At 43.4% G+C, this 72,089-nt stretch overlaps 1 non-coding gene across 1 annotated transcript; it reads right to left on the reverse strand.

The window, feature by feature from the left end:
- Positions 1 to 29,360: 29,360 nt before the first annotated feature.
- On the reverse strand, positions 29,361 to 29,467 carry LOC112423973 (U6 spliceosomal RNA). The gene has a single exon (XR_003014581.1). It is a non-coding gene; the product is annotated as a U6 spliceosomal RNA (small nuclear RNA).
- Between the last annotated feature and the right edge of the window lie 42,622 nt (positions 29,468 to 72,089).

A 72,089-nucleotide genomic window follows, 5' to 3' on the forward strand; every position in this document is an offset into this window, starting at 1 on the left:
GAGGGGAGGGGAGGGGAGGGGAGAGGAGTTGAGAGGAGGGGAGGGGAGAGGAGGGGAGGGGAGGGGAGGGGAGGGGAGGGGAGGGGAAGTGAGGGGAGGGGAGTTGAGAGGAGGGGAGGGGAGGGGAAGTGAGGGGAGGGGAGGGGAGGGGAGGCAGGGAGAGGGGAGGGGAGCAGGAAGGAAGCACAGGAGAAGGCCCCTGAGGAGACAGGACTGGTGCTGATGAAAGTCCCGCCTCCTTCCTCCCCATGAAGTATCCGTGGAAGACTCCACTGTCCCTGGTAGGCAATGAAGTGAATTAAGAGCTGAAGTTTTTTAAAGGGCCTGCAAAACTTTACAGGAGGGACTATGATCACATTTATAGGTCTCTACCAAAAGGAAGTTAAATAAATCTTCCTGGGGACATGAAATAATCACCTGCCACCTTTATGTGGTCGGGAGGGAATTGACGACTCTGGAGGCCCATATCCCACCAGCTATCCTCACACAGCCTGGGGCCACGGGGGGAACGTTCTCTTCATTCTTCAAGTGCCTGTTTTCCCTGTACCCCTTTTGCCCACCAGGATGAATTGCCCCCTTGTGGACTCACCCCCCACATTTTAAGCACATTTCTGGTTATCAGAATGCAGAGAGACTCTCAGGCTTATTGTAATCATGCCTTTGTGAGTCTATCCTCCCTCTGTCTCCTTGAAGACATTGATATGGTTTGGCTGTGTCCCCACCCAAATCTCATCTTGAATTGTAGCTCCCATAATTCCCACATGTTATTGGAGGGAGCCAGTGGGAGATAATTGAATCATGGGGCCAGTTTCCCCCAAACTGTTCTCATGGTATTGAATAAGTCTCATGAGATCTGATGGTTTTATAAGGGGAAACACCTGTCACTTGGTCCTCATTCTCTCTTGTCTGCCACCAGATGAGACACGCCTTTCACCTTCTGCCTTCCGCCATGATTGTGAGGCCTCTCCAGCCATGTGGAACTGTGAGTCCATTAAACCTCCTTTTTCTTTATAAGTTACCCCGTCTCAGGGATGTCTTTATTAGCAGCGTGAAAGCAGACTAATACAGACATCTTCATCTAATCATTCTTTTGAATTTTCTCATTTTTCCCCCCACTCTTGTCCCATAGTTCAACACCTGCACAGTGTATGTTCTTAATAAATGTGTGTTCAATTTTGAATTCTCACAGCTGGCTCTTTCCAAAGAAATGAATTAGCCAATTGCCTCTCCCTGTGTTCCTCAGAGGATCAGAGAGGGTTGAGCTTCTTGAGCTCAGAAGTGCATGAGGTCTTGACCTTTGAGGCCTCTGGAGCCCACTCTTCTAGAACCTTGAGGTCTCATGCAGCCGAAGCCTCGGGAATGTGTATGCCAAGCACTGTGTCTTTCTTTACAGGATTTCCCCAAATTAAAATGCCCAATAGGTACACAAAACCTCAGACTTTTACTTCAGGCCCTGCTGGAAGGACTCACTTGGATAAAGGACTGAATAATGAAAAGATTAAGGCTTTGGGGGTCAGATAGCCATGGCCTGGACATCCACACAAAATTAGGCAAGTAACCCAGCCCATAGGAGCCTCGGTTTCCCTATCCATAAACGGGGAGAATACTACCCTTGTGAGGAGGTAGTTGTAAACCTTTAGTAGAAGGATATAGTTTCATCCCAGGCACTGAAGAGAAACTCATCAAATGTTAGTTTTTTTTCCCACCTTTTCTCATATTTTTTGATTTCCCTGTAATTTTCTAGGTTTCTCTGGAATTTTCTCTACTGCGGCATGATGGGTAATGATGACTTAACTAAGAGCTCAGTCCCTAAAAGTATATTGGTTACTTCTAGGAAGGTAAAGTGTCCAAGTCAGGAAGCTTATGGTGGTATCCGTGGCATGGCGGGCATTTCAGTGACCTGGGAGGCAGCCAGGAGACAGCACCCGGCAGACAGCGAATTCTGTGAACCTTATGTCAACAATGTGCAGAGGTTGCCCCAACCCTGCATGGTAGGGAGGACCAGTTCTTTGCACAAAGACATCACAGTTTCCAACGTGAACTTAGCAGCCATTTCCACAGCCGTAAGGAGAGACAAATTCCCCACTCCACACCCTGGTCCTCATAGGGAAAGGTTTGTATCCATCCAGTGAGGATATTGGCAAATCAATGATGAAGGCCTGACCAGCAAAAGTCTTATAATCAGTTACTCAGTGCTTCAGAATGAGCTTGCTTTCTCTAAGTAAATCCAGGAGGGGGAGACAATTCTGGAGCCATGAACAATTCCAGACAATTCTGGAGCCCTGAGATGTCAGTCCTCCAGAAAGGAAGCAGAAGCAGTCCAGGCATCTTATTTTCAGCCACAGTAGGACAAGAGGTGACATTTACAATGCTGGTTTACAACCCAGAGGGTCAGTGGATCTGGGAGGGTCTCCAAGTGCCTGGACAAAGGGAGCGAGGGCTGGGATTTCCAGAGGCATCCTTGGACTTTCAGCAGTAGATCCTGAGGCTGTGTGGGCTAAGGAGAAGGAACCCACAGGAAACGGCAGATGCGAGGGTGAAGGGATACACTGTATTTGGAACCTAGACGTCAAAGTGCTCTTAAATGAGACCCAAATTGATGTATCATCCATTTCTTTTTTTTAAAATTTTTTATTTCCATAGGTTATTGGGGAACGGGTGGTATTTGGTTACATGAGTAAGTTTTTCAGTGATGATCTGTGAGATTTGGTGTACCCTTCACCCAAGCAGTATATGCTGCACGCGATTTGTAGTCTTTTATCCCTCATCCCCTTCCCACTCTTCCCCTCTGAGTCCCCAAAGTCCATTGTGTTATTCTTACGCCTTTGCATCCTCATAGCTTAGCACCCACTTATGAGTGAGAACGTACGATGTTTGGTTTTTCATTCCCGAATTACTTCACTTAGAATAATAGTCTCCAATCTCATCCAGGTTGCTGTGAATGCCATTAATTCATTCCTTATTATGACTAAGTAGTATTCCATCATATACATGTATATATATATACACACACACATATACACACACACATATATATACACATATCTCACAGTTTCTTTATCCACTCGAAATGCCCATCAATCATCCATTTCTTTTTAAATGGGTTTGTAGACCTAGGATCTGTCTTAGATCAGCATTGCCCTATAATGGTCAGAGGAAGGAAAGAGCAGCTATTCTCCTCACCTTCATCAGCATAACCTTCCTCTGTGACCCAACCTGCTCAACAGATATACTTTCCTCCATTCATTCAAGGAGCAATCATCAAACATCTGGGCTAAGGCAGGCCACGTGCTAGGGTGGTTGTTCCCAAACTCAAGGTTCATGGATTTTGCCAGGCTGGCAGCAAAAGAAAACAGCTTTGGAAACTTAAAAATACCAGTTCCTGGGCTTCTCCACAGGTCTAGGTGAATTCCAAATAATCTGTATTTTTTAAAAAGTACTCATTTGAATGTCCCCATATTAGGAGTACAAGAAAGAATGACCAGCAGCCGAGCATGGTGGCTCATGTGTGCAATCCCAGTGCTTTGAGAGGCCAAGGCAGGAGGATCACTTGAGGCCAGGAGTTTGAGACTAACCTGGATAACATAGTGAGACCCCATCCCTAAAAAAAAATTTTTTTTAATTAGCTGGGCATGGTGGTAATCCCAGCTGCTTGGCAGGCTGAGAGTGGAAGGATCCCTTGAGCCCAGGAGATCCAGGTTGCAGTAAGCTATGATCACACCATTGCACACCAGCTGGGGCAACAGAGTGAGACCCTGTCTCTACTGAAAAAAAAAAGAAGAAGAAGAAAGGATGACCAGAACTCTGACTTTAACTAACTCACAGGAAAGCAAGCAATTAGAATACAAGGTAAGGGCTGTGATTAAAGCATGTACAATGTGCTTGGAGGTCACAGAGAAGGATTGCTAGACCTTCTCTTGAGGTGTGAGCAATCATCTCCAAAGAAGTGATATTTGAGCTGGGTATTGAATAAGGGGAGCACATTTTCCAGGTGGTCGAGAAGGTAAAGGACATTTCAAGGCAGAGGGAATAATGTGGGCACCAGGGAGGGCTTGTGTGTCTGAGAAGTTGTGGTGGTTTAGTGGTGTTGGTTTGAAACATGGATCTCATCTTGGGAGAGTAGGTAGTGAGAGCTGAGGCCAGAGGGGGTCATGGCTGGATCACAAAGAGTATTGCATGCAAGGCAAGCCAGCAACTTGGATTCTATTCCCTGGGCCACTGTGTACCACTGATGTGTATGAGAAAAGGGAGCAGCAAAGTCAGGTGTACACTTTATTTATCTGAGACAGGATCTTACTCCAGCACCCCCAGGCTGGAGTGCAGTGGTGTTATCAGAGCTCACTGCAGCCTTGAACTCCTGGGCTCAAGAGATCCTCCTGTTTCAGCTTCCCCCTTGGGTTGGAAGGGATCAAACAGACACTGAAAGGAATTAAGGGGCTCTTATAATCACCCAGGCTAGAAAGGACATGGGGCAAAGCTTGTGTTAAGGCCGCCACAGTGAGGATGGCTTAAGCAGTGAGGATAGCTTGCAGAGACGTTAATACCTCTGTGATTTTCCTAAATACGTGTCAGGCACTCACGTGTTCCTGACCAGGAAGCCACCCCTCCACTGTCTCCAGTCTGCGTATGGCAGGGCATGACCTCCAAAAGGGTCACGATTGCTAAATTAAGTATCATGAACCACTGTCATTATTAATGCAAACACACAGGACAGCTTTAGAAATCCTGGCAATGCTTTCTGGCAAATGTAATGAAAAAATTAATTGAATAATCATTCCACGTAAATAGATTTCATGTGAGCTCTCCTTTTGGTAGGAGAGAAGGGAGAAAAGGTGGGAGAATCCTGTGATTTATGGCTTTGAGAGGTATAATGAATTAGGCCGGGCGCCCCACAGTGAGTCTGAGCCTGCCTCGGCCTGCATTATGAGGTGGTTAGATCATTTTGAGCAGCGAGGCTCAGGTGACCTAATGCAGGCATGAGAGATGGAGGTCATTAAAATCTGCCACACTGTAGGAACTCTCTTTTAAAAGAGACTCAAAGGCTGGCTTCGCAGAGTAGTGGCATTTCTCTTTGGGATACAAGGTGTTCTATCACTTATGGAAAACTGAAAACCCAAGCGATAATGATGGGAAATAAATTGATGGCCTCAAAAAGGAGGGTTGGAGAAGGAGGAGGGAGATAGGGGAGCTACCTACAACCCGTGGCAAAGGCTCCTGTAAAGGAAATGATGAATTAGTTAATATCAAGTAGGAAATATTGACTCATGTGCGTGAGACTCAAAATTACAATTTCTGAATCTGCACCGCCAATGTAGTCCAAGGGAGAGAACAACTGGGAGTTAGAGGCTGAGCTATTAATCCTAGTTTAAGACATTTGAGCATGGCCCTTCACTTCTGCTAAGCCTTTGTTTCCTAGTATGCAAAATGAATACCTATTGCAATAGGTAATTTTGAGTGTCAAGTGTGATTATATATTGGGAAGCTGTGGGTGTATGTTTTCCCATGCATTTGCTCACAGGAAATTGTGAGCTCAACCCGGAAGACAGAGGAAGACATGTTCTTACCTTTCTGCTGGAGGAGAATACCAAGGGCCTGAACAGAATGGCTGAAGCTTAGCCTGGACTATTCTTTGGAAGCCATATACCTGGTGAACTCAGTATTCAATGCTCTATGCTCTGAGAAATAGACTAATATCATACTCAAGTGTTCTGATGTTTTTGGGGGGAGCCCAGTAATAAGATCTTAAACCCGAAGGGATGTATTCCACTGCCAACCAGCTTGGGGTGAGAAGGAAAGATTGGAGCGGGAGACCAGAGACTTTACCTGTGCCTCAGAGAACTATGTCCTGGATGTTGGGTGGAGGTGATGCCCTCCTGGGCATTGCTGCTGTTGGGAGAGAGGCTGACTCTTACAACCTGGTGGCATTCCAGGACCTTGGGAATGAGAGGTCTGCTCTTCAGGGGCCAAGTCTGTGCATCTGAGAACAGCTACAGCTAGTCTATAGAAGGAATTTGTCCTCATTATCATTCTCTTGTTAATTCCAAACCTTTCTTGAAGTCCATTAAGCATTATAGTCTGGCCTGGCTTCCATCGTGGGGAAGAATGGTGGAGAAGCATGGCCACACCTGCAGTGATTCAGGAAACAGCAGCAACTTAAGAGAAACAGTGGAGAGGCAGCTGCCACCTTCTTGACTGCATCACCTGAATTCCCTATAGTAGACTGTATTTTCCAAAGATAGAGCAATCTCTCCCATCCCACAGCCTCTTCCGACATGTGACCTTGACAACCCTTTCATCTAATGATCTATTCCATGTCCCGTGGCCTGGAGCCTAGGAAGAGCTTTGCAATTGCCTCTGTCAGAGGCGTCTGAACCAGAGCGACTCCATCTTGAATAGGAGCTGGGTAAAATGAGGCTGAGACCTACTGGGCTGCATTCCCAGACAGTTAAGGCATTCTGAGTCACAGAATGAAATAGGAGGTCGGCTCAAGATACAGGTCATAAAAACCTTGCTGATAAAACAGTTTGCTGTTTGGTGGCTAAGACCCACCAAAACCAAGATGGCAATGACAGTGACCTCTGGTCACCCTTGTTGCTACACTCCCACTCCCATCAGGGCCATGACAGTTTACAAATGCCATGACAATGTCAGGAAGTTACCCTAAATGGTCTAAAAAGGGAGGCATGAAAAATCCACCCGTTGTTTAGCATATCATCAAGAAATAACCATAACAATGGGCAACCTGCAGACCTCAGGTTGAAAAGGAGTCTTGCTGTGTCACCCAGGCTGGAGTGCAGTGGCACAACCTCAGCTCACTGCAAGCTCCGCCTTCCGGGTTCAAGCCATTCTCCTGCCTCAGCCTCCCGGGTAGCTGGGACTACAGGCACCTGCCGCCATGCCAAGCTAATTTTTTTTGTATTTTTAGTAGAGATGGGGTTTTACCATGTTGGCCAGGCTGATCTTGAACTCCTGACCTCAGGCGATCCACCCGCCTCGGCCTCCCAAAGTGCTGGGATTACAGGCATGAGCCACTGCGCCTGGCCGCCATTCTTTTATTCTTCTACTTTCTTAATAAACTTGTTTTTGCTTTGCACTGTGGACTCACCCTGAATTCTTTCTTGTGCGAGATCCAAGAACCCTCACTTGGGGTCTTGGGACTGGAATTGGGAGCCGTTTCCTGTAACACCTTCACCAACAGAGGATGATGGAAATGATGCCATATGATTTCTCAAGTAGGTCATTAAAATGTCCTTCACTTCTGCTTTGTCCTCTTGAGATATTTGCTCTTGGAATGCAGCCACCATGCAATGAGAAAACCCAGGCCACGTGGGGAGGTCACATGGTGATATCCCAGCCAACAGATTCATCTGAGGTCCTCATCAGTATCAACCCCCAGATTTCTTCAAATGGTTTCAGCCTCCAGCTGTCATGTCACTCACAGCCTTTGAGGCTTTCTAGCTGAGGCCCCAAACATTGTAGAGCAGAGACAACCTGTTCTCCAGTGTCCTTCTTAGATTTCAGGCCTACAGACTCCATGAGCACAATGCAATGGCTGTTTTGTGTCACTCAGTTTTGGATTGGATCATTATGCTGATCCAAATAGCTAGAAGATGTTCATGCTTACTTTCTAGGTGAGGCTGTCTAGAAACCTCAACTCAGAAACATCAGTCTTTTTTTTGAGACAGGGTCTTGCTCTGTCACCCAGGCTGGAGTGCACTGGCACCATCATAGCTCACTGCAGCCTTGAATTCCCGGGCTCAAGCCATCCTCCTGCCTCAGCCTCTCAAATAGCCACATCTATAGGCGAGCACCACCATGCGTAGCTAATTTTTTTATTTTTTATTTTTTTGTAAGACAGGGTCTCACTATCTTGCCCAGTCTTGTTTCGAGCTCCTGGCCTCAAGTGATTCTCCTGCCTTGGTCTCCCAAAGTGCTGGGATTACAGGCATGAGCCACCACACCTGGCCCAGGGCTATTCATCTTACCAAAGATTTACTCCCTCAAAGTGCAAGGAAACAACTTTACAGTGAAAGATATTTTAAAAAACAAGTAACAATCCATTTTGCTTGAAATAAGACTCTGCTTTTACCAGGACCCAGAACGCCACTGACCGATAAACCAGAACTAACCACATTAATTTCCTGAACCCAGGCAGAACCAGTTCCAAGTATCTCTTTTATTTTTAGTGAACTATAAACCAAATCAAAGTTGTTTAAAACATTATGAATATAAGTACTCCATTCAAATTACAACCAAACCAATCTATCTTGTAAAATAATTTTTGCCATGTTAAAAATTATGCTATAAAAATATTTTGCTGTTCTCTAAAATGAACCTGAGAAAAACCTCATAAGTGAATAAATAAATGTCATGTAAATATTTTGCTGTTCTCTAAAATGAATCTGAAAAAACCTCATAAGCAAATAAATAAATATGTCATTTGTTCAAGCCCTTTGGGGTACACACTAATTCAATCCAAATTGATTGGTAAGATGGTAAGAAATACATTATTTATATGAACTGAGGGAGGACATGTCACTTCACACGCCAGCTCCCAATAAGCCCTAAGCACTTTTCTATCAAAGGAGCTGTACAAATTCTTGTTATATATCACATGATATATTAGAAAGATTCGGGATTTTAGAGTCTCCCAGACTGGGATTATTATCACAACCCATTTACTCTGAGACCTCAGAAAATATATAAGACTTCTCTTGGTGCATTTTGTCATTAGTAAAATGGAAAAGAAAATACACCAACTTCATAGCGTTTGTTTGTGTGTGCACAGCTGTGGGTATATGTGTTTGAGAGAGAGAAGGAGGGAGGGAGAGGGAAAGAGAGAGAGAGAAAGAGAAGAAGAGGGAGGAGGGAGAGAGATACTGGAAGAGAGGGAGGGAGAGAGGGAGAGAGACAGAAAAGGAGAGGGAGAGAGAGAGAAAAGGAGGGAGGAAGAGAGAGAAAGAGAGAGCATTTGTTACAGAGATGGCTAGTTTTTCCCTAAAACATGCACTTCCCCTTATGTAATGTATAGTTGTTTCTGGGTGACATCTAACCAGGTGATGCATTTGCTGGTTCTCATCTTGTATCCAGATGAGGCTGGAATTAGGCTTACCACATGGACAGGCGTGATCTGTGTACATATGAGCCAACACAGTTAGATGACTGGATGCCTCCTCCATGTCTTCTTCTGTTGCCTACCATCTGGGAGCAAACTGAAGAAGACTCCACGATCCTGGGAGATAGAGGTGGAGCCCACAGATGAAAAAAAAAAGCAAGTCCTGGGTTCACTGTGTGGAAGAAATATATGCATTGACCAGGAACATCTACAATAGATAATTAGAGGAGAGGGTGATGATCCACAGAGATTTGGGGGGTTTATTTGTTACAGCAGCTAATGTTACCATAACTATTACAGAGTCAGAGGAAATAATGTATACAGAATGGTAAGTCCAGTGTCTGGGAGACAGCCATGTTCAATAAATGTTTTTGTTTGTCCCTTTGAATGAACGCAGGATATCTACCTATCTTCCACCTACTCAGAATCTCACATGAGGCACCACACTTAGCACACTTGTTTAGTTGTAATCTTCCATGCTTATCTTTGTCTGTTTGAAAAGTTGGATAAATAGCAATGAGTGACTACATTTGCTTGTATAAAGCACACGTCTCCTTTCAAATTTCACGTTAGTATTGATATTTGTGCTGTATATTTAGCATCATTGAAAAAGGAGAATGAGTTTATGAAAAAGACTTAAATGCTCCCATAGAAAAACTCATATCCAGCCTGGGCAACACAGTGAAACCCCAAGGTAATTAGATCACTTCAGCCCAGGAGTTTGAGACCAGCCTGGGCAAAACAGCAAGGCCCTGTCTGTCTCTACAAAAAATACAAACATTAGCCAGGCGTGGTGGCCGGCATGCCTCTAGTCCCAGCTACTCAGGTGGCTGAGCTGGGAGGATCCCTTGAGCCCAGGAGTTGGAGGCTGCAGTGAGCTACGATGGGGCCACTGCACTGTAGTCTGGGCAACAGAGTGAGATTCCACTTCAAAAAAAAAAAAAAGAAAGAAAGAAAATAAAAAGAAAAACTCATGTCTCGTGGTTTATTAAAGAACCAACAGACATCTCAAGACCTCTCTGTTCCTAATCATGAGGTGGTAGCATTTGATAGAGAAGAGAATGGCCACTAGGGCTATATAATATCCTCCTGTGTTTTTCTGTCTATTAATTAAAATTCTAATCATTAAAGAAAATATTTCATGTAAAAATATTTTATTTTAGGCCGGGCACCGTGGCTCACTCCTGCAATCCCAGCACTCTGGGAGGCTGAGCCGGGAGGTTCACTTGATGTCAGGAGTTCGAGACCAGCCTGGGTAACATGGTGAAACCGCATCTCTACTAAAAATACAAAAATTGGTAGGGTGTGGTGGCTCACGCCTGTAATCCCAGCTACTTGAGGGACTGAGGTGGGAGGATCACTTGAGCCTCAGAGGTTGAGGCTGCAGTGAGCTAAGATCACAGCACTGCACTCCAGCCTAGGTGACAGAGCAAGACTCTGTCTTCCAAAAAAAAATAGTAACTTCATTTGCTTTTCTTCTTTTGAAATCTAGCGATTCAGGACTGTGAGATGTGACATAATACCTAGTCAACTAGCAAAATTTTTAATTTTCTGTTATATCTCCGTTTTATATCACCCTTGTGTGTGATTAGAGAAATTACTTTCAAACATCCTGATTTTATACAATTACTTTTTTTTCTTGTCAATAAAAATCTAAGGAAACCACCCAGCTGTCAGAAAATAAACTATTATATTTGAGTGTTAAAATGCTTTAATTTGTGATGACAATCTGCTTGAAGAGTGGCGCCCCTCCTTCCCCCTTAGCTCATATTTTGTTGAACCAGAATTTGCTTGAAAACAGATTCTTCAGTGTTCCCTTTCTGGCTACAGGACAAAAGTATATTTGTGAAATGCTCAAGTAGAAAGCTCTCTTGCAAAAGTTGAAGCTGAGTCTTTGTTTTGTACATAATCTATTGCTTAGTTCTCTAATGGATTTAATGTGAGGGTGGGACCAGGGAAGGGGTGGGCTGGAGTACTGGGTGAGTGGTCAGCGTTAGTTTGGGCTCATGGCCCATAAAACTAGGAGGGCAGTTTCTAAAGGTGGCAGCACAAAGTGACAAAAATAAAACCCATCTTTTTTTTAGGGTCTCGTTCTGTCACTCAGGATGGAGTGCAGTGGTGTGATTCTATCTCACTGCATCCTCCAACTCCTGGTCTCAAGGGGTCCTCCTGCTCCAGCCTCCTGAGTAGCTGGGACTACAGGCGTGTATCACCCTTCTCAAATAATTTTTCTATACTTTTTTAGAGATGGTGTCTCACTATGTTGCCCAGGCTGGTCTCAAACTCCTGGCCTCAAGTGATCCTCCTGCCTTGACCTCCCAAAGCACTGGAATTACAGGTGTGAACCACTGCTCCCAGCCAAAATTCACTTTTAAAGAATAGTGTCTTAAGCTTCAGGCCTTAAAGCTCAACACTTTATTGGGGAGTGCCATCCCAGAGTAGCAGGAGTAAGCCCCAAAGGAGGGAGGGCAAATATAAGGAAATGTGTTGCTGACTTTGCACAATGTTCATGGTGAGGTCTCAGTTTCTTGGGTTGTCTTCAGAGAGGCCATGTTGCCAAGAGGGAAAGCGATGAAAAAATTGATCTATTGACATCTGTCTTCCATTGTTTAAAGTTTGCACAGCATTTCGAGGCTAAGTGCTTAATGGGTCCTAAGGCATCCTGTACTTCAGCAGCAGTGTGGGAGCCCCAGAATGGCAGAGGAAGAGAGCACAGGTATGAGGCAAGATGCTCTTTGGCCATGCCTGCTAGTGACAGTAATACCTGATACAGAGGTACCAGGTCTGTAGAGGCAATGATACCTTGCAACAGAGGCTTCCAGGGTCACAGGAACTTCATGTCATGCCTAGGGCTATCTTAGCCAAGAAACAAGGCAATGCCGTGAATCCAGGGCCAATAGCAAATCTGCAGGGATTGGGGTTTGCAATGAAAGCATCTGTAATGGTGCATTAAAATTAAGTTTCACTAAGACACATCCTAAATGGTGAGATGTGAGACCCCCCCCGCCCGATGCAGGATATAAGCTCAGGTCCCTCGTCCTTCCAAGCCTTGCCTTTTCCGTAGTTCCCCACTGGTTGTTATAGAGTGCAATACTGGCTTCAACAGGCACCATCATAGCAGAAGAAGCTGGGTCATCTACAAGCCACATTTCAAGTTTCCAGTGGATTGCACATGGAAGTTTAATTGCATTGACTGCAGAAGCAAGTGACGATGATAAGCCTGTGGTAAATGTGGACAGGGTGGGGTCACAGGGTGGGGCTGGGTAGGAAAAGATCACGGCTGTATTGCGTTCCTGTCCTTCTATCTTGTCCACTGCCCATAAGTGCTAGGCATAACAGGATTAAGTGGCATCTTAGAAGTGCCCTTGGATACTGGGCATAGCTCCTTTCCTTCGACGTGTGCTAGAAGAGCCATCTTGAGATCTCAGTCTCCTGTGCCTACCGGCTCCCTCTTCCCTACAAGGCTAGACATTCGTTTTCAGTTCTGACACTCTAAAACCACCTGCTCTTCACTTTTTCCAGGTTTCCAAGGCAAAAAGCAAGCAGCTTTTTGAGGGGGGAGCGAGTTGGGAATTGAGGGTTCGCCATGAGAGCCCTGGGAGACATTAAAGGGGGAATTTTAGCCCAAGTAAGGGTTGAAACCTGTAGCTCAGAGAACTACAGAACTACAGCCGGGGATGCTTTGAATATCTGCTCCAGAAAGATTTTGGCGACTCTTTAGATTCACCTTGGGTTTCCTGGGAAAACTCAGGGGATGGAAGATCTTAATTTCTTATCTGGGTTGCTTAACATCTCATTGACTCTTTGTGTCTTTAATGTGAAACTCAACTTTCCCAAAGTGTTGGTTTGAAGTTCCTTAAACATCAATGTTTAAGGGAACTTACATGCTGTTTATGAGGTTGAATGACTGATTCTCTTGATGTTTGGAGTATCTGGCTAGGCAGTTTTGCCTGAATCTCCAAGCAGTCATCAGATTTGGTAGCTGCAGATCTTAGCTTTATAGGCTATGAATAACTTTAATGTAAGCGATGAATAGGGATAAAAGAAAGAAACTTACAAAACCAAAAGTCTACTTATTTTGGGGGCATTTCTATGAGTTTGTTCTTTGTTATTGGATAAAGTACAAATTCAATCTATTTAGTTATTTCAGAAGCATTCGAGTCTCCTCTTTCTTCTTGAGTAACCTGGATAAACTTTTCCCCCCAAGGCAATGTCCATTTCTTCTTCTATTTTTAGATACTAGGATGTTTCTGGTTTTCTTATGATGTACATCATCTCTCTTATCTTTATTTAATCTGTTCTCTTTTAAAATTTGTTTTAATTAAAAATATTTTTTAAGAGACAAGGTCTCACTCTGTCTCCCAGGCTGGAGTAGAATGGTGCAATCATGGCTCACTGAAGACTTGAGCTGTGGGCTCAAGCAATCCTCTCTCCTCAGCCTCCTGAGTAGCTGGGACTACAGGCATGTGCCACCACACCTGACTAATTTTTAAAATTTTTGTAGAGGGCTGGGCGCGGTGGCTCACACCTCTACTCCCAGCACTTTGGGAGGCCAAGGCGGGCTGTTCACTTGAGGTCAGGAGTTTGAGACCAGCCTGGCCAACATGGTGAAATCCCATTTCTACCAAAAACACAAAAATTAGCTGGGCTTGGTGGCAGGCACTTGTAATCCCATCTACTCAGGAGGCCGAGGCAGGAAATTTACTTGGACTCGGGAGGCAGAGGTTGCAGTGAGCCGAGATCACACCACCACACTCCAGCCTGGGTGACAGAACGAGACTCCATCTCAAAAAAATATTTTTTTTGTAGAGACGGGGTTTTGCTATGTTGCCCAGGCTCGTCTTGAACTCCTGGCCTCAAGCAATCCTCCCACTTTGGTCTCCTAAAGTGTTGGAATTAAAGGCATGAGCCACTGTGCTCAGCCTGTTTGCTTTGAGTTATGCCTTTTAAAATCATGGTATTATGCCTTTCCCCCACTTTTTAAAAAATGCTCTCAATGGAATATTTATTTATTTTTATTGTACATATTTCTGGTGTACAAAATGCTTCGATATACATGTACATAGTAAAATGATTATTACAGACAAATTAAAATATTTGTCATCCCACGTAGTTAGCTATTTTTCATGGTGAAAGTACCTAAAATCTACTTTCTTAGCAAATTTTCAGTGTACAGTGCAATACTATTAACTATAGTTTTAATGTTATATATCGGCTCTCCACACTTATTCATTCTGTATAACTGTAACTTTGCACATTTTGACTTCCATCTCCCCATCTCCCCACTCCCCCAGTCCTGGTAACCACTGTTCTATTCTCTATTTCTATATATTCAAGCGTCGTTTTTTTTTTTTTTTGATTTCACATGCAAGTGAAATCATGCAGCATTTTTCTTTCTGTGTCTTTCCCAACAAGTTATTTTTGGCTTTGACAATTCTTTCTACTGTATTTTTATTTATTTATTTTTTTTTTTTTGAGAGGGAGTCTCACTCTGCACCCAGGCTGGAGTGCAATGGCATGATCTTGGCTCACTGCAAGCTCCACCTCCTGGGTTCACACCATTCTCCTGCCTCAGCCTCCCGAGTAGCTGGAACTACAGGCGCCCGCCACCACACCGGCTAATTTTTTTGTATTTTTAGTAGAGATGGGATTTCACTGTGTTAGCCAAGATGGTCTCGATCTCCTGACCTCGTGATTCGCCCACCTCGGCCTCCCAAAATGCTAAGATTACAGGCATGAGCCACCATTTCTATCTTTGTTATTTTCTTCCTGCTACTTTCCTCAAGTTTATTCTGTGTTCTGTCACTAACTTCTTACATTACATGATTTGATCATTAATTTTTACTCTTTATCTTTTTGATATAAGCAGTTAGGATTCTACATTTCCCTATGAGTATTGCTTTAGTGCATACTAACACTTACAATGTATAAGATTTTATTATGGTTCAGTCTTCAGTAGTGAAACATTCCCATGCTAATTTCCTCTTTGACCCACAAATTACAGTGTGCGTGTGATTTTGAGAATAAAAAGATCTTTTTAAAGAATGTTTTTGAAATGTCTAAATGCATGGGTTTTAGTTACCTTTTTATTGCTGATTTCTAACCATTAAATTTTGGTGAATGTGGTCTATTAGATGTCAGTCCTATAAAAATTTAAAGAACTTTCTGACTTACAGTGCAGTCATTTTTAATAAATGTTTCATGAGTGGTTGAGAGGAATATAATTCCCCTAATTGTTTGAGGCAGGGATGCACATACACATATTCATAAGGTCAAGCTTATTAATTGTGCAGTTCAACCGTTCTGTAATTTACTGCTTACTTTATTTATTCCTAGGAAAGGTGTGTTTTTCTATTTCATTCTGTTGATGGATTTGACAATTTCTCATGTAGTTCTGTAATTTTTATCTTATAAATGAGATTGTGCTACTAATCATGAACAAATATAAAATTACCTTCCTGGCAAGGTAAACCTTTGATCATGATAGCAATCCTCTTTATTCATAATAATACTTGCTTGCTTTAAATTTTATTTTCTCTGATATCAAGAAACTACGCCAGATTTTTTTTTTGTCTTTCAAACTCTGATTTGTATACTAGTGTGTATATATATGTGTGTGTGTGTGTATGTGTATTTATATAAGTGTGTGTGTGTGTGTGTGTATTTTTAAACTCAATCTGACATTCTCTATTTACTGGAAAATATTAGTCACTCCATTACATTTCCTGATATATTTAATCTTCTTTCTTGCATTATAGTTTCTACTTTCTATTTGATCTGCCTTTTCTGTGCTTTATGGATTTTCTTTTTCAGTTTTCTTTTGGATTGATTGTATTTGTTTCATTGTCCTCTCTATTGTTTTGGAAGTTTTCACTCTATCCTATTCTTTTATTTTATTTATTCATTCATTTTTTTGAGACAGAGTCTTGCTCTGTTGCCCAGGCTGGAGTGCAGTGGTGTGATCTCAGCTCACCGCAACCTCCAGCTCCCCAGTTCAAGAGATTCTCCTGCCTCAGCCTCCCAAGTAGCTGGGATTACAGGTTTGCAGACTAATTTTTTTATATTTTTAGTAGAAATATGGCTTCACCATGTTGGCCAGGCTGGTCTCGAACTCCTGGCCTCAAGTGATCTGCCCACCTTGGCCTCCCAAAGTGCTGGGATTACAGATGTGAGCCACCACGCCTGACCTATTCTACTCTTTTAGTCAGTACCCTTAACATTTTGATATGCTTAAGTAACTTAAAGACCAAAGTTAAATAGAATATTTCTTTCTCTGAACAATCATAGACCTTAGAATACTTCAAATAACTTATCCTCTGTCTTACATACTGTGTGGGGACAGATTTTATGGCCACAAGGGTCTATGTCACAGTTACTCAAATCTACTGTTGTACTATAGAAACAGCCATAAAAACATAAGCAAATAAGAGTGGTTGTGTTTCAAGAAAGTTTTATTTACAAAAATAGGCAATGGACTGGATTTGGTCCACAGTTTGTCAACACTTGCTTTAGATCTTCTGATGTGATTATTGCTTTACTTAGTTCCCATTTTTTTTTGAATCTTGGACTTTCCTTCTAGGCCATCTCCTCTCTCCTGAAGTATATTCTTTGGATAGTTCCTTAGTGAGGGCCTCTTGGTCATAGGTTTTCAGGATTTCTTGACTTTGTCATTGGTTAATGTTATATCTTGGATGGAATGATAGTTTAGCTGGGTATATTTTCTCTAAATTTTTTTTATTGTGGGGGAGGGTGGGTAAGAAATAGCACATCCTATTATGTTTATATTTATTTTTAAATCTAAGCCCCCATCTTGATGAACCAGTAAAAAAAAAAATTCCAATTTAGTTCTTGTTGGGCTATCTTCTCATGTCCATCTTTATAAAATTATATTTAAAGCTCTTAGACTCACTTAGTGCTAACACATTAGTAAAAATGAGAGTCTCTTGGTGTTTTAAAGTTATTATTCTATAATTTTCTGAATTTTATAGTTGTTGCTGAAGATTTCTGGTGATGGTTTAATTGGCATTGTTTTGCAGGTGATCTGTCATTTCTCACTGGCCACTTTGAAGACTTTTTTTTCCTTTACCTTTGGTGTTCTGTGATTTTACTATGACGTATCTTGGATGGTGGATATGGCTTGGATTTGTGTCCCTGACCAAATCTCATGTCAAATTATAATCCCCAGTGTTGGAGGAGGGGCCTGGTGGGAGGTATTGGATCACGGGGAGCGTATTTCCCTCTTGTTGTTCCCGTGATGGTGAGTGAGTTCTCATGAGAACTGGTGTGTAGCACCTGCCCCTTCTCTCCCTCTTCCTCCTTCTCTGGCCATGTGAAGATGTGCCTGCTTCTCCTTTACCTTCTGCCATGACTGTAAGTTTCCTGAGGCCTTCCAGCCATGCTTCCTATACAACCTGCAAAACCATGAGCCAATTAAACCTATTTTCTTCATAAATTACCCAGTCTCAGGTAATTCTTTATAGCAATGCAAGAACAGGCTAATACAATGGTCTCTTTATGGCTCCTGCTTTAGATTTGTTGTGGTATCTAAATCTGAAGATTTACATCTTCCACTATTTTAAAAAAATTTTTAGCCATCACTTCTTTTAATATTTTCTCTTCTGTGTTCTGTACACTTTCTTGTTTTGGAACTTTGATGAGGTGTATATTAGACCAAATCATTCTTTCCTCATCTCTTTGTGCTACATTCTGGGTAATCCCTTTCAGTTCGTTAATTCTCTTTTTTTGTCACCCAGGCTGGAGTGCAGTGGTGTGATCTCAGCCCACTGAGGCCTCAACCTCCCGGGGTCAAGTGATCCTTGTACTTCAGCCTCCCAAGTAGCTGGGACTACAGGCATGCACCTTCATGCCTGGCTAATTTTTTTGTAGAGATGGAGTTTTGCCATGTTGCTCAGGCTAGTCTTGAACTCCTGAGCTCAAGCAATCCGCTTCCCAAAGTGCTGGGATTACAGGCATGTGTCATCATACCTAGTCAATTCTCTTTTCAGTTGTGTTCATTCAACTCTTTAAACCACATTGAATTCTGAATTCTGAATTTTAATCATTTTACATTTCACGTTTAGAAGTTCTACTTTTTTTTAAAGTTATATGATTATTTTGGAAGGAAGCTATGCTAACCACTATACCACAAATACCACAGTGGTTATTTTGGGAGCCTCTAAATTTTTTATTATACATTTTATTTCATTAAATGTTTTATTTGTTTATTTATATTGATGTATTTGTTTTGTTTTGAGACAGCCTCTCTCTCTGTTGCCCAGTCTGGAGTGCAGGGATACAATCAAAGGTCACTGCAGCCTTGACCTCCCAGGCCCAAGCTATCCTTCTACCCAAGTAGCTGGGTCTACTGGTGCCCACCACTATGCCTGGCAAATTTTTGCCTTTTTTTTTTTTGGTAGAGACAAAGTTTTGCCATGTTGCCCAGGCTGGTCTCGAACTCCTGGACTCAAGCAATCTGCCTGCCTTGGCCTCCCAGAGTGGTGGGATTACAAGAGTAAGCCACCACACCTGGCCTATTTAAATATTTTTAATGCAGTTATTTTATAGTCTGTATCTGATAACTCTAATGCTAAATGTTCTTGAGACTTTATTGTATATTAATCTTATTGACTCTTGAGGAAGGTGACTTTTGTCCTCATGTCTTTTATGATTTTTAATTGTGAGCTCATATGTGACTGGCTTTTATATTTGAGATTCCTGAAGAGCCTGGGATAGGAATGATTTCCTCTACAACAGGATTTGTGTTGGTTGCTCTTAGGTGCCCGGACTGCTATCAGCATGGTGCCTCTTCAATCTAGTCACTTACCCTGGGCTTTCCTGGAGCAATCAGAGAGTAAATTCAACCCCACACTCACGTAAGGAAAGGGCTTAATTACACATTCTCAGAGGAGACCTCCTCTACTCACCGTCTTGGCCAAGACAAACATGTTTGCCTGTGTTTTGGGCTCCTTTGCTTGAGGAAGGATTTTTTCTTCCCCTAGCTCAGCTTCATATTATGCGCATAGCTCTTATGGGGTCCTCACTGATGTGAGGACTCTCAGTTCCAGTGCTTCACCATGGATGTATGGAAAACTTGGTCTGCTATTCCCGGTCAAGCCGTCAAAACCCAAGTCCAGAATACGGACGCCAGCACGCACCCCAGGGCAGCTTTGGCTCATGGTTGTACTCACCACTCTGGCATCAGCTCCTATTTCATTTCAATCCCTGGAAACCTTCTTTAATTTCTTGTGAAATTTTCTGTGCGTTCAGAGCCATATTTGCTGTGGGATACCCAGCATCTACTTGTTTCATAGTGAAACGTTTCCCAGGATATCTATCCAATCCTAAAGCAGGAGATCTGAAGAGAGTCTTTTTTTAGAGACAGGGTGTCGCTCTGTCACCTAAGCTGGAGTGCAGTGGCACAATCATGGCTCACTCCAGCCTCAACCTCCTGGGCTCAAGCAATCCTCCCACCCCAGCCTCCTGAGTAGCTGGGACTTCAAGGATGCACCACCATGCCTGGTTAATTTTTTTTCTATTTTTTGTAGGAATGAGGGTTTCCTTATGTTGCCCCGGCTGGTATGGAACTCCTGGGCTCAAGCGATTCTCCCGCCTCGACCCCCCAGAGTGTTGGGATTACAGGCGTCAGTCACTGCACCAGGTGTAAAGTGTCTTTGCCTGTATTTTGCATGCTGTTTTTCTTCCTCTGATATATATTCTTCACTAGTTATTTAGCACAAGTGCTAGTGCTAAGACTTTATTCCCTATTTGCTCATGTTAAACATGGTTACAGGTATTGTTCTAATAGAGTCTGGGTCAAGTCTCCTTGACCTTAGTATCCTTTTATCTTCTCCTTGCCTGAGATTGCAGAGTGTGAGGTCAAGGAAAGGGTGGAAAAGAGAGGGAAGGAGAGGGAGAAAAAGGAAGGGAGGGAGAGAGGGAGGAAAGGAGAGAGGGAGGAAAGGAGAGAGGGAGGGAAGAGATGAGAGGAAGAAAGAAGTAGAGATAAGAGAGAGACAGTGACAAGGAGAAAGAGGGAGAGAGGGAGGAAAAAGGGAGAGGGAGAGAGATGAGAGAGAGAAAGAGATGAGAGAGAGACAGAGAGGAAGAGAAAGAGGGAAAAAGGGAGGAAACAGGGAGAGAAAGAGAGATGAGAGAGAGGAAGAGAAAGAGGGAGAGAGGGAGGAAAAACAGAGAGAGAGATGAAAGAGAGGGAGAGAGACAGAGGGGAAGTGATAGAGGGAGAGAGGGGGAGAGGAAGAGAAGGAGGAAAGAGGGAAAGGGATAGAGAGGGAGAAATAAAGATAAAAAGAGAGAGACAGACAGGGAGAGAGAGAGGGAGAGAGAGAGAAAGAAAAAGGGAGAGAGATAGAAAGAAAAAGGGAGAGAGAGAAGGACAGGGAGAAAGAGAGAAAAAGAGAAAGGGGGAGAGAGAGAGAGAAAGAAAGGAAAGGGGAGAGAGGGAGGGAAAGGGAGAGAGGGAGAGGGAGCTCATGCAGGTAAGCAGGCTGGGGATGTGGGGTATCATGGGGAGTGGGTGTTTTTCTGCTCTCTCTTCCTCAAGTTTGTTAGAAAGTCTTGTCCTGTCACTCTCACCAAGGTCACTTTTGGGCCATTTCCCCAATTCCAGGCAGAGTCCAAAATTTCCCTTTGAACCAAGGTTGGTCTCAATGAGACTCTTCCTTGACTTCCCCCATCTCTCCCCAGGGGCTGTTTTTCACCACTCCCGTCTGTGGAAGACACAGAAGGCAAAACCCGGGGTTTCAGGGCTCAATGTTTTGACCTGCGGGAAGAGGGGGACAGAACTGAGTCTCTGTGTTTCTTTCCCTTCCACGCCTCTCCTTCCCTCAGGATGTCTTATTTATTTTCATGACTACATCGCAAACTCCCTGTTATTGCTGAAGGTAATTAGCTCTGCGCAATTGTAATCATTCTCGATTGCTCTCTGGCTTTCCTCTCCACCAGGGAAAAACAAAAGTGAGACACCAAGATTATGGGGGAGGGCTTCAGTCTTTGAAGCATTTTCTACACCTTTTCACCCCAACTGGCCACACATACTCTCTGCCTGCTTCTCTAGAAATTGAGATATTCATGAGCTATCTTAAGATTTTGTCCATTGACCATCTTTATTCTGTTTTGGTTTTGGGGAGAAGATGGCCATGAGAAGCACTAATTCTTAGACATTATTTCTAGACTTTCACAAAAGGATTATGGGTCAGGTGTATTGGTTCATGCCTGTAATCCCAGCACTTTGGGAGACAGAGGCAGGAGGATCACTTGAGGCCAGGAGTTCAAGACCAGCCTGGGCAATATAGTAAGACTCCCCCACGCCTGCCAACCTCTAAAAAATTTTTTTAAATTAATGAGGCATGGTGGCACATGCCTGTAGATTCAGCTACTTGGAGGCTGAGGTGGGAGGATCACTTGAGCCCAGGAGGTTGAGCCTTCAGTGAGCTATGATCATGCCACTGCACTCCAGCCTAGGAGACAAGATGCTGTCTCAAACAGCAACAACAACAACAAAACATCCAAAAGATTTTTTGACATAAGCCTTGTGGCCCTTTGGTTTTTTTGCTTGTTGTCTATTTTTATGGTCGTTTGGTTTTAAATTTGTCTTTTACATTTGTTTTGTTAGTTTTGAGAGCTGAAGACACCATGATGCCTCTTTATTACCTTAATAGTACATTCAAGACCATATCGGTCCCTTTCTGCGGGGAGTGAGGGCTTTAGACCCAGAAAGACTTCAAATCAAATCTCAGCTCTGTCATTTATGGGATATTGAGCAAGTTACTTACTCTCTGTATTTCAGTTTTCTCCTTTAACACCGTGGTAACAATTAATTTGTGGTGAGGTTCTGGGATGTATACACGAATAAAACAATCTTTGTTCTCTCCACAAGATAATTTTCAAAGGCAGTCTGAAAAATGGTTACTGGCTGGGTACAGTGGCCCATGCCTATAATCCCAGCACTTTGGGAGGGCAAGGCGGGAAGATCATTTTAGGTCAGGAGTTCAAGACCAGCCAGGCCAACATGGGGAAACCCCGTCTCTACTAAAAATACAAAAATTTGCCGGATGTAGTGGCGCACGCCTGTGATCCCAGCTACTTGGGAGGCTGAGGCAAGAGAATGGCTTGAACCCGGGAAATAGAGGTTGCAGTGTGCTGAGATCATATCCCTGCACTCCAGCCTGGGTGACAGAGCAAGATTTAGTCTCAAAAAGAAAAAAAAAAAAAAAAAAAGAAAGAAAAGAAAAGAAAAAGAAATGATTACTTAAAATGGAGAGTACTCAGTCCAATGGAAGCCTTCTCTGGATGATCCTCAGAGGGCAATAGAGAAAGGACAATGAGGATAAGGGTGATCACTCATCATCTTTTCCAAGTGAGCGTGCACCTGATAAGACAGTTGAAATGACCTGTTGGAGGTAGCAGGAAGGACATGTGAGGGAAGTGTGTAACTGATGTGACTCTGGGGGGCCATGTGGGAGGTGAAACTCAGGGGCTGCAGGTACTGCGTCGTGGAAGATTTGTGTGTCCTCCATTCTTTGTTGTTGTTATTATTTTTTTTACTTTTTTGAGACAGGATCTCACTGTGTCACCCAGGCTGGAGTGCAGTGGAGATCATAGCTCACTGCAGCCTCAACCTCCTGGGATCAAATGATCCTTCCACTTCAGTCTCCCAAGTTTCTGGGACTGTAGGTGTGCACCACCATGTCTGGCTAATTTAAAAATTTTTTTTTGTAGAGTTGAAGTCTCACTATGTTGTCTATGCTGGTCTTAAACTCCTGAGCTCTCTCACCTCAGCTTCCCAAAGTGTTGAGATTGCAGGCATGAGCCACTGTGCTTGGCCTGGAATTTGTTCTTAGGAACAATGGAGTTTTTATTTTTTAATTTTTTTTTTTTTTGAGACAGAGTCTTGCTCTGTCCCCCAGGCTGGAATCCAGTGGTGCAATCTCAGTTCACTGCAAGCTCTGCCTCCGGGGTTCATGCCATTCTCCTGCCTCAGCCTCCCTAGTAGCTGGGACTACAGGTGCCCGCCACCATGCCTCGCTAATTTTTTTGTATTTTTAGTAGTGACAGGGTTTCACCGTGTTAGCCAGGATGGTCTTGATCTCCTGATCTTGTGATCTGCCCGCCTCGGCCTCCGAAAGTGCTGGAATTACAGGTGTGAGCCACCGCGCCCGGCCACCAGTGGATGTTTTTAAGCTGAGAGTTAACCACAATTAGATTTGCATTTTAAAAAATCATGTAGGAGCATTGAAAGAGATGGTTAAAAAGAATGAGGGAGATTGTATACACGGCTGCAACCATATCAGATATCCAACAGGCTCTTCTTACAATATGACTTGGGTATTCCCTCCATTGAGCAGATCTGGGCAGACTTATGATACTGTGAGACTCCCAAGCCGGATCACAGAACCCAACACAGCTTCCTCCTAGGCCTCTTGGTATGTTTGTTCTTGGAACTCACCAACATGCCATGAGGATGCCCAAGCATTTGTGGAAAGATCCACAAGGAATGAAATTCAGGACCCCAACTGAAAGCCGTGGCTGAGCTCCCAGCTGACAGTCGGTGTCAACTACCAGCCACGGGGCTACACCATCTTGAGAGTGGATCCTTCGTTCTCAGTGAATTCCACATGGGACAGAGAGAGGCTGACCCTGCTCAGCCCTGCCCAAATTGCACATTCAAGGGCAAAAGAAAAGAAAGGATTATTATTGTTTTGAGACTTTGAATTTTGTCATGATTTGCTACTAGGCAATAGATAACTGATACCAGGAGGGAGAACGGAAGCAGAGGCATTCATTAGAGAACATAATTACTCAGGCAAAAGATGATGAGGACTTAGCTAAGGCATTCATTAATTGAGCAAAATTATGACATGTCAGGCATCGTGCTATGACATGGAAATATAACGCGAACTGGGTAGACAAGGTCTCGTCTACTGAAGAAACTGACTGGCTACCGGGCAGAGAGGATGGAATATAGAATGGAGCCACTGAACTGCTTCATTGTGTTAACCTAAAGATGTGTGATCTCACCATGTCATGTTAAGAGGCATTTAAAAAATAGAATAAAATAACTAGAAACATACATTATTATACGGGTAAAACTTTTGGCGTACAGATAGCATGAAAATGACATTGGCTTTACGCTCTAAGCCCTATTGAACATGCTATAGGAAGTGGAGTTTTTTTTTTGTCTTTGTCTCCATTAGAGAAAACCTTCATGTGGGCACTTTTGATGCTCCCCTACCATTGTGTGATTTTCAGTTCAAAGCATTTGCTATTTGCATCAGTGCTTGTTGCTTTTTTTTTTTTTTTTTTTTTTTTTGAGGCGGAGAGTGGGAGGATTACACGGTTTTCTTTTCAAGTGCTCTCAGTCCCTGATCAAAGGGAGGGCTTTAGAGCCTTAGTTTATTGGAGATTCCATATAAGACTATTCTTGGTTTGGGGTTTTGAGTAAATCATTTTTGCTTAAACACCAGAGAGAAAGAGTACTAACCCATGCATTGTCAACTACAAAGTCCTATCCAAGTGCCAATTACTTTTATGATTTTAAAATGGAATTTGGGGGTTAGTGGTGTTCAGGGTATTCACTATTAGTGAGGGTATTTCTTTTGAAAGATAATAATTCATTCAATAATTCATCTAATTATTTGAGCCTTTACAAAGAACAGCCAGAGCTCCTCTCCATCTCATTTTTGCCACACAAAATATTGCCCCCTCTTTCTTCCTCCTTTTAAGCACCACAATAAGGGGTCATCGTTACAACCCGATTCTGCGTGTCCACCGGGGCAAGCTGGCTTTTGTTCCCATCGCTCTGCTGGGAATGGAATCATGAGAGGCTTTTTTGTTGCTGAGTTCTTTGAACTCTCCTTAGTGCACAGTTGGCCTGGACCCTCTGCAGCACGTGGTGCTGTTGACCACAGCCTGGTTCTCAAAACCTGAGTCTCCACTGACTTCTGTGCTAACACGCTTGGCTCTTACTTCTCTGATTCCTTTCTCTGCTTCTGTTGCTGACTTTTCTTTCCACCTCTTTCTTTATCTTAAATGTTGGTATTACCCCGGGTTTCGTTTTTAAATCCTGATGTGGTTTGGATCTGTGTCCCCGCCCAAATCTCATGTCTAATTGTAATCCCCCGTGTTGGAGGTAGGGCCTGGTGGGAGGTGACTGGATCGTGGGGGTGGTTTCCATGGTTTAACACCGTCCCCCTTGATGCTGTCATTGTGATAATGAGTTGTCATGAGATCCGGTTCTTTAAAAGTGTGTGGTACCTCCCCCTGCTCTCTCCCTCCTGCTCCCAGCCGTGTGTAATGCTGGCTCTCCACTTTGCCTGCTGTCATGATTGTAAGTTTCCTGAGACCTCCCCAGAAGCCGAGCAGATTACAGCATCGTGCTTTCTGTACAGCCTGCAGACCGTGAGCCAATTAAACCTGTTATCTTTAAAAATCACCCAGTCTCAGATACTTCTTTATAGCAACGTGAGAACGAGCTAATACAAATCTCTTCAATTTCCCAAGATACTGTCGTCTGTTTCCAAGACTTCCATCCATCTTATGACTGTCTATATTCTGATGAGCCTCAAAAACCACATCTACTACCCTTGAAGCATCAATGCTTAGGAATCACCATTTTTAAGGATACAAAATTGAACAAGCCATAGTCTCTCACAGCAAGGAGTTTACAGTCTATCAGGGCAGATTAGATGTGCACATGCATTTCGTTTTCAACTTGGACTTCCCATCTGGCCTAGCAGAGAACGGATACTCAAGACTTAAGGTTTCATGGTCAAAACTGATTTCTTCCATTGCATAGAGGTGGCACCAACACCTAAAGTGGTTAAGACACACATGTATAGAGCTGTCTATTTTATTTGAAACTGGATGAAGTTTAGGAGAAAACAAAACTCCTTGCCATCTCAGCTCTAAGGAGAATTGTATCAGGTGGTGTTGCTAAGTTGTAAGCCACGAAAATGGACTCCAGGTAATTTCAACTAAGAAAAAGAGTTTACTGAAAGAATAGAAAATATGTCTTGGAATTGAAGAAAGAACTGGATAACCAAGTTTCAAAAAAAGCACCAACACCATTCTGGAAGACCGGGCAGTAGAAACACACAGATTATCACGTGCCCAAACCTGGGCTCAGAACCCCAAAGTAAATAAAGCTCTGTAGGCTAAGACCTGTGAACTTAAAAAAAAAATCACAAATTTATAAATTTAGAGAAGACTTTATTTCTTGTAAAGGGTTATATCCTGCAAGATGGCCATCCCATATGCTGGGAATCACAGCCTCTGGCCCAGAACAGAGATAGGCACATCAAAGGAGGAAGAAGAGCTGGGGCAGGAGTTTATGCTGAACAGGTTGGCTAAACATACATATTCAACAGGTTAAGGAAGAGCTATGAATATTCATGAAAGTGGTCCTAATGTATTTGTATTGAACAAACATGCATCTAACACAGGACCCATGTTCACGTTGTGGTGAAGACTTTACACTTAAACGTATTACAGTTAGCCTCTAAATGTCAAAACATCTTTTCGAGAGCTGGAGCTACTCAAATGTGCAGCCTCTATAAACCGGCTGGAACCAGCCCATGGCTAGTGGTCTTCTTATCAGAAGAAGATACAGAAAGCAGCCTCTTGTCCAGTCAAAGCTGTAGTTGTGACTGGTGGAATGGGGGGGATCAGTTAGTGTTTGGTGGTGACCTAATTATTTTAGTAATACTTATCCCAAGGTCAGTGCTTGTTTAGCTGCTAGAGAAAAATAAAAACCTGTGGCAGTTAGAATGTAGTTCATTCTTAAAGCATAGAGGTGTCTGACTTAACCCTTGCCTGACATGACCTTAGATCCTGTCTAGAATTTGGTATCTTACTGCCACTATGAGTCTGTTCTGTCAGTCTTGTGGTCTCTGTTTTTAACATTAGTGCTGGTCAGCTGTGTCTAAACTGCAAAAGGGCATGTATTATGAGGCATGTCTGACCCCACCATCTCACCATGGCTGGGAACTCAGTTTGAAGGTTTTTCTGGGGTCCCTTTGGCCGAGAGAGTTTGTTCAGTTGGTTGGGGCAGCAGGGTGGAGGTGGTGCTTAGGTGTTCATTGTTAGTTTACAGACCACAGTTACCTGCTACAATAGAAAAATGTAGATTATCAATCACAGTGCCTGACTCATAGTGGCCATTCAATAGCAGATTTTTGAATGAAGAAATCAATGAATCCAGTTACTAGGTAGATTAGATAACACCTAATATCTCTGTCAATGATACTAGAATTCTTTCATAGGCCAATGTGAAACTTTCTGGGCATTTTAGCGTGGCTGGCATGGTGAATAAACTACATTTCTGTCTGAATGGAAAAACAGGAATACTGTGTGTAGCTGTCTTATTGGCATTCAGAAATCACCCTGGTTATTACTGAACCAAATAAAAATAAACTCAGAAGAAGCATCTGCACATTACGCTATTGTTTTTTTTCACTGATAGGAGCATGATGGGATGTTGAGGGATGCCAGAGAGGATGCAGTAATGTTCCTTTGGATATAGAACACTTGAGATTTGACAGTTTCACATTTTTCTTTATTTCTGTGAGGGCAGGATCCTGACAGGGCTATATTCTGCCACTCACTCACGCTGTTTTCTTGTAAATGACAGTGAAGGAAAGCGGGGAATAGACACCTTATTAATCAACTAGGCTACAATTTTATAGCACTATGCCCAGAAGGACACACTGAACTATCGGTGTCAGTCAGGAAAACACACAACTCAGACAAATTAAAGACTATAGAAATTCAACAGGTGGATAGGAGCCAAACTCCATCCAGCAGGCTCTGTGCCTTTAAGCCTGTCTGGGCAGCATTTGTTACTCAAGATGTGAAACGGGCAACCCTATTGATCCACTGGCACATTTGTATGTCTCGAGCCTTGTTTTAATATTTTATTTTTCTTTCTTTCTTCTTTCTTTTTTTTTCTTTTCTTGGAAGCACTGACTTCCAGGCATGAACTTTGTTCGTCTACTTCTGCAGAACAAACCAGCACAAAATGTAGTGGTTTAAAGAAGATATTTATTTGGCTCTTACAGTTCTGTGGGTGAACCGGGTTCAGCTGGATGGTTTTCACCTGGGGTCTCTCCAACATTTTTTTTTAAATCTTCAACTTTTATTTTAGGTTCAGGGGTACATGTGTAGGATGTGTGGGTTTCTTAAACATAGGTAAACATGTGCCATGGTGGTTTGCTGCACAGACCATCCCATCACCTAGGTATTAAGCCCCACATGCATTAGCTATGCTTCCTGATGCTCTCCCTCCCCCCACTCTTGTGATGGGCCCCAGTGTGTGCTGTTCTCCCCATGTGTCCATGTGTTCTCATCATTCAGCTCCCACTTGTAAGTGAGAAAGAACATGCAGCATTTGGTTTTCGGCTCCTGCGTTAGTTTGCTGAGGATAATGGCCTCCAACTCCATCCATGTCCCTACAAAGGACACGATCTCATTCTTTTCTATGGCTGCACAGTATTCCGTGGTATATGTGTTCTACATTTTCTTTATCCAGTCTATTATTGATGGGCATTTGGGTTGATTCCATGTCTTTGCTGTTGTGAATCTCTTAAATAGTTTTGCATTTAGATATTGATTACAGCTGGGGTCATCTGAAGGTTCAACTCTTCTCTGATATGCCTGATGTCTCAGTGGGGGTAGCAGAGCTATGTGGGTCAGCTGGGCAACACTCTCTTTTCATGTTAACCTGGGGTACCCAACTGCAAAGCACTTACAGGCCAGTGCAAACTTTCCAAGATCTCCCAGAGGAAGTCACAAGACTTCTTATGACAGCTTCAGAAGCCATGCAGAGTCATAGGCCTGTTGAGACTTAGGGAACAGCGATTGCGTGAGGGTGTGAGTCCCAGGAGCTTCATTTCATTAGGAAGCCATCTTTGAACTATAGCGGAGAAACAGCAAAAGAACAAACATAACTAACTCCATTTTTGTTTAAGGGACCGTCACTCATTCCTGCACGTAGCCTAGGATAATTTTAGAACACTGGGATAATAACGCACACACAGCAATCATGTAGTTTTAAAAACGAACTCTGGGATGAAGGGAGAAGTATGTAAACATCTCGCTGTTTTGTTGTAAGATTTATATGAGCATTGTGACCTGACCAAGGACGAAGAAGTTTCCAACCTCCTTGGACCCTCACTAGTGCCCGGATGTCTGCGGTGGCCGGTTACCTCTTTTTAAAATTTAAATTATTTTTAAAAATAGGGAATGCTTCAGGAACTTGCCTGTCATCTTTGCCCAGGGGCCTTGCTATTCTTCTCTGTACTGTTCCAATTTTAGTAAATGTGCTGCCAAAGAAAGCACTGTCAGTTACGTCTTGATCCTAGCCGCCCACCGTCCCCCTGCTCTTAGCGTAAAAAGAGCCTAAAACTGGTTGTGACTTAAGATGCTACTTTGGTACGATAGTCCACCATCTTCTTGCTTTGCTTGGTCTCCAAATAAACCAGCTTTTCTTCCCACACATTCTTGTCTCTTGTGTAAGACTTTCAAGTGATCAGCAGCTGAATCCTGGTTCGGTTAGAGAGCGAGGCTGTGTTAAGTCTCTTCTCGTGTATGTGGCCTCTGTAGGGGCTGCACGTGGTCTTGCCTCTCATACTGCGTGCTTTCCACACCCTGGAGTCCTATGGCTCCCACAATTTTCTCTATTCCCTCCATCCATAGGTACCTGCCTGCCTTCCCGAGGCATGTTGTTCTCCCATCTCTGCCTCTTGGCCTAGGTTCCTCTTACTGAGCCCCAGATCTCTCCCACACTATATGCCATCAGGGAAGGGGTTCATGGCTGCCCAGGCCAGGGCAGACTCTTCTCTTAAAAATTTCCAAAGGCCAGGTGTGATAGTTCATGCCTTAATCCTAGCACTTTGGGAGGCCAAGGCAGGAGGATTGTTTGAGACCAGGAGTTTGAGACCAGCCTGGGCAACGTAATTACACCCCATCTCTACAAGAAAATTTAAATATTAGGCTGGGTGCGGTGGCTCACTCCTGTAATTCCAGCACTTTGGGACGCCGAGGTGGGTGGATCACGAGGTCAAGACAATCTTGGCCAACATGATGAAACCCTGTCTCCACTAACGTACAAAAAATTAGCCAGGCATGGTGGTGTGTACCTGTAATCCCAGCTCCTTGGGAGGCTAAGGCACGGGACTCACTTGAACAAGGGTGGTGGAGGTTGCAGTGAGCTAAGATGGCACCACTGCATTCCAACCTGGTGACAGAGCAAGACTCCATCTAAAAAATAAAAAATAAAAAAATTTAAATATTAGCCTGGTGTGGTGGTGTGCGCCTGTAGTACCAGCTACTCAGGAGGCCAAGGGAGGAGGATCATTTGAGCCCAGGAGTTTGAGGCTGCAATCAGCTATGATCTTGCTGCTGCACTCCAACCTGGGTGACAGAGAGAGACCCTGTCTCTAAAAAAAAAAAAAAAAAATTCTCAAAGAGGTGAGTTCCTTCCCTTCATGACACTGACAGCAGTTTGTACATACATCAGCTGCAAGATAATTGGACTAATCTCTGCAAGTCACTTTCAAAGAGCAGCAGCGACTCTATTTTGTGTATCTTTTTTAAAATCAATATCGTGTCTTCCACACTTTGTGCATAGTGGCAGCTCAGCAACTTTGGTCGGTGAATGAATGAATGAACATCTCTTTTCAAACTGCTGTACTCTAGGTTGGGGCTTCTTTTTCAGGATAATTTGCTTGTTTATGTTCTATTGGGAACACATCTTCTTCTTTTTTTTTTTTTTTTTTTTTTGAGACAGAGTCTCACTCTGTGGCACAGGCTGGAGTGCAGTGGTGCGCTCTTGGCTCACTGCAACCTCTGCCTCCTGTGTTCCAGTGATTCTCCTGCCTCAGCCTCCTGAGTAGCTGGGATTACAGGCATGTGCCACCACGCCCAGCTAATTTTATTTTATTTATTTTTTGGTATTTTTAATAGAGACGGGGTTTTGCCTTGTTGGCCAGGCTGGTCTCGAACTCCTGACCTCAGGTGATCCACCCCTCTTGGCCTCCCAAAGTGCTGGGATTACAGGCCACAGGGAACAAATCTTCTGATGGAGGAGAGATTTAGCTGAATTCAGAGGATCAGGGGCTTTTTAAGAGACTGGGAAATAAGAAACAAGGTATGGGATTTTCAGAGACGTCGCCTTCTTCCTGGGATGCACGGGTTGGGTGGTGTGGATTAAACTCCTTGGGGATCCTGTGGATTGGGGATGGAGACACAGATTAGTGCGTCCTCACCTGAGCCAAAAACTGAGGACAGTCTTTCCATGTGGTGGCTGCCGCAGGGGATCTGGGCTGATTTCCCTGAGCAGGCGGGAAAGAGGCAGTTGGCCCTGGCGGGTGGCAGGTGGAATATTTAAGCTGCAAAGCTAGTGTGAATCTGGTAAGAAGCAGGGCAGGTGCATAGACATTCAGACCATTGAAAAGGGGCCCAGGCTGCCAGCAACCATCTCAGTTAGGAGACGTTCTGCAGGGAGCACAGCCGGCAACCTGAGTGTCTCGTTTCTCCAGCCTTCTGAGGTCACACCTTCCTGTATTAACCATATCATATAAATGCAACCTCTATCCTGCTTCTTCGCAGTGAATCTGGTGTTCCCCCAACCTCCCCAGGGCGTGCTAGATGGTTCTGACTGCCAAACCCCCAACACATCGCTGGCTGTCTGCAAATGCTGTATCTTTCTTATGATTTCACACCATATGTGAACAGAGGTGCCTCGCCTTCGACTCCATAGCACCACCAACCCACAAGGGACTTCACCAGAGAACTTTGGGTTGGGGGACAGAGGAAAATGATAGCACAGGGCAGGAAATAACTTCAAAATAAAGAGCAGAAATTGCTGTTCCTAAAATTTAATGGCCAACCGTCACCCCAGAAATTCCCTTCAAAGCTATAGTTCTCCTTGGTTTCAGCTGAATGTTCGTTTGTGAAAGCTTCATTCTCCTTAGAGCCAATGCTTACTAATACTATCTGCAGCTGCCTCAGCAATGTGTAAAAAACTCTTTGAGCCTGCCAAGTGAAATCTTCAAATGTCTTAGCACTAAATATACATAATTTTGGACAGATGTGGTGGCTCACGTTTGTAATCTCAGTGCTTTGGGAGGCCAAGTCAGGAGGACAACTTGGAGCCAGGAGTTTGAGACCAGCCTGGGCAATGTAGTGAGACCCCCAGCTCTACAAAAAATATAAATAAATAAATAAAAATTAGCTCAATGTGGTGGCACATGCCTGGAGTCCCAGCTACTTGGGAGACTGAGGCAGGAGGATCACTTGAGCCCAGGAGGTGGATCACGGTGAGTTGTGATTGTACCACTGCACTCCAGCCTTGGTCACTGAGCAAGACCCTGTTCTCTTAAAAAATAAAAATAAAAAATAAAAAAATATTATGCCAGAATGCCTTAACTAAGGAAAATGCGTTTAACCAATGAAGACAAATTTATGCTTCCCGTTCCTGCCTCTTTCATCTAGATTTTCTTTTGATTAACCAAATGTTCCTTTAGAAGGTATTGGTTAGTGTGGTGGCTCATACCTATAATCCCAGCACTTTGAGAGGCCGAGGCAGGAGGAGGGCTTGAAGCCAGGAGTTTGAGACCAGCCTGGCAAACATGGCGAAACCCCATCTCTACTAAAAATATAAAAAAATTAGCCTGGCGTGGTGGCATGTGCCTGTAGTCCCAGCTACTTGGGAGGCTGAACCAGGAGAATCACTTCAACCTGGGAAGTGGAGGTTACAGTGAGCTGAGACTGCGCCACTGCACTCCAACCTGGGGGACAGAGCAAGACTCCATATCAAAACAAAACAAAACAAAGAATCAATGGGAAAAATTGTGATTGTTTCATGAACTTTAAAAGTCAGAACTTTAAAAACTTTCTTACTGTCAATTATAAATGTATAGAAATTTTTAAAAATAAAAAATGAATATTTATTTGGTAAACTGAAATTTTAAATGAATGAAATATAGGGAACTAAAATCTTGATTTCTTTGCAATATATGTATCAAGAGTAGTTTCGACACTGCTTGCCTTCTTCTGTTTGTACAACTTATGACACAGAGTGAACATTTTGGTGAACTGTCATACTGCTGTGTAAGCCTGAATCAGCTTTCAACGTTCTATTCTTTGTGCTTTCAATGTTGGGAAATACCTCTGACAGTTCCTTTAATGCGATGTTGTTTACCACTGGTGCCACTTCCTCTGGGACACCTTCATTCTTTTTATAAATCCTTCTTCATTTATATTGATAAACTCGCCTTCACTAATTCTCTGATTGGGAGTCTAAGGTATAGCTGACCAGCATTTCCATGGTCAGCTATCACTTTTATAATTCCATTTATTTTACCATCAAATTTCATTCCCAATATTATCACCTTTTGTTTCCTTGCTATACTTTGATCTTTGCTGGCCAACTCCCTTTTCCACTTTTCCATTTTTATAAAATGTAACATGGATTGAACACTGGGATTAGATAGGCAGGCAACACGCCTACACACTTTGCTGTCTGTGTGTGAACCAAATAACAGATGTGCAGTGACGGGCTTTGAAAAGAGTGGCAGAATCGTTCACGGATCATGTGATGTGTGGACGGACAATCTAGCACTAAAGCTTGCAGTTAACACATTTCCTCACAGTTAATATACCGCGGTAACAAGCTACAGTCTGTGTAATACTTGTGTGAAAGGAAAATAAATCTTGGGACCCCAAAATCATCAGGCTAAGGGGAAAAAGTCAAGCTGGGATCTGCTTAGGACAAACCTACCTCCCATTCTATTCAAAGTAACCCCTCTGCTCACTGAGATAAATGCATATCTGATTGTTTTCTTTGGAAAGACTAATCAGGAACTCAAAAGAATGCAGCCTTTGTCTCTTACACATGACCTGGAAGCCCCCTCCCCACTTTGAGTTGTCCCGCCTCTCTGGACCGAACCAATGTACATCATGCATGTATTGATTGATGTCTCATGTCTCCCTAAAATGTTCAAAACCAAGCTGAGCCCCCAGTCACCTTGGGGACTTGTCATCAGGACCTCCTGAGGCTGTGTCACAGATGCATCCTTAACCGAGACAAAATAAACTTTCTAAATTGACTTAGATCTGTCTTAGATATTTTGGGTTAATACCTACCTTTGTAGACTGGAAACTAGCACTATTCACAACCTGAGAAAATCTGTCTTGATCGTTAAACAATGATTTACCACTTTCATAGGTATGTAACCTATTTTGTCATTTGGAAATTTCTTGGCAACTGTTCTATGTGCACTCTTACTCAGCCTGTCCCATCGGTCTGGAAGCAATATCATGAGCTTTAACATTTTTCTTTTTCTTTTTTCTTTTCTTTTTTTTTCTTAGGCAGGATCTCACTCTGTCACCCAGACTGGAGTGCAGTGGTGTGATCTCGGTTCACTGCAACCTCCACTTCCCAGATTCAAGAAAGTATCCTGCCTCAGCCTCCTGAGCAGTTGGGATTACAGGTGCGCACCACCACCCCTGGCTAGTTATTTTTGTATTTTTTAGTAGAGACAGGGTTTTGCTTTGTTGGCCAGGCTGATCTTGAACTCCTGACCTCGGGTGATCCATCCACCTCAACCTCCCAACGTGCTGGGATTAGAGGCATGAGCCACTATGCTTAGCCAACATTTTTCTAAAGGGCTTATTCATCTTTGATTTTGATAGTGAAAGCTGAGAAAGAATTAGAGGTAATCTTTGCCTGGTCTTCTTTATCTTAGTTCTAAATGGTCCTATCCATAAAGCACCGCCTATTATTGGGTATAGAGTATTAACTTTATATTCAGTTGCTCAATTATTTATCAAAGATATACTGAGCATCTTTTTGGGGTGAGCACTGTTGAGCATAGAAAAATACATTTAGGATGGTCATGGCGACTCATGTCTGTAATCCTAGTGCTTTGGGAGGCTGAGGTGGGCGATTCACTTGAGGCCCAGAGTTCAAGACCAGCCTAAACAACTCAGACAACATGTCTGAGTTACAACAAGGAAGGCCTAAGCATTCTGATATATTTGTATAAATTTTAGCTTACTCACTTCAACACTACTTTAATCCAAATAGGTTTTTGGTTTCGAGTAAATGCATTTCACATTTGACTTATCTGCCTCTAAGATTAGATGCATGGCCAATGTCTAGAAGGAAAATTCATAGTCCTGGGATTCTTTATTTTCTGCAAGAATAGGGTTACAGCATTACAGCCATCCCTTGTTTATCTGCTCACTCTATTCCCAGCTATGGGAATACCTGTAGTCCCAGCTACTGGGGATAGGGGGGTTGTGGAGAGAGGATCTCTTGAGCCCAGGAGGTTGGGCCTCGATAAGCTATAATTGCACCACTGCACTCCAGCCTGGGTGACAGAGTGAGATCTTGTCTCAAAAAAAAAAAAAAAAAATTAAAAACTAAAACTAAAAATAAATAAAATAACTTTCACATGGATACCATCCACGGCAATTTAATAGAAAGATTCAAGATTGTAGCCTGGGCAATGTGGCAAAACCTTGTCTCTACAAAAAATACAAAAATTAGCCAGGTGTGGTGGCATGCTACTTGGGAGGCTGAGGAGGGAGGATTGCTTGAGCCTGGGAGGTCAAGGCTGCAGTGAGTCAAGATCGTGCCACTGCATTCCAGTCTGGGTGGCAGAGCGAGACCCTGTCTCAAAAACAAACAAACAAAAAAGATTGTAAATTACAGTCAACCCACATTATGTGCAGATTCTGAATTCGCAAATTTACCAACTTGCTAAAATGTATTTGTAGTCCCCCAAACCAATACTTCCTGCACTTTCATGGTCATTTGTAGATACATGTGAAGCAGTTAAAAACCTGAGGCACCACCCAGGCGCGGTGGCTCACGCCTATAATCCCAGCACTTTAGGAGGCCAAGGCGGGCAGATCACGAGGTTAGGAATTTGAGGCCAGCCTGGCCAATACGGTGAAACCTCGCCTCTACTAAAAATACAAAAATTAGCTGGGCATGGTGGCATGCACCTGTAGTCCCAGCTACACAGGATCCTGGGGCAGAAGAATCACTTGAACCTGGGAGGCGGAGGTTGCAGTGAGCTGAGATCACGCCACTGCACTCCCACCTGGGCAACAGAGTGAGACTCCATCTAAAAAAAAAAAAAAAATCGGAGGCACCCGAGGCACACTTTCCCAGCTGAGGTGCAACAAGGCAATGCTCTTTCCTCTTGTTTTAGCCTCCCACAGAGATGACCAGAAGATGCAAGTGGAACAGCAAAGTGTAGGGAGAGAAGCTCTGATTCTGGGGCTAGATGAACTAGGTTTGAATTCCAAATTTAACACTTATGAGAGGGTAGCCTCAGGCATGTCATTGAGCACTTCTAAACCTCATTTTCTCCTTTGTAAAAATAAAGAAAACAGAATCCACCAGGATTCATTGTTTGTAGAATTTAAGATTTTATATATATAATTTTTCTGAGACAGAGTCTCTCCATGTCGCCTAGACTGGAGTGCAGTGGCATGATCTCGGCTCACTGCAACTTCTGCCTTCCGGATTCAAGCAATTCTACCTGCCTCAGCCTCCCGAGTAGCTGGGATTTCAGATGCCCGCCATGACACCCAGCTGATTTTTTCTTTTTTTGTATTTTTTAGTAGAGACGGGGTTTTGCCATGTTAGCCAGGCTGATCTTGAACTCCTGACCTCAGGTGATCCACCCACTTCGGCCTCCCAAAGTGCTGGGATGTGTGATATATATCTACATATGTACATATTTCCCCTAGAAGCCATGATTCAATATTTACTAATTCAGCGTTTGCAGAAACTTTATAGACCATAAACTACTGGGAATAATGAGAGCTGACTATACATCTCAACACGTGATGTCATGTTAAGCTTGTTACTTAAAAGTTTCTTTTTCTGGCTATTGGGAAGTAGGTTTCTATGATAAAAAGTGTCTGAGTTATAACAAGGAGGGCTTAAAGCATTCTGATATATTTGCATAAATTGTAGCTTACTCACTTCAACACTACTTTAATCCAAATAGGTTTTGGTTTCAAGTCATGCATTTCACATTTTACTTATCTGCCTCTAAGATTATATGCATGGCCAATGTCTGGAAGGAAAATTCCCAGTCCTGGGATTCTTTTTTTTCCGCAAGAATAGGGTTACAGCATTACAGCCATCCCTTGTCTATCTGCAGATTCTTTTTATTGTTTTGTTTTAGAGGCTAATGTGGTTATTCCCTTCCCCATCTTCTTCTTCTTCTTTTTTAAGATGGAGTTTTGCTCTGTCACTCAGGCTGGAGTGCAGTGGTACGGTCTCAGTTCACTGCAACCTCAGCCTCCCAGGTTCAAGCAATCCTTCTGCCTCAGCCTTTCGAGTAGCTGGGATCGTAGATGCCCACCACCACTCCTGGCTAAGTTTTGTATTTTTAGTAGAGACAGGGTTTTACCATGTTGGCCAGGCTGGTCTTGAACTCCTGACCTCAAGTGATCTGCCCACCTCAACCTCCCAAAGTGCTGGGATTACAGGCTTGCATGGCACCCGGCACCCCCCATCTTTTTTGTTGTTAAAACTTTCAAACATACAGAAAGATTGAATGAATCATACATTAAATTCCTGTAAGCCCCACTGCTTAGACTCAACAATTGATAGCATTTTATCATATTTGCTTTACTTACATACGTGTATGAGTATACATATAGTTGATCCTAAACCACTTGTAAGTTGTAAAGATCATGATATTTAACTCCCAAATTTTTCCCTACTTATGTCCTAGGAATAAAAACATTCCCCTGCAAATGACACTATCACGATCACACTTGTGACATTTAGGACCATTCTCTGATAAGATCTAATCCAATCCATATTCAAATTTTCTCCTTAAATGTCTTTTGTAGTTTTGGTTTGTTTTTTGAACCAGAATCGAATCAAGAGCAATGCTTTGATTTTTGTTATTTTTGTCTCTCTGGACTCCTTTAACTCAGAACAGACTCCAACTTTTTCCCCCCATGACATCAACTTTTTGAAGTTAAGAGTCTATAATTACTTAGACATTGTACATCAGAGTTAAATAATAATCTGAATTTGAGTCTCAGCTGTAGCTGACAAATATGGGGTCAAATAACCATTAAAAGCCTTAGTATAGGTATCTGTACTAAAGAGGTTGAAAACAGTTTACGATGATAGTGCATATGAAATTGCTTCGTAAATTATAAGAGCTACATAGTTGCAGTGATTTTTAATACCCTTATTTTAAAAGTTGTTTTGAAAGCCATGATGTTACGATTTTATTACATCATACTTAAAACAAATTAAATATATGTATGTATTTATTTATTTTTGAGAAAGAGTCTGGCTCTGTGGCCCAGACTGGGAGTACAGTGGTGCAATCTCGGCTCACTGCAACCTCTGCCTCCTGGGCTCAAACAATTCTCTTGCCTCAGCCTCCTGAGTACCTGGGATTACAGGCACGCACCCCCATGTCTGACTAATTTTGTGTTTTTAGTGGAGACAGGGTTTCACCATGTTGGTCAGGCTGGTCTCAAACTCCTGACCTCAAGTGATCTGCCTGCCTCGGCCTCCCAAAGTGCTGGGATTATAGGCGTGAGCCACTGTGCCCAGCCAAAATAAATTAAATTTAAATTGCAATTTAAAAACATTGGGTCAATGAGCTGTTTTCAATTTTAAAAAATTCAACAAAGTCTGTGTTAAAGAAAACTCACTTTGAACTTCTCTTTCCTTTCCCCCGTTTAGCCAGTATGAGTACAAAGAGAAGGCATTGTTGTGCATTTGAGACCAGCACTGGGATTAAAATTGACAAATGAGATTGCTGACTGTGGGACCCAGACAGACAACATTCCTGCTGGATGCTGTATGATGAATCCCCAGCTTTGGCCTCTGCTGAGATCCTGTGGCTGGGCTCTGGCTCCAGATTAAGCTCCTATAGGACTTTTGCTTTCACCTGAGATGAAATGACTGAGAGGAGATTTTCCATCCTGCCAGAAACAATAAAAATACTCTGACAAAATGTATAAAACAATTTTTTTTTTGAGATGAGGTCTTGCTCTGCCACCCAGGCTGGAGTGCAATGGTATGATCACCGCTCACTGCAGCCTCAACCTCCTGGGCTCAAGCGATCCTCCCATCTCAGCCTCTCAAGGAGCTGGCACTACAGGTGCACACCACCAGGCTAATTTTTGTATTTTTTTTTTTTTTTGTAAAGATGGGGTTGTGCCATGTTGCCCAAGAAAAAAATGAGGTGAGTCCTACTACAGTCTCAGCTTACTGTCTTGAGTTTCTAGGCTGTGGCACAGGGAGACAGAACTCAAAAAGAGCTCAGCAGACTCTCTTAGTTGAAAAGATGGAGCTGAGAGTCCAGGGAGACCATGGTGACTGGAGTTCATAAGGCAGAGTACTGGAGAGGAGAGAGCTACAAGGAGAGAGAACTCTGAAGATTTGCAAAGATGCTCCCTCAAGTGCCAGCAAAATGCTGGTGATTGCATGGATGCAAGGGAAACAAAAAGATTAGAAAACAGTTCCCAGAGCTCACATAGCATCAGGAAAAACACCTGTTTCCACCAGCCAGACTGGAAAAACTTATAATTCGTGGGACATTGGGTAGAATACTCAACAAGGTCTTGCCTCAGTATTTGGAGATAATTTGCTCTGGATTGGACAGGGCTTCAGATCTGCCCAAAAGATCAAACTATTCCCAAATAATTTAACTGCAACCAAGGACTCAAAAATGTTATGAAAATCCTAATAATATAGTTATTTCAAAAATATCACAGGAATTCAAACAATCTAATACCCAGTAAGGAAAAATTGACATAGTCCACCATCCAGTATAAGACTAGCAGGTATGCAAAGAAATCTGACAATATAGTCTATGATGAAGAGAGCAGACAAGGACATCAAAATATATTTTATTAATATCTTCCATGTATTCAAAAGGTTAAGCATAGTCATTGAATACATGAACAATTCTAAATCAGAGTCTTAGAGGTAAAAACTATAATGTCTGAGATAAAAAGCATATGGGATTAACAAAAATTAGACGTGGTAGAAAAAATGACTCACAAGCTTGAAGACGCAACAATAGAAATGATCCAAAATGAATCACACAGATTCTGGTTTCTCTTCAGATTGTATAAATCTTTTGCCTTTTACCAAAATGAATCATAAAAAGAATATTAAAGAAAAAAATGGACGGCACACCAGCGAACTGTGAGACAACTTCAAGTAGCCTAATGTACGCATGATTGGAGCTTCTAGGGGAGAGAGAGAGGGAGGGGATAAAATTATAATAAATAATGACCAAATAAATTTCAAATTTGGTGAAAATTATATTCCCACAGACCTAAGAAGTTTAATGAACCCTAAGCACAAGAAACATTCAAAAGCCCTACACCATGATGCAGTACAATCAAATTATTCAAACTGTTGATAAAATATCTTAAAAGCAGCTGGAGCAAAAGGATATGCTATGTATCAAGAAATAAAAATAAGAATGACATCAGATTTCTCATCAGAAGCAATGCAAGAGAGAAGATAATGGAGGAATATTTTTTAAGTACTGAAAGAAAAACTTGTTCACCTACAATTTTATACCAAATGAAAATCTTTCCAAACTAAGATGAAATAAAGATTCTTTCAGAGATACCAGAGCTGAAACAATTAATCACCAGCACATTCACATTATAAGAAATATTAAAGGAAGTCCATCAGGCAGGAGGAAAATCATACCAGTTTGAAATATGGATCTTCATAAAGAAATGGAGAGCATCAGAACTGGTAACTATCATATCATGTAAGAAGTTTTCTTACTATTTAAATCTCCTTAAAAGATAATCAACTATTTAAACCAAAATAATGCAATATTTTGGGGTTTATAACGTAGGTATAAGTAAAAGGTATGGCATCATTAGCACAAAATCAAGAGATAAATGAAAGTATATCATTATAAGTTTCTTACATGTGAAATATGTTGTTTGAAAGTAAATTGTGAGAGATTGAAAAAAAAAAATGGAAAAAAACCACCAAAATAAAGAACACAAACTAAGATAAGTGAGAAGGCACAACTCTGCAGAGATGCAGGGGCATCTCTCCTGGCTTAGCTCCCAAGTTTGGCAAGGCCCAAGACCAGAATGTATCTTATAGCTTATAAGCAAATAAAGAAGATAAAATATGATAAATGACACAAAGAACAGAGGGACAAGTAGAAAACAAATGGGAGGTGATAGACTTAAATGTAACCACACACATTAAACACAAATCTTGGTAAATGTTACATGGGCCCTTGATTTAAAAAATGTAGGTTCTGCTGATATTGGGTAGGGTGTTGCATATATTTCAACTAGCTCTTGTTGGTTGATCATGTTACTCAGTTCTTCTGTATTCATACTGGTTTTCTGTTTAGTAGTTCCATCAATGGCTGAGAATAGAGTGTTGAAGTCTCCAGTTGTGGGTTGGTCTATTTCTCTGTTCAGCTCTATCAGTTTTGATTGATATATTTTAAGGCTCTGTTGTTTGGCATATGTGTGTTTGGGAGTGTTATGTCTTCTTGGAAAATTGACCCTTTTATCCTTATGTAATTATGTACCTGTCTCTCAATGATTGATGAACCTTAGCATCTCATTGCTGGGCTTCTCAGTCACTTTTTAATGATCCTCACTCCCACACCTTGACTTTGTGATATGGTTTGGCTCTGTGTCCCTATCCAAATCTTATGTTGAACAGTAATCCCGAGTGTTGGAGGAGGGGCGTGGTGGGCGGTGATTGGATCACCGGGACAAATTTCCTCCTTGCTGTTTTCATGATAGTGAGTTCTCACAAGATCTAGTTGTTTAAAAGTATGTAGCACTTTCCCCTTTGCTCTCTCTCCAGATCTGACATGTGCAAATGTGCTTGCTTTCCCTTTGCCTTCTGCCATGATTGTGAGTTTCCTGAGGCCTCCCAGCCATTCTTCCTATACAGTGTGCAGAACCATGAGCCAATTAAGCCTCTTTTCTTCATAAATTACCCAGTCTCGGGTAGTTCTTTATAGCAACATGAGAATGGACTAATACAATGGTCTTTTTATGGCTCCTGCTTTACATTTTTTGTAGTATCGAAATCTGAAGATTTACCTTTTCCACTATTTTTTAAAAATTATCAGAGATTACTTCTCTTAATATGTTCTCTTCTGTGTTCTGTACACTTTCTTCTATTGGAACTTTGATTAGGTGTATATTAGACCGAAGTTCCTTTCCTCATCTCTTTGCGCTACATTCCAGGCAATCTCTTCCAGTAATTATTTTGCTATTCTTGTGATAGTGAGTGAGTGCTTATGAGATCTGGTTGTTTAAACATGTGTAGCACATCCCCCTTCTCTCTCTTCCTCCTGCTCCTGCCGTGTAAGATGTGCTTGCTTCCCCTTCCCCTTCACCTTCCACCATGATTGTAAGTTTCCTGAGTCTTGCCAGCCATGCATCCTGTACAGCCTGTGGAACTGTGAGTCAATGAAACCTCTTTTCTTCATAAATTACCCAGTCTCGGGTAATTTTTTTATAGCAATAAAACTAACATAAGTGAGAAGGCACAACCCTGCAGACCTGAGACATCTCTCCTGGCTTAGCTCCCAAGTTTGGCAAGGCCCAAGACCAGGATGTATCTATCAAATTTGTCTTTATCCAATGATACGGTTTGGCCATGTCCCCATCAAATCTTATCTTGACTTTTAATCCCCATAATCCCCATGTGTTGAGAAGGGACCTAATGGGAGGTGATTGGATGATGAAGGAGGTTTCCCGAATGCTGTTCTTGTGATAGAGTTCATTCTCATGAGCTCTGATGGTTTTATAAGTGTTTGACAGTTCCTCCTTCACATGCTCTCTCTTGCCTGCTGCCATGTAAGACATGCCTGCTTCCACTTCCACCATGATCGTAAGTTTCCTGAGGCCTCCCCAGCCATAGGGAACTGTGAGTCAACTAAATCTCTTTCCTTCATAAATTACCAAGTCTCAGGTATTTCTTTATAGCAGTATGAAAAGTAGTGAATACACCCAAGAAGATCCACGGAGTATGTGAATCACTTGGTCTTGAATGGCTCCTGGATATGTCACTTGAAGACAAGGATAACAGAGGAAATTCTATTTAGTAAAATAATCTCTCATCTAAGCACTGGTTTTCCAGTGCTCTAAGATTTATCATTGTTTATTTATGAAATTCTCTATATAACTGAACCTTCTGAAGCCTCAGCGTGCGTTAAATGAGGGAGTCCAGGAGATGATTTTTAAGGTCTTTTCCCTCTAAAACTCCTTGAATCCCAAGGATTATGAGTGGAGAGAAAGAAAAATAATAGGAAAAACCTGTTTCCTGAAGAGATGCACCTCGCTCCTAAACATGTTGAATTCTGCCAAAACCAAAACAGATTTTATCAGCTTCTTCTCCACCTTGATTTTCAGAGCTGTGTATATTTTTAGAGACATTATCCACATGTTTTTGATTATTTTACACTTAACTTGACAAAATATTGTTTTCTCAGAGCTTTTTGATTTGATGGAAGCCTTTTGCGCCTTCTTTATAAGCTCTTTCTTTTTTGCACAGAGCGTCTGTTGTATTTGCCTCAACGGACTCCTCAGATCCCTCGCTTGAGGGGAAAAAAGTCCTTGAATTTATTTAAACTCTCAAACCTGTAAGTTTGGATTGGATCCATCTGCCCTTGTCTTTCTAGCCTTTCTCACAAGGCTGTTTTGATCCTTTTCCTATCAGAATGAGGCTCCCCAGCTCCTGAGCCAACCTTAACTGGGACAGGATGCGTAAGTCAGACCTTAGCCAGCTGGAGATGCCTGTGCTGCCATCGACCTGCTATCTGGGTCGAGAACCACCTTCCTCTGTATCCTGTCCCCATACTGGGCTGCTGCCTCGGTTCTCCTGCCAGGTATTTCTGCCGCTTGCTGGGATTAAGTCCTCCCTCCCAGTGCAGGGTGCAGCCTGATGGCTCCTGATCTAATCCTGCAAGTGCCTGGGTGCTGCTCTCCATCTCTCGCTAATGACCAGTTTCCTGTTGTATGTGGACTGATAGCCCAGCTGAGAAGGTGTCATGTGAAATCAGACCTGGGTTCTCAACATCACAGTTCTTCTTCCTCTTTTATTTCAAGTGGGGAGTCTCACTCTGTTCTCCAGGCTGGAGTGCAGTGGTGAGATCACAGCTCGCTGTAGCCTCGAAATCTTGGGCTCAAGCGATCCTTCTGCTTCAGTTTCCCAAGTACCTAGAACTACAGGTGTACATCACTATGCCTCACTAATTTTTAGTAGAGATAGGATCTCCCTTTGTTCTTCAGGCTGGCCTCGAACTCCTGGCCTCAAGGGATCTTCCTGCCACAGCCTCCCAAAGTGCTGGGATTATAGGTATGAGCCACCGAGTTTGGCCTAACATCACAGTTCTTAGATTCCCTTGCATGGCTACATCTCCAGGAGGTTCACCTGCCCCCAAAAATGCCAGGGAAGGGATGGTTCTAGTTTTCCCCACATTACTGACCTCCAGCCACTGGAGAAGTCAGTCTATTCTCTTCTAATTCATTGGCTCCATGTTTCTGGAACATTAAATTGTTGACTGCTTTCCCAGGCATATAAGTTTCTCCTCCTTAGATATGCCTCTAAGGAGGTGACCATGGTGAGATAAACTCACTGTCCCTGATGTGGTATGGCTCCTCTGTGTCATCTCAAATTGTAATCCCCATGTGTTGAGGGAGGGAGCCGGTGGCAGGTAATTGGATCATGCAGATGGATTTCCCCTATGCCGTTCTCGTGATAGTGTGAGTTCTCATGAAGCTAACGGTTTAAAAGCGTGTGACCATTCCCTTGCCCCACTCTTGCTCCTGTAGCCATGTAAAACGTGTTATGCTTTCCCCTTTACCTTCCACCATGATTGTAAGTTTCCTGAGGCCTTCCCAGTCATGCGGAACTGTAAGTCAATTAAACCTCCTTTTGTTAGAAATTACCCAGTTGCAGGTAGTATCTTTATAGCAGTGTGAAAATGGACTAATATAGTACTCTCCCCTCAAGTGATTAAAAGTCCCTGACTTAGATGCAGATTAGGCTAGAGAGGCAGACAAAGGCTTTTATCAGAGCAGGAGCTCTTACACTTTGGTGTGGATCAGAATCATCTGAAAAACTTGCCAAAACTCGGTTTGCTAGGCCCCACCCCAGACTGTCTGACTCAGTAAATCTAGGATGGCGCCTGGGGATTTGCATTTCTGACAGGTTCCCAGGTGCTACCGATGCTTCTGCTATGCAGATAACACTTTGAGAACTGTGGCTGTGTGCAAGGAAGGGAAGCAATGAATAGGAATAAGAGAAACACTTTGGCAGGAGATCCTGATCGCTGAGCCTGTCCTTATGGGGCCTTGGAGAACTGCCATGGGCAGCCATGGGGCCTTAAATGATTGCTACCAACCTGGCCTCCCTAGTGCTCCTGGTCATGCTTTTAGCAGCAGAGAAAGCAGTGAAAGATTATATAATCCACAGTGTTACCACCTTGCACTCTAAACCTCTCTAAGGCTCCCTCTGTCTCCTAAGGCAGCTCTCCCCTGAGTCTCCTCTGCCAATGACTGTATGGTGGTGAGACATGAAGAGGTAAGGTACGGTGGCTCACGCCTTTAATCCCAGCACTTTGGGAGACCGAGGCGTGCGGATCACGAGGTCAGCAGATTGAGACCATCCTGGCTAACACGGTGAAATCCCGCCTCTACTGAAAATACAGAAAATTAACCGGGCGTGGTGGCAGGCGCCTGTAGTCCCAGCTACTCAGGAGGCTGAGGCAGGAGAATGGCATGAACCCGGAAGGCGGAGCTTACAGCTAGCCGAGATCGTGTCACTGCACTCCAACCTGGGCGACAGAGCAAGACTCCATCTCAAATGAAAAAAAAAAAAAGCAGGGCAGGCACAGTGCCCAGCACTTTGGGAGGCCAAGGTGGAAGAATCACTTGAGCACAAGAGTTCAAGGCCAACCTGGGCAATATAGTGAGACCCCTGCCTCTACAAAAAATTAAAAAAATTAACTGAGTGTGGTGGCACGAGCCTGTAGTCCCAGCTGCTCAGGAGGCTGAGGCAGGAGGATTGCAAGAGCTCAGGAGTTTGAGGCTGCAGTGACCTATGATTGCATTGCTGCAGTCCTGCCTGGGCAACAGAGGGAGAGCCTGTCACCAAAATGATAAATAAGTAAAAAGAAAAAATCAAAGTATTGACTAAACGACAAGGTTTGCTCTCCCCTTTCTTTCTTCTCCCTTTTTAGGCTGGAGTGCAGTTGCGCAATCATAGCTCACTGCAACCTCGTCCTCCCAGGCTCCAGCGATCCCCCCACCTCAGACTTCCAGGTAGCTGGGACTTCAGGCCTGCACCACCATGCCCAGCTCCCCTTCCTTTTTGAACTTCACATTCCTATTGTACTTTCAAGTGGGGCCCTGGCAGTCTCCCTGCCTCTGTATGCCCCGGGGAAATGATCTGAACTAGTGTCATACCTAGGGGAGCCCTGCTGCTCTGAGCAGGCAGATGTGGCCTCACTAACATTTAGACCGGCGCATCTTGCACCTGGGTAGAAGACTGGCCATGCTAATAAAGAATTGCAATTTACATGAGAATGACAAGGCGAAACGTGAAGAGACTGATAGGGTTTGCCCACAGCCAAATCCTTTCTGCCTGAGTACATTCGATTTGAATTCCTCTAGAAACACCAGCTCCAACGCTCTGGGGCAATATTGAAAAGGTCAGTGAAGGCAATGTCAGACATGGTCTGCGGTTGCTCTACAAGGGCTCTGGTGGCAATGCATAACAATATATTACAGTAGCAACCTGCAGCCCTGGCTCTCCAAAAATCTGCTGCTACCAGCCTTCTTTATTTAACTAGTAGTGACAGATTTTTTTTTTTTTGGTGGTGGTTGTTCTTTTTCTTTCCCTCCATTTTCCTGCTTCTCTTCAATACCTGTATACAGCCAGCTAATAAGTTTTTTCCAAGACACAGTGAGGATAAATGTTTTGATCTGGCTTCCACACGCAGCCTTCCTTAGAGTGTTTGCACATGAAATATAAATTGAAGCACCTCCAGGGGCTTAGATGCCTGCACGCAGCGTTTACCTAGGAGAGATTTTGGCATAACAGAAACCCTGTGATCTTCTGCCCTGCTTTGCCTCAGGCATAGATGTGTTGAGGGTTTGTTTTTCAAGCTTAAAAAAATATGTATCTGTCATTCTTATGGAAGTAAACAGTGGGTTTGTAGTCAAGAGACTGTGGTATCACAGGCTGGGCTTTCTGGGAGCAGATTTGAGACAAAGGTTGGGGTGTAGGATGTTTATGGGGAAAGGAAGCAGGAAGGAAACAGGACTGAACTAAGAAAGATGGAGAACTGAAGCAGAACCCACAAATCTTCAGCCAATGAAGCAGGAGCTTGGATCAGTATTAGCCCCTGGAGTGTCCCAAGACGAGCAAAAACATCCCAGCCTTTCAATTCCCACCACATTCAGGATCAGGATGTGACTCAGATGTGGGTTACTGCTGTTGACAACAAAAGCCAAACTCTGTCAAACATTTGAAGAGGTTTATTCTGAGCCAGTAAGAGTGCCCATGGCCCATGACACAGCCTCAGGAGGTCTTGAGAACATGTGCCCAAGGTGGTGGGGTGACAGCTTGGTTTTATACATTTTAGGGAGACAGAAGTTACAGGTAAAGACGTAAACCAATTTGTCAAAATATGTCAGAGGTGTTTAAACCAGAGCAACTCCATTTTGAATAGGGGCTGGGTAAAATAAGGCTGGGACCTCCTGGGCTGCATTCCCAGGAAGTTAGGAATTCTTAGTCACAGGATGAGATAGGAGGTTGGCACAAGATACAGGTCACGAACACTTTGCTGATAAAACAGTAAAGAAGCCGGACAATGGGCATCGTGGCTCACGCCTGCAATCCCAAGACTTTGGGAGGCCAAGACAGGCAGATCACCTGAAGTCAGAAGTTTGAGACCAGCCTGATCAACATGGAGAAACCCCGTCTCTATTAAAAACACAAAATTAGCTGGGCATGGTAGCATACGCCTGTAATCCCAGCTGCTCGGGAGGCTGAGGCAGGAGAACTGCTTGAACCCGGGAGGCAGAGGTTGTGGTGAGCTACGATCGTGCCATTGCACTCCACCCGGGGCAACAAAAGTGAAGCTCCAACTCAAAAAAAAAAAAAGAAAGAAAGAAACCAAACCGACCAAAACCAAAACGGCCACAAAAGTGACGTCTGGTCATCCTCACTGCTCATTGTATGTTAATTAGAATGCATTAGCATGCTGAGAGACACACCAGCACCAACACAGTTTACAAATGCTATGGTAACATCCGGAAGTTACCCTATAATGTCTAAAAAGGGGAAGAACCCTCATTTCCAGGAATTGCCCACTCCTTTCCTGGAAAACTCATGAATAATCTACTCCTTGTTTAGCATATAATCAAGAAGTAAGCATACGTATACTCAGTAGGGCAGCCCATGCCGCTGCTCTGCCTATGGAGTAGCCAATCTTTTATTCCTTTACTTTCTTAATAAACTTGTTTTCATTTTACTCTATGGACTTGCCCCGAATTCTTTCTTGTGCTAGGTCTAAGAACCTTCTCTTGGGGTCTGGATTGGGACGCCTTTTGAGTAATATCTTCATAGAAAGTATATATTGGTTCAGCCCTGAAACACAGCCCATCTTGAAGGTGGAGCTTACATGTCATTAGGTAAATTTAAAGATTTTCTGATTGACAAGTGGTTGAAGAAGTTAGCTTTGCCTAAAGAGTTGAAGTCAGCAGAAATAAATGCTTGAGTTAAGATAAGGAGGTTGGATTTTATGTAGATGAAGCCTCTAGGTAACAAGCTTCAGAGAAAATGAATGGTAAATGCCTCTTTTAGGATCTTTTTTTTTTTTTTTTTTTTTTTTTGAGACAGAGTCTCGCTCTGTCGCCCAGGCTGGAGTGCAGTGGTGCGATCTCAGCTCACTACAAGCTCCGCCTCCTGGGTTCACGCCATTCTTCTGCCCCTGCTCAAGATGAAATCACTCTGGTCACTCGGGTTCAAACGCCTCTGACATTACTGCTACAAAATGTCTGTTCTGTGGTCTTATGATCTCTATTTTAATGTTAACGCTGGTTAGTTGTGCCTAAACTCCAAAGGGAAGGGGTATATTGAGACATGTACCCCTCTTTCTGTCATGGCCTGAACTAGTTTTTTAGTTTTTTTTTTTTTTTTTTTTCAGATCTCCTTGTTCAAGAAAGGAGTTCACTCAGTTGGTTGGGGCCTAGGAATTTTATTTTTGGTTTACACCTTTGTGGTGTGACCATGAATGAGTGGCTCTCTGCAGCTGACCTGAAGTGCAGGCTTATTATATAAGTAAATTGCTTTTCACGGGGGTTTGTCGTGCAGATTATTTTGTCACTCAGGTAATAAGCACAGGTAGTTTTTCACCAAAAGCAATTGCAGCCAAAACAAAAATTGACAAATGTAACCTAATTAAACCAAAGTGCTTTTACACAGCAAAACAAACTATCAACAGAGTAAACAGAAAACCTACAGAATAGGAGGAAATATTTGCAAACTATGCATCCAACCAAGGACAATTACCCAGAATCTATAAGAAACCTAAACATATTAACAAGAAAAAACAAACAACCCCATTAAAAAGTGGGCAAAGACCATGAATAGACACTTATTGAAAGAAGACGTATATATGGCCAACAAACATGGAAAAATGCTCAACATCACAATCGTTAGAGAAATGCAAATCAAAACCACAATGAGATACCATCTCACACCAGTAAAGATGGCTATTACTAAAAAGTCAAAATATAAACGATGCTGGCGAGGTTGCCTAGACAAGGGAATGCTTATACACTACTGGTGAGAGTGTAAATTCGTTTAGCTGTTGTGGAAAGCAGTTTGGTGATTTCTCAAAAAACTTAAAACGAAACTCCCATTTGACACAGGAGCATCTTTTGTTATTCATAATAAGCTCCTTTCATCCACACTTGAGTTTATGCTGATGAGGTAACTCCTGGAGGAAGGGAGATGGTTGCCGGAGGAACCAACCATGGGGTTAGAGGGCTGGAACTTTCAGCCCCACCCCCTGACCTCCAGGGAGAGGTGAGGGGCTGCAGATTGAATCTCTAATGGCAAGTGACTTAATCAGTCGTTCCTACATCATGGAACTTCCATAAGAACGGTAAAGGATGGGACTCAGCGAGCTTTTGAGTTGGAGGACACATTGAGATGCTGGGAGGGTGGTGTGCCCAGAGAGGGTTTCAGACCTCTGCACCCTTTTCCAAAACCCTGACCTATATCTTTATATATGGCTGTTTCATTTATTTGTATCTTTTATAATTTTTTTTTTTGAGACTTACTTTGTCACCCAGGCTTGAGTACAGTGGCGTGATCATAGCTCACTGCAGCCTCAACTTTGAGGCTCAAGCAATCGTACTGCCTGGGCTTCCGGAGGAGCTGGGAAGAGAGATGCATGCCACCACGTGCTCAAATTGTTTATCTTTTGGTAGAGACAGGTTCTTGCTACATTGCCTAGGTTGGTCTCGAACTCCTGGACTCAAGTGATCCTCCTGCCTAGGCCTCCCAAGTAGCTGGGACTACAGGTAAGTGTCACCATTCCCAGCTAGAATACAGGTAATTTGAATAACATGGTGATTGATGCCACAGTAGGGGAAGGCTGAGGTGAAACGAAGCACACAGAAATCACATGGGGTTTGATCTCTGGTGTGATGAAGGTTTCTTAGAGGCCACCCGGCCTGAGTGAGTCTTGAAGTTCTACCACCTCAAGAAGAAGATGGAGAAGAAAAGAGGAGTCAGGGAAACATATTTCACATAAAAAAAAAAAAAAAGAAAATAAAACAAAACTAAGAAACCACGAGCTGAGGCATGGAAACCTACGGCAGCAATGTGTATGGACAACCGCTCTTGGGTTTTGTGGAAATCTCATGTGTGAAGCAAGCACTGAGGAACCATGGGGCTGGACAGAGACAGGTGTGAGTCAGTCAGTCATGGTGGATCTCACAGCTCCATGCATTTGAACTTGATTCTAAATCAGGAAAGGGAACCATTGAAAGAAACTGAAAGGAAAAGGGAAATCTCTGGGGGAAGGGCCAATGGGGGTCTTCTAATCTCTGGAGGGTCGTTCTAGGAGGAAGAATTGCTGCAGGCAGCTCCGGAATGCAGAGCCGGCACCAGTGGGCTAATGAACAAGAAAGTCCTTTAAAATTATTTATTTATTTTGAGACAGGACCTCACTCTGTTCCCCAGGCTGGAGTGCAGTGGTGGGATCATAACTCACTGAAGCCTCAAAGTCCTGGTTCAAGTGATCCTCCTGCCTTAGCCTCCTGAGTAGCTGAGACCACAGGCACAACCTAATTTTTTATGTTTTGTAGATGTAGGGTCTGGCTATGTTGCCCAGGCTGGTCTCAGACTCCTGGGCTCAAGCAATCCTCCTGCCTTGGCCTCTTTTTTTTTTTTTTTTTTTTTTTTTTTTTTTAGATAGGGTCTTGTTCTGTTGCCCAGGCTGGGGTGCAGGGGTGCTATCTCAGTTCATTGCAACATCCGCCTCCTAGGTTCAAGCAATCCACCTACCTAAGCTTCCTGAGTAGCTGGGACTATAGGTATGCACTACTTTGCCCATCTAATTTTTGTATTTTTTGTAGGGATAGGGTTTCACCATGTTACCCAGCCTGGCCTTGAACTCCTTGGCTCAAACGATCTGCCTGCCTCAGCCTCGCAAGGTGCAGGGACTACAGGCATGAGCCACCATGCTCAGCCCCTTGGTCTCCTTTTTAATAATAGAATCTGCCTGAGTGCTGGCTGCCTGCTTGGACATGAAAACCACAGCCTTAGAAGTTTTGAAGCATTGGTGTCCCATGGAAACTTAGGATATAGCATTTCTCCAAGTGTATCCTGCAGATTTCCAGCATCAGGATCATCTGGGAGCTTGTTAATAATGAAGATTCTTGGGCCCAGCCTTAGATCCACTGAATCAGAATATTTTTGGGAAAGATTCAGGCATATGTATTTTGAACAAGTTTCTCATGAAATTTGAGAGTCATGGCCATAGTAGACACTGCCTTCAATGGAGAGTTGGACTAGATGACTTCTCTAAGGTTTTTTCCAAACTTTTGGCTCTTACTGTCTATAAAAGACAATCTGAGGAGCTATGGCCAGACACCTTTTGGGGGGTGGCAGGGTTGCAGAATGGGATCTTGCTCTGTCTGGAGCCAGACCCAGGCTGGAGTTCGGTGGCACAGTCATAGCTCACTGCAGCCTCAAACTCCAGGCCTCGTGTGATCCTCGCACCTCCGTCTTCTGAGTTGCTGGGACTACAGGCATATAGCACCCCACCTGGCTAATTTTTAGATTTTTTTGTAGAGACAGGGTCTTGCTCTGTTGCCCAGGCTGGTCTCTAACTCCTGGGCTCAAGCGATTCTTCTGCCTCAGCCTTCCAAGTTGTTGGGACTACAGGCGTGCACCACCACGCCTGGCTAAGTTTTAGATTTTTCTGTAGAGACAGGGTCTTGCTCTGTTGCCCAGGCTGGCCTCTAACTCCTGGCCTCAAGTGAACCTCCTGCCTTGGCCTCCCAAAGCACTGGGATACAGGCCCAAGTCACTGTGCCTGGCCCGCAGGACACTTTAAAGGAAGAAGGAAGCTATCATGAATGGAAGATGTGAATAGGGTCTACGGGTGTCTTTCTTGATCATCCGTGTTTATAAGACCTGTTTTTTTGTTTTTGTTTTTGTTTTCTGTCACACAAGCTTTTCAGTTCTTCTCTCCTCTTCCCTACCTGGATTTTCCAGGTGGTCAGTGTCCAAAAGAAAAATGACTGTGTGCATTAGCTCAGTTGCTAAAGCTCTGCTCCTTCACACAAATAGTGGCCTGAGTTCAATCCCCAGCTTATGGAATGAATCCTTTCTGGTTTATTGACTGGGCGTAGTGGCTCACGCCTGTAATCCCAGCAGTTTGGGAGACCAAGGTCGGTGGATCACCTTAGGTCAGGAGCTCGAGACCAGCCCGGCCAACATGGAGAATCCCTGTCTCTACTAAAAATACAAAAAAAAAAAAAAAAAAAATTAGCCTGGTGTGGTGGTGCATACCTGTAATCCTGGCTACTCAGGAGTCTGAGGCAGGAGAATCACTTGAACCCAGGAGGTGGAGGTTGCAGTGAGCCTAGATAGCACTCCAGCACTGGGCAACAGAGTGAGACTCTGTCTTAAAAAAAAAAAAGAAGGAAAAAGAAAAGACAAGAAAAATGACAGTTTTTTGGTCCCTTCTCAGTTCTCTTAAGTGACATGGATCCATCTCTATGCAATGACATCTCCAGAAATGCCCTGGGTATGGAGTCAGGCTAATTTGGCAGAGTGTAATTCAGAGCTTAGAATAGGAGGAAAAGAGGTGCTTTAAACACGATGTCATTCAGCCAAAACTGGCCAGTGGAGCGAATTCAGTGTTACAGCACGAGTAGGCACAGGATGGCAGAAATAACCATGCAGACCATGCCTATAATCTCAACACTTTGGGAGGTTGAGGCAGAAGGATCCCTTGAGCCCAGGACTTCCAGGTCAGCCTGGACAGCATAGCAAGATCCCATATCTACAGAAAAAAAGTCAGGAGTGGTGGTACATGCCTTTAGTCCCAGCTACTACTAGGGAGTTTGAGACAGGAGGATGACTTGAGCCCAGAAGTTCAAGGCTGCAGTGAGCTATGATTGTACCATTGCAGTCCAGCATGGGTGACATGTCAAGATCCTGTTTCTAAAAGACAAAAACCAAAACAAAAGAAAAGAAGAAATAACCACACACATTAGTCCTTTTCACTTTCAAGTTCTCCTGTGGATTGCAGGTCAGCAGATTAAACCCTCCCTTGTCATATATCAGGAGCTAGTCTGAAGGCTTGGCCTCTGGTGCTTTTTTGTATTTCCTTTAAATGTTGCTGCCTTCTCAGTTGCAGATTTGTTTTTTGTTTGTTTGTTTTGTTTGTTTGTTTGTTTTTAAAACAAAGTCCTGCTCTGTTGCCCAGGCTGGAGTACAGTGGCATGATCTTGGCTCACTACAACCTCTGCCTCTCAGGTTCAAACAATTCTCCTGCCTCAGCCTCCCGAGTAGCTGGGATTACAGGCGCACACTGCCATTCCTGGCTCACTTGTTGTATTTTTAGTAGAGACAGGATTTCACCATGTTGCCCAGGCTGGTCTCGAACTTGTGACCTCAGGTGATCCGCCCACCTCAGCCTCCCAAAATGCCGGGATTACAGGTGTGACCCACCGCACCCGGCCCTCAAGTGTGGATTTGATTGATGAGTTCGTCTTATGAAGTCACTGCATCTACCTTATTAGGAAAACTTCAGACCTGGTATTCAATTTGTCAACCCAGATGATACAGTCCCCGAACTTGTTTAGAAAATATTTTACTGAAATCAAATTACACTCTTGCCATCTTCTTCTCGGTGTCTAGGGGGATAATACCAACCCAGTTTAGCCATCTTTGTCTATTCATTTTTGGTTGCGCTGCTAGATGCTGAAATGGGCCCCAGCTGGAAAGCCACACTCATTCAATGTGAATGTATTGTTTGTTTCATTTTATTTTTTGCTGTCTCTGTTATTGTATGGTAAACATTCTTCTCCCAGTGCTTCTCCAAGACCGGGGAATACACAATTTAAGTTTTAGAGTCACACCTGTTTTCTATTAGCTGTTGTCCATTATTTTAATTCTCCGCCTATTGTGTGTGTTCTGAAAATGTAAGTAAATCAACGTCTTCATTCAAAAGTGAGACCCTGAGTAGCATTTCACGAGTAAAATTTGTATTATCCACATCAAATGCAATGAAGACTTCCAATGAATAAGTCTTGATTATCAGGTGCACACATCCTAGGAATTCAAGGAAGGGGAGAGGAGAACTGAAAAGCATGTGATTAGGGGCAGCATGAAGGTTTCCAAACCACAGATTTCACAGAGCAACCATGCTAAGTGATTGCGTAAAAGAATGAAGATGCTTCAAAAGTACTCTCATGTGAGTGAATGCAAATGATGCATTTAATGGAAAATAATCAGAAAACACTCTTCCAACAGACAAAGAGCAGAGGACAGGAGAGAAGATTCCATTAGGGGTCAAGAAACCCTAGTCCCTGTTACCAGCATGATGGGGCCTGCTGCTGTACCTTCTGGAACTCCCCGCCCATTGCTTCTTTTTTTTTAGACAAAGTCTTTCTCTGTCGCCCAGGCTGGAGGGCTGGAGTGCAATGGCATGATCTCAGCTCGCTGTAACCTCTGCCTCCCGGGCTCAAGCAGTTCTCCTGCCTAAACCTCCTGAGTAGCTGGGACTACAGGTGTGCACAACCATGCCCAGCTAATTTTTGTATTTTTAGTAGAGAGGGGGTTTCACCATGTTGGCCAGGCTGGTCTTGAACTCCTGACCTCAGGTGATCTGCCCACCTTGGCCTCCAAAAGTGCTGGGATTACAGGCATGAGCCACTGCACCTGGCCCCACATTGCATTTTCTGTAAACCTGAAAGAGTCCCATTTGCCCATTTCAGATAAAAGAAAACATCTGCAAAAATTCCTACCATTGAAGAGAGTCGTAGCATTCATGCAGTCCTACATACATCTACACTGGCATGATGCTTATTTTCCTAAGTTAAATATTTGGGCTAACCTATGTTTACTTGCCAAACAACTAGTTTTGTTTTTTTGGGTTTTTTTCTTTATAAAGAGTCAGAATGCAGTAAAATAAATAGTAAGCTGTCACATAGTTATCCCCAGCCGGGCTCCTCATCTCAGCCACAGAACCCAGAAACGGACTTGAGTAACTATTTTTCTCTATTCGCGTAAGAATAGAACATAACTAAAACCTTTTGGAATGAACCAGAAGAGAATTTCGGTGGGGTGCAGTGGCTCACACCTGTAATTCCAACACTTTGGGAGGCTGGGGCAGGAGGATCGCTTGAGCCCAGGAGTTCAAGACCAGCCTGGTAACATACCGAGACCCTGTCTTTACTTAAAAAAAAAAAAAAAAAAAAATACAAAACTTAGCCAGGCATGGTGGTGTGCACCTGTAGTCCCAGCTACTCGAGTGGCTGAGGCGGGAGGTCAAGGCTGCAGTGAGCCCTGATTGCACCACTGCAGTCAAGCCTGGGCGATAGAGTGAGACCCTGTATCAAACAAAACAAAATAAAACAACAAAACAAACAAAACATAAAAAGAAGAGGATTTAAATCGGTACAGTGGGTGCCTTAGGGCAATTTTCCAGTGGACCCCAGGTAGAGAATTCTGCTGGTTCTTCAGCTAATGTAAGAATATGTCTTTGAAGTTCTTAAGCTTTTTTTTTTTTTTTTTTTTTTTTTTTTTTTGAGACGGAGTCTCGCTCTGTCACCCAGGCTGGAGTGCAGTGGCCGGATCTCAGCTCACTGCAAGCTCCGCCTCCCGGGTTCACGCCATTCTCCTGCCTCAGCCTCCCGAGTAGCTGGGACTACAGGCGCCCGCCACCTCGCCCGGCTAGTTTTTTGTATTTTTTAGTAGAGACGGGGTTTCACCGTGTTAACCAGGATGGTCTCGATCTCCCGACCTCGTGATCCGCCCGTCTCGGCCTCCCAAAGTGCTGGGATTACAGGCTTGAGCCACCGCGCCCGGCCTTTTTTTTTTTTTTTTTATTGAGACAGCGTCTTGCTGTGTCATCCAGGCTGAAGCGCAGTGGCATGATCATGACTCATTGCAGCCTTGACCTCCTGGGCTCAGGTGATCCTTTCGCCTCAGCCTCCTGGGTAGCCGGGACCACAGGTGTGCACAACCACACTGGGATAATTTATAAATTATTTGTACAGATGGGATGTTGCTATGTTGCCCAGGCTGGTCTCAAACTCCTGGCCTCAAGTGATCCTCCCTTCTTGGCCTCCCAAAGTGCTGGGATTATAGGCGTGAACCACCACGCCCAGCCAGTGTGATATAGTAAGCACACTGCAGTCACAGGGTTCACTGCACGTGGCCAGAACCTGTGGGCCTGGTAGATCAATAGCTTGCACACCAGCAACCCTTACTTGGGCATCTGAGAAAGGTTTTCCCAGAGTTCTGGGCCCACAGAAAAATTTCTGACTTATTCTTCCAGTACTTACTTCACTTAATTCTAGCCACGAAGAGGATTGGCTCTCTGTCCCCTTTACATTGCAATATTCATTTCTAGTTTCTGTTCAATCTTTCACCTGTTTCTATGATCAAACTTCTGGAAGGAGTTTCTCGGTATCCTGGCTCTACTTCTCCAACTCTTATTCACTTTTTAGCCCGTTATTGTAAGGCCTTTGTCTCCCCACTGTTGTCCCCATCATGGACATGGCTTTTTTTTTTTTTTTTTTTTTTTTTTTTTTTTTTTTTAAAATACAGGGCCATACACTGTAGCTCAGGCTGGCCAGTCCTCTATGCCAACAACCCCAAAATCTACCTTTGTTGTGAATCCTTAAAGGCAATGCCTCCTGTCTGTGGCATCGTTCTACCCTATATAAAAGGCTTTCTGTGATCTGGGGTTACCTGCTTCTTCTTCTCTTCCCTTTCTCTTTCTGAATTGCTCTCTGCCACCACTTAATAGTCCATAATTTCCTACCGTGACCCAGAATTATTTTTTCCCCTGTGCTTATGTTTCTTCCCAGACTGATTGTATTGAGTTCTTTAAGGATGCAGACAGTACCTCCTGGCCACTCTGAAGAGGAGTTTGAGGGGCTGCCTGGGCTGGGGAAGTACCCAGTGCTATGTTCTCAAGTGGCCTGCATGTACTCACATGGGCTCAGGGCTGAATAGGTGGTGAGGAAGTGGATTCAGCATACCCAGATGACTGTTTTTAGGAGATGGCTATAATCTATTTGTCTCCCTCAATAGGCAGGGAGCTCCTTGAGGGTGGAAAACTATGATTTTTTTTTTTTTCACCTTGGCAATCTCAGTTGCAAAGCAGGTGAAATTGAGTCGTGAGTGTACTATATGTGTGACCAGAACAAGCCTTACCTGATGCCAACCTTCCCTGTGGACTTTTCGGTTGCAAGAGCGGACGTGCATTCCCTTTATTATTTGAGTGGTGTTTTTTTGTGCATTGCAGTTGAGAGCGCTGCGACTCCTAAGTATTTTAACACCGTTCTCCTGCCTTCTGATCCCTGTCTTGTCCCCCATTGGTTTGACTTGGTCTCATTTGTCTCAACCATGAGGGCCTATAAAATCGTTCACTGGACTGACGGTTAGAAAGGTCACATTCGGTATCTAAAAGTGGAAGTATCATAGACACATGGCTTTTATTTGCTGGCTGATGCTATAAATTACCCTTTTATGGGGGTCAAAAATGGAAACAAAACATTTAAGCAGACAATCCTTTAAAATAAAACAGTAAAGGCTGGGCGTGGTGGCTCATGCCTGTAATGCCAGCAGTCTGGGAGGCAGAGGCAGGAGAATTGCTTGAGCCCAGGAATTTGAGACATGCCTGGGCAACACAGGGAGACCTGATCTCCTCAAATAATAAATAAATAAACTGGGTGCGGTGGCACACATCTGTGATCACAGCTATTTGGGAGGCTGAGGTTGGGCGATCTCTTGAGCCTAGGCAGGTGAGGCTGCGGTGAGCCTCAATTGTGCTGCTGCACTGCAGTCTGGGTAACAGAGTAAGACCCTGCCTCAAAAAGACCCCCAAAGAGCAATAACAACCACAAGAAACCCAGTATATTCATTAATTAAAGAATAAGTAAAAATTCTAAATAGGTACCCAAGGCAATAAAAATGAAAAATATATGGAAAGAAAGATAATAATGTAGGCAGGCATTCTGGCAGCAAGGGATGTGGTTTCACCAATCTGGATGATTTTGCTGGGCTACATTCTCTATTAGCCCTTATTTTCTTCTTCTGTGACATGAAAGAAGAGAAGCAGATGATCTCCCAGGTCCTCTCTGGGTCTCAACATCCATGATGTATGGAGGTTTGAATTCAATTGATTATTTTTTAGACTCTTTTGTGTATGCCGGCTTGAGCCCAGCTCTCCCTGCCCAGTCTTTCTGACAGTGATGAGTTGCAAACTCATATAGAAGGGAGTTCTCTGTCTTCAATTCGTGAGACATATCTAGCTCTATTACTTGGGGTAACTCAATTCAATTCACATTTGATTCAATGTTGACTGAATAGTTACTTCAGCCAAATTACAAAGGAGTCTCGTGGTTTCCCTAGTGAACCTTGGGGAAGTCTGATGATATTCTACTCTCTCTCCTTCAATCAACAGACATTTATTGATCACTGACTGCAGCCTAGATATGGAGCATTAAAGATAAATTAAACGAGACCTCTGTCTTTTGAGGGTGTACCAGACAGTGTTTTAAATAAAAACAGGCTCTGGTGTCAGTCGATCTGGGTTACATTCCTAGATTTCCTGTTTGCTGTATGACCTGAGGAAAGTCGAAACCCTTTTAATTAAATTTGGTTTCTTGCTCTGTAAAAGTAGAGATAATAGCAGTATCTATGTTGCAGCGTGACATAGCTTGGATATTTGTCCCAGCCCAATTCCCAGTGTGGAAAGTGGAGCTTGGTGGGAGGTGATTGGATTATGGAAGCAGATTTCTCATGAATGGTTTAGCACCATCCCCTTGGTGCTGTCCTTGTGATAGTGAGTGAGTTCTCACAAGATCTGGTCGTTTAACAATGTGTGACTCTTCTCCCAGCAACCCTTTCTCTTGCTTCTGCCTTTGCCCTGTGATGTGTCTGCTCCCACCTCCCTTTCCACCATGAGTAAAATCTCTCAGATGCCTCCCCAGAAGCTGAGCAGATGCCAGTGTCATGCTTCCTGTACAGCCTGCAGAACCAAGAGCCAATTAAACCTCTTTTATTCATAAACTACCCAGTCTCAGGAATTTCTTTATAACAATGCAAGAACAGCCTAATACATAGAGTGTGTCAAGGCTGAATATACAAAGGCTAGCACATGGTAAGTGCTCAGTGAAGAGACAATTCAGTTGCTCATGTGTTACAAAACATAAAAGAAATCCAATCATTGATTTGAAGGTTTGATAAAAATGCTTAGCTTTTACTGAATTCATGGGAAGAGGACATTGACAATGGACTTGGAAATAAGTTGGGGTCTTGTAGACAGGAAAGGGGTTGCAAAGAATTCTAGATTGAAGGGATGGCAAGACAAAGATTGGCAGCATAAATATGATTGGGGATGATACGTTTCCTGTAGAATGGGAGTGAGATAATCTCTAGCATCTGTTGGCACAGGTTTTACCAGTTTGTGGCCTGTTAGGAACCAGGAAGGTGAGCCGCGGGCAGGTGTGTATTCTCACCTGAGCTCCACCTGCCACGATCAGCAGCAGCATTAGATTCTCATAGGAGTGTGAACTCTATTGTGAACTGTGCATACAATGGATCTAGGTTGTACACTCCTTATGAGAATCTAATGCCTGATGATCTGAGGTGGAACAGCTTCATCCTGAAACCATGTCTCCCTGCCACCCCGTCTTGTGGAAAAATTGTCTTCCAGAAAACCTGTCCCTGGGGCCAAAAAGGTTGGGGACTGTTCCCTGGAGATAAGACAGAAAATATAGAATATAGCTAGAATCTCAGAGTTCTGAAAGTCATGCCAAACAATTCCTGAGTCAATTGAGAATGGTGAAAGATTTTCAAGAGATGTGACATCATACCTCTGTTTTTTTTTTTCAAGTTTTATTTTATTTTTCATGGACACATGATAATTGCACATATTTATGGGGTACAGTGTGATGTTTTGATACATGTATATATCGTGTAATTATCAAATTAAGATAATTGGCATATCCATCATCTCAAACATTTATCCTTTCTTTGTGGTGAGAACATTCAAAATTCTCTCTTCTAGCTACTTTGAAATATTTACCTCTGGAGGCTGGTCATGGTGGCTCACACCTGTAATTGAGGCACTTTGGGAGGGCAATGGGGGTGGATTGCCTGAGGTCAGTAGTTTGAGACCAGCCTGGCCTACATGGTGAAACCTTGTCTGTACTAAAAATATAAAAATACACCTTCTTCACAAGATGGCAGTGGGGAGAACGACGCAGGAGGAACTACTAAAAAAACCATCAGATCTCGTGAGAACTCACTCACTATCATGAGAACAGCATGGGGGAAATCGGCCCCATGATCCAATCACCTCCACTGGGGATAATGCGGATTACAATTGAAGATGACATTTTGGGTTGAGGACACAGCCAAACCATATGGGGAATGTAGCATGGGGCTGGGCTGGAGAGAAGATTGGAGCTCTGTTTTGGAGGCGGTACTCATAGGACTTCACGATGAATTGGATATGAGTGGGAGGAATCAAGAACAACTCCCGGATTTGTATCCTGCACAACCAGTAACTAGCACCATCCAAATACTGTCCTGAAGGTAGAGGAGGAACAACAGAAAATCAAGGATCTGGGGTTAGATGTGATGTGTTTGGGTTTTCTGTGAGACATCATGAGACAGTAGGCATATCCACTTGATGTTCCAAGAAAAAAATCTGTGCTGAAGTTAAATTGTGAGGGTCAGAAGTAGTCATTCCTTTAGCAATATTTATGGAGCATTCAGTATTCCCTAATAGGTACTGGAAATAAATCAGTCCGTAAAACAAAGTGCCTACCCTCACGCAGTTTACCTTCTAGCAATGGAGAGAGACAACGAAGAAGTAAATAAATAAAATAATGGCTGCATTTGATAAGTGATGAGATAGAGTAAGTATGAAGGCTTTGTAGTTGCTTTGAGCAGGGAAGGCCCTTCTGAGGAGGGGATATTTGAGGATAGGATGTGAATTTTTTAAAATTAATTTTTTAAAGAGGCAGAGTCTTATTCTGTTGTCCAGGTTGGAGTGTAGTGGTGCAGTCATAGCTCCTGGGCTCGACTGATCCTCCCACATCAACCTCCCGAGTACCTGGGACCACAGGTGCACGCCACCATGCTGGGGTATTTTTTATTTTTTAGTAGAGTCAGGGTCTTGCTCTGTTGCCCATGCTGGTCTTGAACTCCTGGCCTCAAGCAACCCTTCTGCCTCAGCTTCCCAAAGTACTGGGACTACAGATGTGAGCCACTGTGCCCCACCCAGGATGTGAAGATTTGCGGGAGGGGCATTTCAGGAGGAAGGAACTCAAAGTTGAAAAACCAGGAGCTGGGAAAGGGCTTGGCATATGTAAGTTTCTCAAAGAAGTCACCAGTTACCGAATCAGAAGAGTTGAAAGAGTGTGGACAGCCTCAAAATAAACATTGGAGGCCTCCAGCATTTATGTCGATTGGAAGGAGAGGAAGAGGCCTGATACCTAGGGTTGCCCAGCAGGTAACTGGAACTCCAAGCCTGGAAATTGGGAATGGGGTTTGGGTTGGAAGTAGGGATTTGGGAGTCATAAATTACCAGTGCGGCAGCTGATGTCAAGGTGGAGACAGATGCATTTATCACTGTATATGGTGTGAAAAGAGAGAGAACCAAGCACAGAAACTCATGAGAGAATGGACAAGCCTCAGAGGCCAAGAATGAGCAATCTGAGAGGTGGGAAGGAAAGCAAGAAAGGTAGGCTGTGAGAAGGGACTGCGTTAGGAAGGACAGGTGGCCCCATGTGTGTGGTGCAGCTCAGAGCTCAAGCGCAGGGGAGAGGAAGACCAAGCAGTTGGAGACACCCTGGAATGATGAGATGGGAAGTTGAATTGCAGGGGGCTGGCATGAGCACACGAGGAAAGAAAACGGATTCAGCTGTCGGGAACTGCTGTTCTAAAATGTTTGCAGTGAGGCTGGGTGTGGCGGCTCATGCCTGTAATCCCAGCACTTTGGGAGGCCAAAGCGGGCAAATCATTTGAGATCAGGCGTTCGAGACCAGCCTGGCCAACATGGTGAAACTTCATCTCTACTAAAAACACAAAAAATTAGCCAGGCTTGGTGGCACACACCTGTTATCCCAGCTACTCAGGAGGCTGAAGTGTGAGAATTGCTTAAATCCAGAAGGCGGAGGTTGCAGTGAGCCGAGATTGCACCACTGCACTCCAGCCTGAGTGACAGAGCAATACTCCATCTCAAAAAATAAAGTAAAATAATAAAATAAAATGTTTGCAGTGAAAGAAAAGATGGATTGGGTAATAATTTGAGAAGGAGGAAGGACTATGAGGAGTTTCTTTGTTTGCAAGGATTTGTTTGTTTTCTTTAGAATGGACTCTGTGCCAAGCCTTAGTGCTGGAGTTGTGGATTTTATTGGCTTTTTGGAACTTTGCGATGCTGAGGCTAAGACAGCATCACAAGACTCTCCACTTGGCCCAGACCTTTCCTTTTGGCTCATGTAAAGAACGTTCAAATCAATTAGGCAAGCAGGTCTGGTACTTGATCCAGAAAACTTTCCATATTTACTCTAAGATGACAGGTGCACCTCATCATGACCCTCCTGATTTCCAATCCACCTACCAACTATTTCCTTTTAAAGCCTTGCAGATAGTAGGTGCACAGTGAATAGCTGTGGTTCAGTTGGATGGGTTTGATGTACAAAGGGCTTTGAGGCTCCCGTAAATGAGTCGGCAGTGTCTCATCATGTGATATGGGGTATGGGGTGTGCACTGATTCTTTTTTTTTTTTTTTTTAGATAGAGTCTTGCTCCATCACCCAGGCTGGCATGCAATGGCACCATCTCAACTCACTGCAACCTCCCCCTCCTGGGTTCAGGTGATTCTCCTGCCTCAGACTCCCGAGTAGCTGGAATTGCAGGCATGTGCCAGCATGCCTGGCTAATTTTTGTATTTTTAGTAGAGATAGAGTTTCATCCTGTTGGCCAGGCTGGTCTCGAACTCCTGACCTTGTGATCTGCCTGTCTTGGAATCCCAAAGTGCTGGGATTACAGGCACGAGCCACCGCGCCCGGCTGTGCACTGATTCTTTAAAATCTACAGTGTTTCATATGCGTGTGCTCATGGAATCCCACTGGAGGGGTCTCAATTTGAGGATGGATATGCTACTGACTGTTCTTCTTAAGCCTGAGAATTTTTTTTTTATGCTACCACCTCACTCTTCTAATTACATTTTAAAACACATAATGCTGTAAAAAGTCAAATAGTATCAGTAGCAGATACTGGGGAAGTGGAAATACGGTGTAGCCAGAGTGTGCCTACCTCCTCTGAGATTCAAGATGTCAAACTGTGTTACTTTGGTTATTGCCTTACAGTATTTCAAAATGTGTTACATTATGTCATGCCACTCTGGAATATGAGGTGAGCCGAAAACTGTCGGATAATGGGCAGACACAAGGGTTTCCTGACAGTATGAATTATCCTTGAGTGGTTTGGCATAAAGTAATCACACCACTCTTTAAGGAGAGGGGGAAAAAAAAAACCCAGAGCGAGACACTTTGGACCAAGCAGCACTGTAATCAGATTTACTGACCCATGCAGGCAGTGGCGAGCGGCCTGGCAGGGCTGGTGCCCGTGTCATGCTCTGCAAGCTACCCACGGTGCACCTGCCTCTGGAGATAGGAAAGCTGTATCCATCAAGGTCTTTTCCGATTAATGGAGCTGCTGCTCATCCAGAGAGGAAAATTAGTGACAGGTAGAAATGACCATTGAATGCATCCTACAAGGCTGCAATTCCTCAGTTGGCTTGTAGCAGCCTGACTCACTGACCCTGTCCCGCGGTCACAGCCAAGTGGCACTGTTTTCTGGGGACAGTGTGATTCACAGCTTGGAGAATGTGGCTTTATTTTGCAAACAGGCATTTCACGAATGGTTGGTTTTGTGTGTTTGTGTGGGTGCGTGTGCACACAAACTGCTTTATTCTATAAGCAAAGATGTTCTATTTTTACAAGTGCTTTTTATAATCTGGATTTGCATCTCTATTAAAAATGGCAAATAATGAGCATTTAAAATGGGAGCTGCAATGACAACTGTTGATGATGGGGACTCAGGGAAAAATGTCGAGTGGAGAAGAAAGTGACACAGCGAGGGGTGATGTGACCTGGAGGCCTGCTCCTTGCTCATGGCGGGACTGAGGGGAGACTGTTTGAGGAGCCAAGTCAAACCAGAGGGGGCATTTCAAGGCCGACATAGGCCAATTAACGGTGTGACAAACCAGGATTTTTATTAAGAACAGCTGGGACTTAGGGGTGGGCCAACCATGCCAAGTGTCACGGTGAGGCTGGAGCCTGGGACAGTCAGCAGGGTTGGCGCTGAGAGGACCAGAATCAGGTATGAGGAGAGAGTCAGGGAGAATTTCAGAAGGAATGCTGCCTGTAGAGTGTCTTGCACTTTTAGGGTGGGGCTCATAGGTAAGCCAAAAGCCGAGGTGCAGCCTCACTTGCCTTTCTTTGTACTTCTTTCTTTCCTCCCCTCCCTCTCTCCCTCCCTCCCTCTCTTCTTTCCTTCCTTTCCTTCCTTCCTTCCCTCCCTCCCTCCCTCCCTCCTTCTTTCCTTCCTTCCTTCCTTCTTTCCTTTTTTCTCTCTTTCTTTCTCTCCTTCCTTCTCTTTCTTTTCCTTCCTTCCTTCCTTCCTTCCTTCCTTCCTTCCTTCCTTCCTTCCTTCCTTCCTTCCTTCCTTCCTTCCTTCTTTCCTTCTTTCTCTCTTTCTCTCTTTCTTTCTCTCCTTCCTTCTCTTTCTTTTCCTTCCTTCCTTCCTTCCTTCCTCCCTCCCTCCCCTCCTCTCCTCTCCCGTCCCCTCCCATCCCTCCCTCCCTCCCTCCCTCCCTCCCTCCCTCCCTCCCTCCCTCCCTTCCTTCCTTCCTTCCTTCCTTCCTTCCTTCCTTCCTTCCTTCCTTCCTTCCTTCCTTCCCTCCTTCCCTCCTTCTTTCCTTTCTTCCCTTCAACTTCCAGACCTGAGTTGCACAATCTATCTAGCACAGGTGGGTCTCCTCTCTGCTCCTGTCCTTCCCCTACAAACTTTGGTTCCTTAAGATGTATCCTTTATCACAGTGCTCAGCTACCAAATTGGAACCTTTCTTCAAAGCATGACTAAGGAAGACTTTCCTGACTTTTCCGTCCACCTCAATCACTCATCTTCATTCATTTCTTTCTTTATATATTTATATACTTATTCATGTATTTATAGAGACAGGGTCTTGCTCTGATGCTCAGGCTGGAGTGCAGCAGTGCCATGAGAGCTCACTGCAGCCTCCCACTTCCAAGCTTAAGTGATCCTTCTACCTCAACCTCCTGAGTAGCTGGGACTACAAGCATGTGCCACTACACTCAGCTAATTTTTAACTGTTTTTTTTTTTAAAGAAATGGGGTCTTGCTATGTTGCCCAGGCTGACCTCAAACTCCTGGGCTTAAGCAATCTTCCCACCTTGTCTCCCAAAGCTCTGGGATTACAGGCCTAAGAACCACTGTGCCCTGTTCCCACCTCTCTGTTCTATGAGCTCCTTTTGAGAACAGTTCTTGCCTTCACTTTATTACCATGTTTCCTGGAAGTTTGAGTCAACTCTCAAGTGTCCTGGGGGCTGCTTCTGGGGTTTTGGAGCTGTTTGTCTCAGCTCCTTTTTGAGAACCAAGCTCCTGAGACCAGGAACATTCGATCGGTGTAGGTAAACCCTCATCAAACAAGCGTCCAGTTTGTGGAATACGATGAGGCATGGAGAGAATCACCTATAGAATTTTAGAACCATGAGTTTCAGATTCCATTTGGGGGCAGAGGACAGCAGAGGGAATGCATGAGAATTCAGAGACCCACCTGTTGGCAGTGGATTTTTTTCTTGCTGCACTTGTAGCCTTTGTAAATTCTCTTCCTTCTCCCCACCACCCTTGCCCTGTTCCTGAGTCTCTTGCCTACTGTCGTTCCAAGTCCTGGTGGCTTGCCCAGTCCCTTGAATAAGAGAATAGAGATCCCAGAGGACCTTCCTCTGAGCACCTTCCCCGGGGTGCCGGCACTTAGCAGCACATCTCTGCATCCCCACAACGGACTGGCCCCAGGAATTTCTTGCTCTTTCAGGAGAGGACTGTCTAAGCTGCCAGGGAAGTAGCTCTGGTTTTTGATGGTGTTGCAGCCACCTCATGGAAGGCCTGACTTTTAGGTTCACACTCGCCCCCTACCCAGGCCTCATGGAGTGGTTGCTGCTGTCTCTGGTCCTGAATTAGCTCTATCAGAACTCACTCCCCCTAGAGATTTGTGATTTAGGAGGTGTATTAGGTGGACTCAGAGTTCCTGGGTTTTCTGGTCCACACTGTGAAAAAGCTGCACCTTGATTTCTTGTTTCAAAAAGTTGCAGGAAGAAGTTCAGCTCCAGAAAAAAAAAAAAAAAAAAAAAAAAAAACAAAAAACAAAAAACAAAAAAACTGGTTGGATCCAGAGATACCTGAGTTGGAGATGAACTTTGGGAAACACTCCTCATTGTCGTACTGAAAACCCCACTGAGGTGGGGGGAACTTACTCACTATTTTCCACAGGTACGATGTGTGTAGAAGCACGATTGCGACTGTGTCTGCACTGCTCTGACTCCACCCGAACATTCAGTGACTCAGCTAACCATTCTAATACAAGCCCTGTGTTCACCTTTGTTAGGGGAGCTTCAGGAACTATCCCCAGTGTTCTCCTTACATGGTGCATGTAATATTACAAAATCCCCTTGTGAAATTCTCCTTGGTTTTGGTCATTGGACAGTCACCCACCAAACAATTAAACCCACCCATTGTGTGGGTAATGAGGGCTCTTCAGAGAACCAGAACGAATAGGATATCTAGATATCTAATCTATCTATCTATCTATCTATCTATCTATCTATCTATCTATCTATCATCTTCCATCATCTATTATATCTATCTATCTATCTTCCATCCATCATCTATCTATCTACCTTCTATCTACCTCTCATTCATTCATTCATTTTATGTATGTATGTATCTATCTATATCTATCTATCATCTATCATCTCTCTCTCTACTTGTATATCTACCTACCCATCTCTATCATCTATCTCTAGCTTATCTATCTATCTGTCTATCTATCTATCTATCTATCTTCTATCTACCTCTCATTCACTCATTCATTTTATGTATGTATGTATCTGTCTATCTATATCTATCTATCATCTATCATCTCTCTCTGTCTCTACTTGTATATCTACCTACCCTTCTCTATCATCTGTCTCTAGCTTATCTATCTATCTATCTATCTATCTATCTATCTATCTATCTATCTATCTCTTTTTCTTTTTTTTTCTGAAATGGAGTTTCTTTTTTTCTGAAACGGAGTTTCTCTCTTGTCACCCAGGCTGGAGTGCAATGGCGCAATCTGGGCTCACTGCAACCTCTGCCTCCCAGGTTCAAGTGATTCTCCTGCCTCAGCCTCCCAAGTAGCTGGAATTACAGGCATGTGCCACCACGCCAAGCTAATTTTTGTATTTTTTTTTTTGTAGAGACAGGGTTTCACCATGTTGGTCAGGCTGGTCTCAAACTCCTGACCTCAGGTGATTCACCTGCCTTGGCCTCCCAAAGTGCTGGGATTACAGGTGTGAACCACCGTGCCCAGCCTCTGTGTGTGTGTGTGTGTGTGTCTGTATCTGTCTATCTATCATCTATCTATCTCTGTTATCTATCTCTCTGTCATGTGTCTATATCACTATCTACCTAGTTAGCTCTCTAACTCTCCATCAATCTCTATTACCTCTCTCCCTATCTTCCTATCTATCTTATCTATCTATTTATTATCTATCTATCTATCTATCTATCTATCTATCTATCTATCTTTCTATCATCTATCTCTGTAGTCTATCTCTCTGTCATGTGTCTGTATCTCTGTCTCCCTACTTATCTCTCCATCTATCTCTATTATCTTTCTCTCTATATCCCTAGCTATCTCCTCTATCATCTATCTATCTATCTATCTATCTATCTATCTATCTATCTATCATCTATCATCTGTCTATCTCTGTAGTCTATCTCTCTGTCATGTGTCTGTATCTCTATCTCCCTAGTTATCTCTCCATCTATCTCTATTATCTTTCTCCCTATATCCGTAGCTATCTCCTCTGTCATCTATCTATCTATCTATCTATCTATCTATCTATCTATCTATCTATTTATCTATCTATCTATCTATCTATCTATCTACCATCTGTCTCCCCATCCATTCATCCATACGTCATCTATTTTAAGAAATTAGCTTATGTGATTGTGGGGATGGCAAGTCCAGAATCTACAGGAGAGGTCAGCAGGCTGAATATCTGGGTGAGCGTTGATGTGACAGAACTGAGGCTGAATTCCACAGGGCAGCAGGTGGGAAACTCAGGCAGAGCTTCCATGTTGCAGCCTTGGGACAGAATCCCTTCTCCTTCAGGGAACCTTATTCTTTGCCTGTAAGGCCTTCAACTGATTGGATGAGGCCCATCACATTAGAGACAATTATCTGCTTTATTCAGAGTTTACCAAGAGGATGTACTGTAATCTATATTTACATTTATTGGAGTGCCCCCACCCCTGTGGAAGATAGGGTTAAAATATCCCTCCATTGGATTCTGCTATTTAACTCTTTATTGTGAATAACCACCCATGGGTGGATTGAGGGTTAATCACATCAAAAAAACCCTTCACAGCAACATCTAGACTGGTATTCCACCAAACATCTGAGCACCATAAGCTTAATCAAGTTGACACATGAAATTATCCATCACAGAAGGGAAAGCTCATAGTGGGTGAAAATTTTAAAAAGTGGCGCAAGAGACAGAATATCTACTCTTTTATGACTCAGATTTGCTATCACCTCCTCTGAAAGGGCTCCCTGGTCCTTCTGCATCCTATCTTCACAGGGATAGATGAGGTGCCTCTTCTCAGAAACCGGTTGAACCCCTTGTGGGTACCCCCTTTACCACGCTGTGTGACAGCAACCCATTTGCATGTCTAGCTGCCCTATTAACAGTGGAGCATTTACCATGGATGTTTTTGAAGAGCATCGAAGAAAGAGAACTGATACCTGGTTGACCACACATGTTCTCCTTACTCCTCAGAAGTGATACACAGTGGGTCTTTGAATAACGTCATTTTGTTCAATGTTGTTTCATTATAACGGTGATGAGAAAACAAACAAACAAACAGATTCCTGGCTGGGGCCATTGTCTGTGTGAAGTTTGTATGTTTTCTCCTTGCCTGTCTGGGTTTTCTTCAGGTACTTGGATTTTCTCCCACATCCCAAGGAAGTGTGAGTTAGGTGAGCTGACAGGTCTACGTTCTCCAAGTCTGCGCAAAGATGGGTGTGTGTAGGAGTGTACTCTGTGATGGAATATGGTGTCTTGGCCAAGGCTGGTTTTTGCCTTGTACCCCGAGATGCTAGCATAGGTTCTGACCACCTGCAACCTTGAACTGAAAAGAGTGGGTTGGCGAGTGAGGAAATAAATAAATACAAATTCTTGTCAAATAAAATTTTGTGAAGTATGTGATAATCACACAAATGCTAGACAATAAATGATGTGATCCGCAAGAGTTCAGTGGGGCTGGCACATTTGTGAGTGCTGTTCAACCATGTGGTGGCAGGAAGTGTATCTTACAATTCTCACTTTGCAAACGTTTATTCCTTAATTTATCACCACTGTGATGACCATGTCACTCACGGATTCACCAAAAATTGGATAAATAATTAGTTGTTCCTCTTAATCAATTATTTTACATATTTATCTATCTATTTATTTATTTATTTATTTTGAGACCAGATTACGAGATGGGCCAATTTTTGTACTTTTGGTAGAGACAAGGTCTCCCTATGTTACCCAGGCTGGTCTCAGACTCCTGGACTCAAGTGATCGACCTGCCTCAGTCTTCGAAAGTGTTGTGATTACAGGCATGAGCCACCATGCCAGGCCTAATCTTTCTTGACTATATTTATAACGCACACTTATTTCAATGTTTAATACTAGCAGCATTTTGGGTCTAGAAGTTTGGTGATGTTCTTTGTGACCAGAGGCATGCCGAGGGAACTGAACTCTTGTTTATATCAATTTGCCTGTGGTAAAAGTGGTTTTGTTGTATATTGTTTCACTTAAAGCCGCAGTTTCCAAGAACCTGTTGAGGACATTAATTGAGGACTTACTTCAGTCTCCATTTATTTGAGTAGCCCCTGCCCCTAGGAAGATAAGATTAAACTATCCCTCAATTGGGTTTTGCTATATAACTCTTTTTGTAAATAACCGCCCTATCTTTTTTTTTTTTACTTTAATTTCTGGGATATATGTGCAGAACGTGCAGGTTTGTTACATAGGTATATATGTGCCATGGTGGTTTGCTGCACCTATCAACCCATCATCTAGGTTTTAAGCCCCACATGCATTAAGTATTTGTCCTAATACTCTCCCTCCCCTTGCCCCCCATCCCCTGACTGTTTCCTGTGTCCCTCTTCAAAAGGCTACCTATAACTCATGCTGTACATTACATATCTTAAAATAATTATGTGAAGGATTAATAAAAACACAATAATGCTATTTAAAAAAATAATGGATTGTCAAATTACGGCCCATGAGTCAAATCTAGCCCACTGACTGTCTTTGTGAATAAAGTTTGATTGGAGCACAGCCATGCCCATTCAAAGAAAATAATAATAATAACCACCCACAGGTGGATTGAATAGGTGAGTTTTAGAAGGTGGTATTTTCTAAATCCCCTCTTAAGTGGGGCTGGGCTTAGCTGCCATGTGAGCTAAGGAAGCCAGGGTGGGGGTCAGGTCCTCTGGGTCTTGTAGATATGACAGACAGAAGAATTCAGCTATTTGGAATTTTAGATATTTGAAGATTTTAGATATTTGGGTGAAAGCTCTCTACAACAACAATTACAAAATGCTGTTGAAAGAAATCAGAGACAACACAAATAGAGGGAAAAACATTCCATGCTCATTATTTGGAAGAATTAAATTTGTAAAAATGGCCATGTTGTCCAAAGGAATTTACAGAATCAATGCTATTCTTATGAAACTACTGATGACATTCTTCTGAGAATTAGAGAAAACTGTTCTAAAATTAATATGGAACCAAAAAAGAGCCTGA

The sequence above is a fragment of the Macaca nemestrina genome, chromosome 4 (genome assembly GCF_043159975.1).
Source record: "Macaca nemestrina isolate mMacNem1 chromosome 4, mMacNem.hap1, whole genome shotgun sequence".
Taxonomy (NCBI): domain Eukaryota; kingdom Metazoa; phylum Chordata; class Mammalia; order Primates; family Cercopithecidae; genus Macaca; species Macaca nemestrina.